The 52565-nt window shown below is 48.8% G+C and overlaps 2 protein-coding genes across 7 annotated transcripts in view; both read left to right on the forward strand.

Moving 5' to 3' along the window:
- The window catches only part of ORAI3 (ORAI calcium release-activated calcium modulator 3), a 17270-nt gene extending 12210 nt beyond the window's left edge, over positions 1–5060 (forward strand). Inside the window, exon 2 of the mRNA XM_028704185.2 lies at positions 909–5060. Coding sequence (XP_028560018.2) covers positions 909–1499 — 591 coding nt within the window. The 3' untranslated portion in view covers positions 1500–5060. The remainder of the gene's footprint in view (positions 1–908) is intronic.
- A 9077-nt stretch (positions 5061–14137) lies between these two features.
- Positions 14138–43475, forward strand: SETD1A (SET domain containing 1A, histone lysine methyltransferase). 6 transcript variants are annotated; one of them, XM_077917916.1, is made up of 20 exons: positions 14138–14424; positions 16117–16235; positions 18123–18275; positions 23293–23388; positions 24322–24592; positions 24688–24794; positions 25163–25386; positions 25539–26607; positions 27367–28269; positions 29195–29371; positions 29555–29642; positions 29768–29901; positions 30780–30855; positions 32857–33132; positions 33869–35347; positions 37138–37307; positions 38887–38997; positions 39976–40095; positions 41310–41447; positions 41972–43475. In XM_077917916.1, exons 3-20 carry the CDS (start codon positions 18138–18140, stop codon positions 42143–42145), a joined length of 5751 nt encoding a protein of 1916 aa, XP_077774042.1. In that variant the 5' UTR covers positions 14138–14424; positions 16117–16235; positions 18123–18137; the 3' UTR covers positions 42146–43475. The 6 variants fall into 6 exon arrangements, with proteins under 6 accessions (XP_077774042.1, XP_077774041.1, XP_028559963.2 ...); XM_077917915.1 differs by having other exon boundaries at positions 14138–14414; XM_028704130.2 differs by having other exon boundaries at positions 14138–14414; positions 30783–30855.
- Positions 43476–52565: the final 9090 nt, after the last annotated feature.

Below are 52565 nucleotides of genomic sequence, written 5' to 3' on the forward strand. Positions count from 1 at the left end.
GGAATGATGCGGTCCTTGAGGTATTGCGGTCCTGAGCCATTTCAGGCTTTATAGGTCAAAACCAGCACTTTGAATTGGGCCCGGAAACTAATTGGTAGCCAGTGCAGTTGGACCAGGATTGGTGTAATATGCTCAAACCGTCTTGCTCCGGTGAGCAACCGGGCCACTGAATTCTGCACTAGTTGTGGTTCCCAAACCGTCTTCAGAGGCCTGCGTAAAACCTTGAGGATAACAGAGCACGGACAATGGTAGTTAGGCTATCCCTGTCCAGATAGGGGCGTAGCTGGGCCACCTGCCAAAGCTGATGGGAGGCACTCCGGGCCACTGAGGCCACCTGAGCCTCGAGTGACTGCAAAGGATCCAGAACCCCCAAGCTGCAAACCTGCTCCTTCAGAGGAAGTGGGTTTTTTTAAGGCAATTAGCTTATATATCTGAGTTTCTAACACTGCTCTGAGTGTGAATGGCATTAAAGGTAAAGGTAAAGGTACCCCTGCCCGTACGGGCCAGTCTTGACAGACTCTAGGGTTGTGCGCTCATCTCACTCTATAGGCCGGGAGCCAGCGCTGTCCGCAGACACTTCCGGGTCACGTGGCCAGCGTGACAAGCTGCATCTGGCGAGCCAGCGCAGCACACGGAACGCCGTTTACCTTCCCGCTGGTAAGCGGTCCCTATTTATCTACTTGCAACCGAAGGTGCTTTCGAACTGCTAGGTTGGCAGGCGCTGGGACCGAACGACGGGAGCGCACCCCACCGCGGGGATTCGAACCGCCGACCTTTCGATCGGCAAGTCCTAGGCGCTGAGGCTTTAACCCACAGCGCCACCCGCGTCCCGTGAATGGCATTGGCCCTAGCCTATTTGGTATCAGATCCTAATTCTGCGTGTGCCTGTGTGTCCTTTCTCCCCCCAGGTGGCCATGGTCGAGGTGCAACTGGAGGATTACGACTACCCCCGGGAGCTGCTGGTGGCGTTCAGCGCCTGCACGACGGTGCTGGTGGCAGTCCACCTCTTCGCCCTCATGGTCAGCACCTGCATCCTGCCCAACATCGAGGCTGTCAGCAATATCCACAACCTCAACTCGGTCAACGAGTCCCCCCACGAGCGCATGCACCGCTACATCGAGCTGGCCTGGGGCTTCTCCACAGCCCTGGGGATCTTCCTCTTCCTCACTGAGGTAGTGCTGATTTGCTGGGTCAAGTTCCTGCCCGTCGGAAGCGCCGCCTCCGCTCGGAAGTGCTGCATCCCCGCGCCGGCCCCTTCCGGCGGCAACGCCACCGCCCCGGCCCCAACTTCGGCCTCTCCGGACAACTCCGGGTGGAACGCCGCCATGGCTTCCACCATCATTATGGTCCCGGTGGGCGTGGTCTTCATCATCTTCGCTTTGCATTTCTACCGCTCGCTAGTGGGACACAAAACGGACCGGCACCAGCAGGAGCTGGAGGAACTCAACCAGATCAAGTACCAGCTCGATGGAGAAGCCACGGCGCTGCAGGTGGTGTGAAGCTTGTTGGCCTGGCCCACGGCTCCCGGGACGGTTGTTATTTCCAGGAGAGGAGGGACTGCCTTGCAGATGTCCCAATTACCGGCTCGGTTGAGGGGACCACGAAGTCGCTGGTACAGTTGGAACTTTATCAAAAGTGGCTGTGACCTCTCCTCTTTCTATTTTTATTTTCTGCTTTTTTGGAAGGTGTTCCTTCCGCCCGCAACCTTTATAACAAAATTATTTCATGTCCCCCGGAAAAAATAAAAAGGAAAAGGGTATATGAAACGCAGAAGGATTTATTGAAATGGAAAAGGAGCCGCAAACTTGAATTCCCTGCCCAAATTCCTGCTGCCCAATGGAGTTTCCGGGATGCACTGAAATGTTTACCGAACGTGGCCTTTGAGTAAAGACACTTTCCCCCTGGGAGAAGGGTGGCGGCTTTGCTTATTTGGTTGCGGTTTGTTTTCTTGTGGCTCTTGCAGTCCCCCTCAAAACCAGAGAGAGAGAAAGGTGTCACTCAAACGAGCTGGGATTTTAAAAAAATGGGTAGGCGGGTCTGAACGAGTCAACCTGCCTTGCCATTTGTCTTCCTCCTCACCCCAGGAAGAATATCTCTATGGCTGGGATGGAGAACCTCTGGCCCTGGGTTCAAGTCCAGACCTCTCTTTCTGGCCCCCAGGGGGCTCTCTGTAGGAGGCCACTCCCCCTGTTCCCAGGCCACATTCCTCATTGGTCCTGCTTCCCGTCTTCCTCGAGTGTTTTTGCCTGGCTGGAATGTGCCCTTGAAATCTGACGATTCTTCCTTTCCTGGGCAGAGAGGCCTTAATGTGAGTGCATGGACTTTGTGAAGGTAGAAATTCACAGTCTGCCCACTTTTGCCCCACGTACCACTAGCATGTAGGCCCCAGAAACTTGGCTAGATGGGAATGCAACTGCACAAACAGGGAAATTATTTTAGCCCACTAGTTGCTGATGTTCCCTATAAGACCTCTAAACTCAAGGAACCAATCTCTGACTGTTGGCCATGCTGGCTAGCAGTTCTGATAAGAGTTGGGAACCCAATAACATTGGGGCAGCCACCTGTTTTCCAGCCCTGGCCGGACTGTTAGTTGCCACTGCTTGCCGTCCTGTTGTTTTACATCCAACCACCGCAGGCTGTGTGCCTCTGAACTGGCTGGCCAAGGGCTGGACCAGCTCTGGAAGTGGGGGTTGCTAAGCAACGGCAACATCTTCCCTTCCTCCCAGTGCTGGCAAGAAAGCTAGGTGTGGGATGCAGCCTAATGGCAGCAGTGAGGCACCCGGCTCCTGAGGTCAGAGAAAGGATGTGGGCAGTTTTAGCAGAGGGGTCTGTGTTTTGTGCGCACATGAAAGAGACACACACACACTCCCCCCACACAAATGCACTCTGTCCCTGGTCCCAGGCAGCAGTTTCTAGAGAAACCCTGTCTTTCCAGATATCGAGCAAGGGAATGTTTTCAAGATGACTCATTCCCTTGGGTGGTGTTGAAGACCGGTTCTTTTTCTCTATAGAAGGACAGTTCATCCTCAGCTGCTGGGCTTGAAGGGAAATGGTATATTTTTGTTGGACAAGGAGGAAGCGGACGACTTGAAGGAATATCTGAAGCTGAACCACCCACAGCTGCTGGTGTTCTTTTTTCCGCTTCTTTTTTTTAGGGGGGGGGGTTTATCCGTTCTGTTCCTACAAAACACCCCTTGCGTACAAGCAGACAGATCAGCGCTTTGTGTGTGAACTGTTCATCACGAGACCCCCACAGCAAATTATTTATGTGGCCCTAAATCACAAAGTTATCTGAATCCTTGCGATGGGAGCTTGTGGCCAAGGTGTTGAGCAATCTCCTGTTCCCACCGACATCCTGCTCCACCCAGCCTAGCCTGCGATCTTCAGAGGCCTGCTATTATAATTTGGGGTGGTAGTTAAAACCTGACTTTGGTGACCCCCCCCCCCCCAGTGTCAGGCCCAGCTCTGCAACTTTTCCCAGCAAGTTTTGAAAAACTTGGTGGCAGCCCCTGAGTTGGCCCACATGCGCCTTGAGTTCTCTTTGCTGGACCAGGCTAGAGGTTAGGTCTCCAACGTGGTGCCCTCATACGCCCCCTTTGCCCAAGACCTCCCTTTCCCAGTTTTTAAAATGAGGATTTTGCGGAGGCCTTTTTTGTTGCTATTTGGTTGTGGGGGTGCCTTTTTTCAAATCTGTTTTATTTGTTGTGTGTATGGGGGAAGGTCAGTGTTTTGCCTGTTTCCGTGTGTGTGTGTGTGTGTGTATGTATGTGTATTTGGCACCCATGACATTTTCTTAACAATCCCAGGCCCAATGAGGTCTGATAACCCTGCACTAGATTAGGACGCAACTCGTTTTTATAGGCGGGATATTTAAAGCGAGACATCGCCTGATATGATTCTTAAAAACAAACAAGGAAGTAAAGCAGCTGCAAGTTGCTTCTGGTTGAGCTAAGGAACTGCTGTTTCCTTCTCGGATGTTCATTGCTCAAAATCAGTCTTCCTGCCATCTGCTCCCCTCCCCTTGCAATGACTTAAAGAGAGATACAGGGACCTACAGGAAAAGTAGCTTTTGTGAGTGGGGGAGAGTCAAGAGGTTTTGAATGGGCAAAGGAGGACCTTTTAAAACATCCTTTCCTCCTCTCCGTGTTCTCTACTCACCGTTGCAGATGTTTTATTTGCTTAATGAAATGCCTTTTGGGTGCGAGGGTGGGGGCACACATCCATAGTTAAAAGCCGATTCACATTTCTAGTGAGCCGCTAAAGTTGTCGCTGATGACTTAGCAAAGGAGAAAAGGACTGAAGGCAGTCCAGGATGTTGCTGATCATTTCCTGCCGCACAATGTTTATTTTATTTATGTATTTATTTTACAAGGCTTATACACCGCTTGACTGTAATAAAACCTCAAAGCAGTTTGCAAGAAAGAATAAAACATTATTAGCAAACAGCGGTTAAAAACGACTATTAAAGCATTCAAAAATAATTAGCAATTAACAGGAAGCTAAAAACCAGATTAAAGCACATGCCAATATTACTACATGTCTGGAGAGACTTGCCTAATCAGAAATGCCCAATATTCAGCACAATAATGAGTGTTAATAATAGGCTATTTGGGGGACGGACAGACTGTATAAACTCTGGCTAGCCAATGCGGTACCCTCTTTCTTAGACTCCAGCTCCCATCAACCTCAGCCAACATGTCTAATGGTCAGGAAATGATGGGAATTGGAGTCCCAATAACCATGGTCAGTGTTAAAAGCTTACTATGAGCCACACCAGTTCAGTAGCTTGTACGCCTCAAGACAGACATTGCCTTGGCTTTTAAGCATTGTTTTCCCTTTAAGGAGGAATTGTTTAATTTGCATATTTAGCCACATGAGGCTGGGGAGGGGGGGTCACACATGGGGACAGAACACGCTGTATGTCTCAGTCTGCACTTGACCATGTATTTCTGTTCCGCTCTATCATTGGTGGAGCAAGGGAGACCAATTTCTGGCAATTTTTATTCTGTATATTTTTAAAATGAAAAATAAATCTTTTTTATGGGAGAAAAAAAGCAAAAGTTGTCCAAGTTAACTTTATGGGAACTATAGATTGTGAGCCACATTTGGCCATTTTTAGTTTTATCCGTTTGTATGTATGTGTGTGTGTTTTGTTCTTCTAAGGAAGTGTGCAACATTTATTTCAAGCTGCTCTTCGGCACCATATATGTACTATTTCAGAAGGCAGAAATGTGTAAATATTCTTTTCCCCCAAAATAACATATATACAAGAACATATCCCTGCAGGTTGAAAGCTAAGACAGAAAGGGATTCCCAGCCTAGCCTTCAGCCTGGCCAGCTACTTTTCTATATGCAGGGATTTTTGTTACTTGTGGGAGCATTTGCCTGGCAAGTTGGCCCAATGGCTCCATTGAGCTGAGATACCAACTTAATGTTCAACCTCAGTGACATTTCCACTTACAAAACAGCCACTAGTTGGAGGTATAAAGTACTTGTTCATCACTGTTGGTGCTACTCAAAGTTGAGTAGTACCACTAAAATTACTGCTTGTAGCGAACAACTGTTGTTCTTAAGGTAGGTGCAAGCACACCCGTGGTAGGAATGCTCCCTGCCGAGTTTTGCTTGGAGCAGGTTCTGGACTCTGTTTTTAGAGTTTGTTGTCCAATTGCGTATTTGCTCAAATGGTTTTCGGACCAGTTTTCCGTTTGGCATAGTGAATGCTAGCATTATGCTCAAAACAGGTCTAATCATATCTGATCAAGAGCTGTGTGCAATTCAGATACTTGCATATCTACATATTTACCTACTGCATGTGTTCAACCGGTTGTTCTTAAGAAATCAACAAAATTTTAAAATACCGCTATATGGTTTCCTCTCTCTCAGCTGCCTTCTTGAAGTATGTGTTAAGCTAACCAGTGGTTGTCTGACTTTCCATTTCTTTTTTTGAACCGAAGTTCTCTCTTCTTCTTCTTTTGTTTGCTCAAAGTGCTGTGTAATGCTGTGTGGTTTTCTTTTTTAAAAAATATGTCCCAATCTGTTAATGTTTTCCCCACATTTCCTGCCATTGCTGTTCCAGCCCACTTCTCCTTTCTCTTAACGTTTTGACTCTCTTCTACAGCAATCACTCCGGATCTGTACAAAACAGCAGAATTAGGTGGCAGAATGTGGAACTGACAGAATGGACTTGCACTACTGCAGACTGCAAGCGTGGAATTGGCATTTACCCTGCCGGTCTAGTATCCCACAGGTCTCATGAGGCTCATTTGAGCGTATATAGCCTTGTGTCTTCTGCAAGAGATTCTGCCAATCCAAACACCTCCCCAGCAGCTGAGCACCGGTGGTCTGTCACCCGATCTAACACAGGATGTAGGGAACTGATTTGAGGACCTCTGCATATCTTGATGGTGTCTCAGAGGAAGCCGCGGTTGCATGGATGGAGAAAAGATATTCTCCCTCTCTCAAGAGTCTGAGAACATAGGGCAGGGGTCTGCAACCTTTAAGACAAAAAGAGCCACTTGGACCCGTTTCCGAAGGGGGAAAAAACTGGGAGGCGCAAAACCATTGCGACATTTAAAGCATGCGCGCCGCTGCCCTCCGATCTGACAGCGGGTGGGAAGGTGACATCGGGACGGTGCGTGACTAACGCACACACCGCCCCCATGCGACGTCACAGCCAGTACAGCGCCCGCCACAAAGGGGAGTGTCAGGGCGCACAATGTGCCTCCTCCCCTTGCTAGTATCCGCCCCGGAGCCGCGGCAAAGGTGTAAAAGAGCCACATGCGACTCCGGAGCCGCGGGTTGCAGACCCCTGACCTAGGGTAACCTAGCAAAGGTGAATATTTGTGGAGATTCAGCAGAGGCAACAGGAAGTACTTTCCAGAGTCGAATGATGGGTTTTGCTGCTGGAGGCAGGATGGTTTCAGATTGGATGGGCGACTGTGTTAAGATTCTTGCATTGCAGGGGGGGTGAACTAGATGAGGAGGGTTGCTATTGAGCTCAGGTTCTGCTTGCAATCTTCTCGTGGGCAATGTGATTACGGTTCTGAGTGAGATGGACCTCTGGCCTCAACCAGCAGAGCTGCCCTTAGGTTTCCCATCTACTAGAAAGTAACTGTTCCCGAAAACCTAAGTACTTGAAATGCGTGCAAGAGCATACATTTATTATTGCATTTATATTCTGCTCTTTCTTCCAAGGATCTCAGGGCAGTGTCTATGGTTCTTTTATCCTCACAACAACCCTGCGAAGTGGGTTAGGCCGAGAATGAGTGGCCCAAGATCATCCAAGGAGAGGGGATTTGAACCTGGAGGACACATCCACACCAGACACGTCAAGCGCCTTTAGGTCACTTTTAACAGTCATGGCTTCCCCCAAAGTACAGTGGTACCTCGGTTTAAGAACAGTCCGGTTTAGGAACGATTTGGTTTACAAAGTCCGCAAAATCGGAAATAGTGTCTTGGTTTGGGAACTTTACCTCGGTCTAAGAACGGAATCCGAATGGTGGAAGGGCACCGGCGATGGCAGGCCTCATTAGGGAAAGAACAGTTTTGGTTTAAGAACGGACTTCCATAATGGATTAAGTTCGTAAACTGAGGTACCACAGTATCATGGAAACTGTAGTTTGTGGCTGTGGAGAGTTGTTAGGAGACTCCTGTTCCCTTCTCAGAACTAGAATTCCCAGAGTTCCCTTGGAAAGGAAGGCTTGATTGTTAAACCACTCCTGGGATTGGTGTGCCTTTTCAAGCTGCAGAAATGCCTCCACAGCTGGCTCTCTTTTGCCTCTCCTCATTCCGTTCCTTGTTTTGGAACATTTGTCTCTTCCCACCCCCCACCCCTGGGCTTTGACAACTCTTGATCTCGCAAGGCCCTCCCGTCCCCTCCCTTCTGGACAAGAGCTGAACTATATATATAATCCCTTTCGAACCCTGGCTGTGCTCCCAGGTTGGTGAAATGTTTACGCTGTCTGGGAATACTCCTGGTCCCAGCTGGGAAGAAGCCAAGAAGGCCTGAGAAACGGAGAGAGAAGGTCAAAAGCAGCAGTGGGCTGAGACAGTGTCTCATTAATGTTCCAGGCTGGATGGGAGCAAGAACACAGGATGGCTGGGATTCACACACACACACACACACACACACACACACACACACACACACAGTATTTATGTACCCTCCAAGGTTTGGAAGAGAAAACTAGGCAAGCTTTGGGCTTCCATGCAGGTTCCATAGTACACACTTTCACGTGTGTGATGTAGCCAGAGGGGTATCAGCCCTAAGTAAACACCCAGAATCTTCACCCTGTTATCCTGAGGTACTGAACCTGCTGCTCTCCAGATGTTGAAGGTCAATAATGATGATGGTGATGATGATGATTAATTACTTATACCCCACCCATCTGGCTGGGTTTCCCTAGCCACTCTGGTCAGCTTACAGCATATATTGAAACATAACAAAACATCAAACATTAAAAACTTCCCGATACAGGGCTGCCTTCAGGTGTTTTCTAAAAGTTATGTAGTTCTTTATCTCCTTGACATCTGAAGGGAGGTTGTTCCGCAGGGCGGGTGCCACTATCGAGAAGGCCCTCTGCCTGGTTCCCTGTAACCTCACTTCTCGCAGGGAGGGAACTGCCAGAAGGCCCTCGGAGCTGGACCTCAGTGTCCGGGATGAACAATGGGGGTGGAATCGCTCCTTCAGGAATATTGGGCCGAGGCTGTTTATCAACACCAAACAGCATTGACAATGGCCAGGAACAACTGGGGGGTGGGGCACAGTCTCCCCAGCCTTCTTAACTTTGGGTGCATTAGGATTTGCTGTGGTTACTCTTTAGGGAGAGGAAAAGGACATTCAACAAAGCCTGCAAACACGCTCCTTTGCTGAAGTTGCAACCTTTGGGTGTGGGCAAACAGACGTTCTGGTAAATGAGTGTCAGAAGGGTTGTAGCTGATCTGGCGTTCTTCCAATGTGGACTACTTCCATGGCCCCTGTAGTCCAATTACATCTGATGGGTGCCATGTTTGCTACCCCTTGGCTAGTGACTCTTGCCATTGAAAAATGGTTTCAGACATGTGTGGATTTCACAGTTGCTATAAGCAGGAACAGTCAACCCCTGGCCCTTAAGATACTTTGGGCATATCACTCTCCTCAGCCTCGGCCATTGTGGCCAATTGTCAAGGATGATAGGAATTATAGTCTGAAAACATTGGAAGAGTACCAGGTTGATCTGGTTCACACTGAGAGGCAGATAAGAATCAGGAGTTGCCAGGGATAGCTTCTGGGACTTTACACATGCAAACCATGTGCTCTGCAATGGAGTTATAGCCACAGCACCTTTGTGGAAAGGTACAGGGGTCAAAATCAATCTGCCACTAATCCTCTTGTTCCTGCCTATGTATTTGTAGAGATCAGCCAGAGGTTAAATTTTTAGACCTGAACATGTGGTGCCCTCTGGTGGAAAACGAAATGAGTAGCACACACTACTCCTTTAACCCCGTCCTGCCCACATCTCAATATTGTACTGCTTTCAAAAGGGGGAAAGGAATCCTTTGACCGAAATAGGGTGTCTGCCTTTAGCTTTAAGACCCTGGAAACATTTTTTTACAAAAGCAAAAACAAATAAATACACAATTCTTTCTCAGTTTGGGAGTTTCAAACACATCTGGAAATTGAATTGGCATGGTCAAGTTCATTTGTAGCTTGCTTTTTAAGAAAGAAGAGGTTGAAGCAGACATTTAAGTCTGCTGTATCAGTTACTGACTAATTGTTTTATTATTTCAGCTTCTATCCTCTGTTCTTTTGGGCTTAGGATGGGTTTAAAAAACCAACACTTTTTGTGGGGGCGGGGGGGGGGGAGGAAATACAGTGGTGCCTCGCAAGACGAAATTAATTCGTTCCGCAAGTCTCTTCGTCTTGCGGTTTTTTCGTCTTGCGATGCACGGTTTCCCATAGGAATGCATTGAAAATCAATTAATGCGTTCCTAGGGAAACCGCCTTCAGACCAGGTCCGGGGACAGTCTGTCCCCGGCCCTCTTCTGAAGGCTGGGGGGGGGGGACAAGGGCTTTTCTTCCCACCCCCAGCATTTTAAAAAACCCTGGGACAGCTGTCCGGGGCGATCTTAAAATGCTGGCGGGCGGCATTTTAAAATCGCCCGGGACAGCGGAGGACTTCTCCGCTGTCGGGGCGATTTAAAAGCCCCTGGGAAGGCAGGCAGGGGGGACAAAGACTTTCGCCCCCTGCCCGCCTTCAGAAGGTGTTCCCGCCCCCCGCCCCGCTTCGGAACAGCGTTCCGAAGTGGGGCGGCTGGGGCAGGTCTTCCCGCCCCCCCTCCCCGCTTCGGAACAGCGTTCCGAAGTGGGGCGGCTGGGGCAGGTCTTCCCGCCCCCCCTCCCCGCTTCGGAACAGCGTTCCGAAGTGGGGCGGCTGGGGCAGGTCTTCCCGCCCCCCGTCCCCGCTTCGGAACAGCGTTCCGAAGTGGGGCGGCTGGGGCAGGTGATCCCGCCCCCCCTCCCCGCTTCGGAACAGCGTTCCGAAGTGGGGCGGCTGGGGCAGGTGATCCCGCCCCCCCTCCCCGCTTCGGAACAGCGTTCCGAAGTGGGGCGGCTGGGGCAGGTGTCCCCGCCCCCCCTCCCCGCTTCGGAACAGCGTTCCGAAGTGGGGCGGCTGGGGCAGGTCTTCCCGCCCCCCGTCCCCGCTTCGGAACAGCGTTCCGAAGTGGGGCGGCTGGGGCAGGTCTTCCCGCCCCCCGTCCCCGCTTCGGAACAGCGTTCCGAAGTGGGGCGGCTGGGGCAGGTGATCCCGCCCCCCCTCCCCGCTTCCGAACAGCGTTCCGAAGTGGGGCGGCTGGGGCAGGTGATCCCGCCCCCCCTCCCCGCTTCGGAACAGCATTCCGAAGTGGGGCGGCTGGGGCAGGTCTTCCCGCCCCCCCTCCCCGCTTCGGAACAGCGTTCCGAAGTGGGGCGGCTGGGGCAGGTCTTCCCGCCCCCCCTCCCCGCTTCGGAACAGCGTTCCGAAGTGGGGCGGCTGGGGCAGGTGATCCCGCCCCCCCCTCCCCGCTTCGGAACAGCGTTCCGAAGTGGGGCGGCTGGGGCAGGTCTTCTCGCCCCCCCTCCCCGCTTCGGAACAGCGTTCCGAAGTGGGGCGGCTGGGGCAGGTGATCCCGCCCCCCCTCCCCGCTTCCGAACAGCGTTCCGAAGTGGGGCGGCTGGGGCAGGTGATCCCGCCCCCCCTCCCCGCTTCGGAACAGCGTTCCGAAGTGGGGCGGCTGGGGCAGGTCTTCCCGCCCCCCCTCCCCGCTTCGGAACAGCGTTCCGAAGTGGGGCGGCTGGGGCAGGTCTTCCCGCCCCCCCTCCCCGCTTCGGAACAGCGTTCCGAAGTGGGGCGGCTGGGGCAGGTGATCCCGCCCCCCCCCTCCCCGCTTCGGAACAGCGTTCCGAAGTGGGGCGGCTGGGGCAGGTCTTCTCGCCCCCCCTCCCCGCTTCGGAACAGCGTTCCGAAGTGGGGCGGCTGGGGCAGGTGATCCCGCCCCCCCCCTCCCCGCTTCGGAACAGCGTTCCGAAGTGGGGCGGCTGGGGCAGGTCTTCTCGCCCCCCCTCCCCGCTTCGGAACAGCGTTCCGAAGTGGGGCGGCTGGGGCAGGTCTTCCCGCCCCCCCTCCCCGCTTCGGAACAGCGTTCCGAAGTGGGGCGGCTGGGGCAGGTGATCCCGCCACCCCCTTCGGAACAGCGTTTTAAAATGCTGGGGGTCGGGAGCGAAGCGCTGCCGACCCCAGCATTTTAAAATCTCCCCGTGTCCCGGGGAGATTTAAAAATGCTGGGGGTCGGCAGCGCTTCGCTCCCGACCCCCAGCATTTTAAAACCTTCCCGGGACACGGGGAGATTTTAAAATGCTGGGGGTCGGCAGCGCTTCCCTCCCGACCCCCAGCATTTTAAAATCTCCTCGGGACAGAGACTTCTCTGCTGTCCCTTGGAGATTTTAAAATGCTGGGGGTCTGCAGCGAACGCTTCGCTCCCGCCCGCCAGCATTTTAAGATCGCCGGGGCAGGCGGGGGAAGGCAGGCGGGGGGGAGCAAAGACTTTTGCCCCCCGCCGGCCTTCAGAAGAGGTCCTCTTCTGAAGGCCGGCTGTGGGCGAAAGTCTTTGCTCCCGACCGCCAGCATTTCCCTATGGGCTTTCGTCTTGCGATGCAAGCCCATAGGGAAATTCGTCTTGCGAAGCGCCTCCAAAACAGAAAACCCTTTCGTCTTGCGGGTTTTCCGTCTTGCGAGGCATTCGTCTTGCGGGGTACCACTGTACTATAAATGCAAAATGCACTGTTTACATAATTAAATAAAATCAAAATCTCCTGTGTCATTGGCTTGGTCCTGACTTGACAGATGTTGGCCCAGCCAAGAAATGTCACATCATTTCCTAAAGGTATTCAGACTCATTGCATACATGATGATAAGCCAAAATTCTACCCACCATCAAAACAAAATGGTTAGATAAATCATTCAAATACATTGACAGGAAGCAGATGGGTAAGGCTGAACCACTGTGGGGGAGCGATGTTACCTAAATATCTGAACATTGCCAGACATCAGCATATTATCATCAGACTTTCAACTATGGCAAATCATGTGGATCTCAGAATAATTTGGGATTTTCCATCCCAAAATTTAGAATATAAGGTTTTTGTTTAAATAACAATTTTCACCAACATTTACACCTGGAAATTTTCAAATATTGCAAAATATGAAAATGGTAGAAAGGGCTCAGTTATCCAAAACCAGAGTAATCTCCCCTCTCCAGTCTTTCACCACACTATAAAGCAGAGTAAAAGCAAACAACTGAGCTAAGTATTGCTGAGAGCCTTTAAATATACTTATATTTAGGGACATAATCAAAATGTTTCTTCATTATGTAGCAAGCCTAAATGAAAATTAACTCTGTGTGTGCATGTATATGTACAATCAAGGTGTCATATACTGTATTTGTATTTTGAATTCAGGAGCAATTTCTTGGTGCGGAGGAGAGAAGAGTATTGTAAACCTTTGATCCTTGACATGCAACAGGACTGTCCTTTGCTACTACTTAAAAATAAAAATGGTCACCACCTATTCTAACAAATATTTTGCAGTGTCAAAATTACCTGAATTGAAAACATTGTTTTTTTATATAAAAAACAAACCTGTTTCTTTCCTTTGCCCGAGCAGATTCAACACTCTATCATACCAGTATTTAAAAATAAATAAATAGCCGCATATCAATGCGATGAATAGTTATCTCTCTTACTGGCTTTTCTGACGGTGTTCTGCTAAGAGACTTTACAATTTCGTTTTCGGACGAAAGTACCGAAGTCGACTCTGGTTAGCTCAATACCACCTTTTGGTGTAGCTGCGATTTCAATTCAGTAGATTCGGGCCGAATTATTTACATGGGCCTTTTCCGAATGACAGTGCAGACTCAGAATTTCTGGGCTAACCCCCGTTACCTTCATTACAATTGTTAAATGGGTTAAATAGCAGCGATTTCGCTCTTTGTCGCGAAAGCGTCGTGCGCATTTCTAAGTTTGCCATTCCGTTACGACGACTTTAGATTTCGCTCCTGCAGATTCGTCGGTACCACTTTTTTTGGTCGTCTGGGCGCCTTCCAAACTCTCAGCAGCGGAGCAATCTTCTCTATCCCACGGTACCTAACCTGTACTAAGCACCCACCATATAAGCGTAATTCGTTTTATTTGGTTGGTCCAGCAGCGAATGTGCGAGGAAAGAATCGGGGCTAGATCTTCGCCCTCCCCATCTTTTAAGTCTAGTTGTCATTTCGAATTGAACGATTCGCCACCAGCCTACGTTCGCAGAACACACACACACACACAAAACCCGGAGAAGGATTAAAAAAAACAACCAACCTAATATCCTGCGGAAGCACTGGAAAACGAAGTGAAACGCGTGACCCTGTGAACGGTGGATTCCCTCCCCCTCTCACAGCCCAGTGTCGAAAGCGCAGACCAGAAAAAACAACACGACGACGACGAAGCCGGAGAGCCGGCAAAACCGTCTCCATAGAGAGGAGGGAGGGGTGGTGGTGAGGAGAGGAGCAGCGGTTCTCGCGAGAGCCTCGCCCGAGAGTCTCGCCCGAGCGCTCTGGCCCCGCCCCCTGGTCCCTGTCGGCAGCGGCAGAGGGTTGTCACCCTTTTCCCCTTCCCTCTTTTCTTTCCCCCCCTTGTCCTCCCTTCACAGGTCGCGAGGCGAGAATAGCGGCGGAGCAGCACGAGACGCCGAGAGAGAGCGCGAGGGAGAAGAAGAGAGAGCTCGCTCGCTCGCGCGGGGGGAGAGGGAGGCAGCGCGCGAACGAGCGCGAGAGGCCGGACGAAGGGAGGAGAAGGAGGGGGGGCCGCCGTCGCCGCGCGTGCGCCCCCTGAGAGAAGGGAGGAGGAGGAGGAGCGGGTAGGAGCAGGTGACGCGAGCGAGCGGGAGGCGGAGAGGGGAGCGCGCGAGCCCCTCCGCTGGTGAGGGGCGGCGGGGGGGGGGGAGGAGAACGCGCGCGAGTGACGGGTGCGTTGTGGGGGGGGCGGGGGAGGAGAAGGCCTTGCGCGGGAGGGGGAGGGAGCAGGAGGGCGCCTTGGGTGGGCGGGGCCGGGGCACCTGAAGGGAGGGCAGGAGCCCCCAAAAGGGCAGATGGGGTTGTAATTGAAGAGAGGGGTTTGGGGAGGGGGCAGTTTGTGTGGGGACTATGGGTGTTTTTTGGGGGAAAGGCCTTTTTGAGAAGGGGGTCCTGGGAGGAAGGCCTTTCCTCCTCTCCCTCCTCCAGCTGACCAGGCTGGGCGCCCAGGGGGTATTGGCAGGGGGTGGGGTGTCTGACTGAGGGTCTGAAGTTTTCTCCCCCGCCCCCGCTGGAGGCATGCATTTAGGAAGCGAAACGAGCCTCCCCAAAACAACGGGAGGAGGCGTGGTGTGGAAAGAAGGGCCCTTTGGGTGGCATCCGATGCTACAGAATAGAAGAGGAATAGAAAATTCCTATAGGGAAAGGGGCATTTTGAGGGGCAGGAGAACATCTGACGAGGGATGGGTTTTTTGGGGGGGTGAGAGAGAATCAAATTGTTTTGAGGGGTTCCGTTAGCAGCAAGGCAGAGTGAAACGGTCCATGGAGGGTGAGGTTGAAAGGGAAGGATGATCTGACAGGGTTTGAAGAGGGGAAGGGGGAGAAGGGAGATCTCCACCGATTGGCTGGATGGTAGAAATGGGCGATGTTGCAGAGATCTCTGTGAGGAATAGATTTTCCATATCTGCATGACTCTGTGAAAGATGAAGATGGGCAGAGAGAATGGGAGAACTGATGGATGTATTTAGGGGCCGTAGTGAGAGGGAGAGAGACAGAGAGCGCTCCCATTGACAAATGGGAACAATTAACTCAGGATAGCTTGGAGAGGAGTTGAAAAAGGTCGTGATAAATTGTAAAGCTTAGAGGTAAGGCCTTTAGAGGATAGAGGAGGAATACGAAAGTTAGGAATATTAAAATGAGCACTTACTCAAAATGGGGGGACAACAGATAAACCTTGCAATGTTTTAACTGCAAAGGAAATTAGAGGTGAAGACTGTGAGGCACAGAGAACATCTCAGAATGACAAAAACTTAGACAGGGAAAATAATTCTTAGGGCAAGCCTTTTTATCAGGAAATCTGTTGATGGGGAGGAGCCGAATATGCGGAGGAAGATGATTATTGATAAAGTTGAAGAATTGGGGGGGGGGGACTTTGAGGGTAGACCCCAGCGGAAAAGGAGGGCTGTGGATTTCGTAATCCCACTTTGAGAATTTAATTTACAGTATGCAATCTTCCTATAGCTGGAGGCATCTGAATTCAGATTGCTTCATCTTGCTTTATTTTAGTTTTAGGGTAATGCATTGTTGCATAATTTTGGTTAATTTTTAATTTGTGAGCATAAGTAACTTTTCCTCTTAAGTAAGGAGGAATACATGTCACCAGGGGATAGAATTGGGAGTCCTGATTCCCAGCATTCCCTATTCTAACATGCCATCTGTCTTCCAAGGAAGTCTTTTTATTCTACTGCCTGAGAATGTTTCATTATGCAAATTCGTATCCATCATTTGCTTGTTTTTTTACATTCACTTTTTGTACTTTCTTCCTAGTTTCCCAAGTGTTTTGTTTCACATTATGGACTGAACCAACTCCAACCAGGCTTTATTGCGAAGGAAGAAAAAACACACAGCTGTAATAGCTTGACCACAGACAAGATAATCCACAACAGGTACAATTTTATTCCTGCCTTTTACTTTCATGCATTCCCTTTGTGCTGCACTTATTTGGAGATCTATATTTCTGTTCTTATGCAATGAGCACGTTACAAGGTTAAAATTGCTGGGCTTCTCAAATGTGCATTATACTTAGAGAGGGCATGTGGTTCTGGTAATTATATTCTTCATATTCGATAGGAAGTTGACTATGAATAAGGGCAGGATAATGTATTAAATTAACATTTTTCAAATATGTAAAAGGGGCAAAAGTAACTTTGAGGTCAGACCAAGAGATTTATCAAGGTGATGCTTTTCAGGCATCAACCTCAGTTATTTCAGTTATTGCGCATTCAGGGAGTATATTATTAAAGGAGGGAGGCATATGTGTGAAAATAATTTGCACAGGGTAATTATTATAATTTTGCTTCTATGTTAGCAAAGCTGTTTGCCACCAGTGTGGCAACTCTAAACTACTCTAAAACTAGGACTGTGTATGCTCTGTGCTTAAAAAAAAAATTCTGCTCCAAGAAAAGCTAAACTCTGGTCCCTCTATAAATTATTTGTCAGATTATTGTAATCAGTGGCCATTATACCGCTACAAATTTGCTCCAGTTGCAGAAGTTACATAATTTCTCTTATTTTGCACAATTTATTCTACTATTCATATTTTAGGCATGGGAGGAGCAAGGCTGAATATGTCTCATTTTAGTCATTCAAAATCTTATTCAGACAACTCACTAAGATTGGAGCAGGGACTGCCTGCATGCTGTCAAGCATTTCTTCACAATTGTGTATTTTTGCTATTGCTTTAAAAGAATTTATAAACTACTTAATCAAAGAATCCCTAAGCAGTGTAATGAAATAATTTAAAACTGTTACCTGTATCAAGTTTAAAATTTAAAAACAAAATTTAAAAGCAAAATGTAAAAACAGGTATATGTAACTTGTTAACATGTCCAAGTAAAATTGCTGAAACACAAATAATTTTAGCAGCTATCTAAAACAGCTCAACAAGGCTGCTTTATAATCACAGTGGACAGAAGCTTGCTTTAAAAAAAAATCTGCACTATATACCACAGCTTTTGTTCCATGCAATCTTGCAGAACTGTAGCAGGTTCACAGTCCCTGCAATAAAGCTCTGCAAATCAAATCCAGGAAACCCAATTCTGAGTATGTATGTAATTAATCTCTCTTCAAAAGTGGCCAATTTAATAAAAGTTTTATAAACAGCAACAACAACAATTTATTATTTATACCCCGCCCATCTGGCTGCGTTTCCCCAGCCACTCTGGGTGGCTTCCGACCAAATATTAAAAACCGTACAGCATCAAACATTAAAAACTTTCCTAAACAGTTGTCTTTTAAAAGTAAAATAGTTGCGATCCACAGGGCAGGCACCACTACCGAGAAGGCCCTCTGCCTGGTTCCCTGTTACCTCACTTCTTGCAGCGAGGGAACTGCAAGAAGGCCATTGGTGCTGGACCTCAGTGTCTAGGCTGGACGATGGGGTTGGAGATGCTCCTTAAGGTATACAGGACCGAGGCCATTTATGGCTTTAAAGGTCAGCACCAACACTTTGAATTGTGCTCAGACCCATTGTACGGAAGTGTAAAATGGACAGCCAAATACCTTTGTGCAAGTCACTGAGCTTGTGCAATACAGTAATAGCCCTGGTGATAGTAAATGGATTATGGAGAAGAGGTACAGTTGTTCAGGCAGTTTAATATTAAACCCTCTTCTAGTTCTGGGATATACAGGCGCATCTGCTGGTGGTGACTATTCTGGGTTCAAAGGTGTCTACTTCAGAAATGGCCAGGAGTGGGCTCCTTTGTTATTATTAACTCTTTCTCATATTAGTAATCCTATTATCTAATGCACTGGTTCCATTTCTACTGCTCTAGGGTAAATGAGTCAGAATGGATCAGGAAGGTGGGGGTGACTTCCAGAAAACCCCTAACTTCCAGTGGAGAAACTACAAGCTCATCGTTGACCCAGTGCTCAAGCGGGCCCCGCACAAGGTCTACCGCTATGATGGAGTACATTTCAGCACTAATGTAAGTGGACAGATTCTTATTTGGATGGAGTTGGGGAGGATTTGTTTGAGCTGTGCTGAGAAAGTGAGGGTGGCTCTACATTTCCTGCTGTGTAATATCCATTGGACGTTCCAAGTACAGTACCCACTTTTTTCATTTGTGTTCTTAAGTTTTTAAACTCTTTGCTTCTCCTGCTCTGTCAGTGTACTGTGTGTGGGGTGGGTGCATTCTTAATTTTTTGGCGTTCTGTTGATTCTGGGTGGACAGCAGAATCCAAGGCACTGTTGCTCAGATTGTGTGATGGGTCAGTTCTGTGCCACACAGTCCCTAGATTACTTGTTTTGTGCACCTCCTCCTCCTCCTGGTTATCACAGGGTCCCTAACCCCAGCTTCCGTACAGATTTCTATGTCTTTGTGCATTGAGGCTCTAGATACTGGATATTTGAATGCAGCAATCTGAATGCTTTGCAGATCTCTGAGCAGGGCTGATGCCTAAAATTTTGGTGTTGGCTTCTGAAGAATTGAAGCTGCCTTTTAGGAGTTCTAAATAAGTTCATTTCCATTTTTGGCATTGGTTGTTTTTTAACATGGAACATACAGAGTCCTGTCAGGAAACATGGCAGGTGGGTTTTGTGTGCTGATGGCTACTGAGAGAACAATGGTGTGAGAGGTGAACAGGAAAAGGAAATATGCCTGTGGCTCATGGGGCAGCTACTGAGGGATTTTTGAAGGTGTAGCAGCCTCCCCAAAGGGTGGGAATGAGGAGGGGTGCTTTGACTGTAGAGGAGGCCAGGTATACCTAGGTTTATGAACTCCTTAGGCTCTTGTTTCATCTCACAGCAAGTCAGTCCCCACTTTTTCAGTGCCACTGGAATAATTGGGACTTGAGCAATTAAGACCCATTGAAACAAATGGGAACTTAAGTGGCTTAACTTTCCCTGGGTTGCACCTATAGATTCTCTGGCTTTAAAATGATTATAACAGTGCAAATAAAAATGTTTAGGTTGGTTTATGGCTATTTTATGAATGAGTTTCCTTATTAGCAGAAGCAATAGAAAATGAAAAAGGCATTTGATTTAGATCTCTGTCAGACATTGCTGGCATAGTGTTAAAGAAGAGAAAGCATTTGGTGGTCTCCAGCTCAAGTTCTTTGTATCCTATAGTGTGTTATTGCAAATTAAGAATTTCAGTACAGACACCTGCCCCAGTTCAAGCAAGACACAATTGGGCTTATGTCTGTTGGCTAACATTTGATTTGACTTCTGCTGTTTTTAATATTAATAAAATGTTTCATTTTAAAATTGGTTTCTAAAGTCCCTAGTAGTTCTTATTTTAGAGTTGCCATTAAACAATATTTGGTTCCATTTTAATTTCCTCCTAGAAATGAGGATGGGCCTTGTAGCATTGGAGCAGTTTGAAGAGCATACTCTTTGTCTCTTGGGTTGCCTGCCATACTTGAAAAATTTCTTTCTTAATCGTTAACCCACCTCTGAGGCTACCTTTGGTTGTTTGGTCCATTACTTGTTGGTTATAGAATAATTTCTACTGCTTAACTTTCATTGTTTTGCTGTGTACTGTAAAAGCAAGATCCATTGAAATCAATGGAACTTATTCCCACATAGCTTGTGTAGACTGTACTGTGTTATGCCCACTTTAGAGACAGAGATTGAGACTGAAACAACCTGTTTCAAATATGATTTCCTCCCAAAACCACTATAGTACTTGGAATTTGGAATATAAGGACTAAAATTTTTTTTTAGCCCCCTTTGCTAATCTGCTGTCTGTTTTGGAAAGCTGTTTGTTTGCTATGCATTGAGGTGCCTCTTAAGCTATTGCAACCAAATTTTGCACAGTGGTTTCTCACATCAAGGAATAGGTTTTTATCTATGTTTGAATGCCATTGGATGCCATTTTGAATCAAGATGGCAAACTGAACCTTTCAGAGCTGCCATATTCTGCCTTGGTCAGACCATCCAGTTCTGGGCACCACAATTTAAGAAGGATATTGACAAACTGGAACATGTGCAGAAGAGGGCAATCAAGATGATTAAGGGTATGGAGGAACAGTTAAGGGAGTGGGGATTGTTTAGCCTAGAAAGGAGACTGAGAGGGGATATGATAGCCATCTTAAAATATCTAAAGCAGAGCTTTCCAAACTGTGTGTTAATGTGTCATGCAAATGTACCCTGCGCTTCTGCCTGGACTGGAAAGGGGTTAGTTTAACCTCTGGTTTGTTAGTAAACTGAATTACCGTGTCGCGAAATGATGGATGTCTAAAAAGTGTGTCACCAATGTGAAAAGTTGGGAAAGCTCTGGTTTAAAGGGCTGTCACATGGAGGATGGAGCAAGCTTGTTTTCTCCTGCTCTGGAGGCTAGGACTCGAACCAATGGATTCAAGACAGCAGATTCTGAATAAACATCAGCTGGAACTTTCTAACAGTAAGAGCTGTTCAACAGTGGAACAGACTCCCACAAGAGGTGGTGAACGATCTCCTTCCTGGGAGGTTTTTAAGCAGAGGCTGCCCTCTGCAGAGGTTGGATGGTCATCTATCATGTATGATCTAGTTAAGATATTCCTGCTTTGCAGGGGTTGGACTAGATGACCCTCGGGACCCTTTCAACTCTAGGATTCTGTAACTTTGGCCACTGATTTCACAACTACACTGATTTTTTAAATTTTACAAAATTCTCAAGCAACACCTGGCATGAGGCTTCCAGCTTTAAATGTTTGGTGCTAAAATAGTAAGCCTGCTGTCATAAATACACTTGCAGTGATTCCCATCTAGCTCTGTGGAACTCAAGCTTAGACAACTGGGCTGTAGGATGTGTGCCTATGGTTGTTTACATGTACCTCAAGCTCTAATAAAATATTGTTATGCTAGTCCTTCCGTTAATATAGGAGACAAATGTGAAAACACAGACGCCTGATTCATGCAGCCCCCTCTCCTCCTTAACCTTTCTTAGGCTCCTGATGTCAGTCACAGCTCTGGCATCTTGTCTCACCAATGTAATGAGCACAAAATCCAAAAGATTCTACACGCTGAGAGCGTAGCTCCTTCTTGAAATATTCTGATCATTGCAGGCAAAGGAGGAGCTGTGTCTTCCTCTGTTTACAGTCCCTTTTCTTCCTGCATAGCATGGCAACATTTGATGTGCTTAGTTTCACTTTTCTTCTAGCCTGAGAGTCTGCTTCCCTTGTAGCTGTTGCTTTGTTTGAAAATTCCCCTAAGCAACAGAAGAAGCAGCTGTGACAAAGACACAGTTCAAAGCTATAGAGAGCCTGGGGGCAGGTGGACAGGGGAGAGAAAAGGTGCTGTGTTTGAATCTATGATGAATTGATGATTTGGGTCATGTTTGTTCAAATAAGCATCAATGACACTGGGAGTCAGCCTTAAAATTCCATAAAAGAATAACAGTTTGTAGCACTCAGACCCGTAATTGCCCAGAATCCCTTCCCCTTCTAATAAGGTTTATTGGAAATATGCTTAATGTAACTTGGTGAAATTTACTTCCAAATAAGTTACTTTGGGTTGGGGTGGAAGCGAAGCTGAGTATGATGGCCATATGCACACCTGGACTTACCTCTATTTCTACTACTAATTGTGCATACAGTACTGTTAATTTGCAGAATCCCCCCCCCCCCCCGGACTGTGTTTGTCTTTATCAGGAGGATAAAGTGAGGGAAGATCACTATTCTCATTGATAGATGAGAGGAACTTGTTCAAGTCTATAAAATGAATCCATACAGAGGTGGGACTTCGGTTCACCCCAAAATTCTAAATCTGCGCTACACAGTTTTTTATAGCATTCCTCAAGAGCAGCCACTAGTGTATCTCACTCACTTGAGCCCAGATATAGACATGTTTATTGCTTATATTCTGGGAGCAGCTTAGAAGGAAATTTGACTGCTCATACCAGAGCCACAAGTCCACATGTAGATCCTTAACTGAGAAGAATTATCATTTTTTTTTCATTGCAAATGGCAAATCACCATGAAATGCTATGCAGCAGTCCTTAATAACTGGAAACATACACAAAGTCCTAATGTACGTTACTACCTTTTAAAATACTTTCCCCTAAATCTTCCCATGCTTTGCTTGTTTTGTATTAACGTCTTCTTTTCACCTGGATTCAGGCTTTTAATGAACATTACAGCTAAAGCATTCGTTTTCGTTTCATATCATATCTGGGGCTCTTACTTTTTTCTGGTTAATCCAGATTAATTGCTGCTTGAATGCTTGGAGAACTTTACTGGGGTATGATTCTCCAGTGTTCAAGCAGTGCTGCAGAGAATCATAGTGTATGATCTGCATCCTGTCCCAGTTGTCTTGCTGCCTTTCCCCTGAGAACCCAGAAACCTTCAACATAGGCCAAGGCTGGAGAACATGTGGCCCTCCAGATGTTGTCAAACACCAGCTGCTGACCACCTGAGCCAGCATAGTTAGTGACGCTGGGTGGAGTTCCATTCCAGCAGCACCTGAAGGGCCACAAGTTCCCCATCCCTCATCCTAGTCTCCAATTGTGTTTAATTTTTGTCAAGTATTGGGGCAGAACCAGTGTTCGAAACTCCCATTGTTCTAGGTTCATTTTGCGACAGGGAATTTCATTAGCGTGAACAGTTTCTGAGCTTAGTACTGCGCCTAAGATTTCAGATTAAAACTGCAGAGTGGAAGGAAAGGAGGACCTTTTTCTGCCTCCGCACTTCCAGCTACTCTCTATAGACTGGAGAAGAGATTCTCTTAATAGTATTAAGGGGTGGGCAGGGGAAGGACTACACCATGTGAAAATTGAAAGAAAAAAAAAAGATTTTAGCTGCAGTTCATTCATTTTCAACTTTGTATTCTTGTTATAAAAAAGCGTGCCTAGACATTCCGTTGTCGTGCCCATAACCTAGGTTTAAGGTGCCATTTAGCTCCTAGCTTTCATATCTCACTTTCTAACACTGGGCAGAACCAAGAAGCACTTTTTTATTCCAAGGAGTTCTGTGTCCTGTAAAGGCTTTTTGCATTGTTAATGCCTAACAAAATCTCTTCTCAAGGATTCGGGCCTCGCTCCTGTGGGTGATGTGCGGGATCCCAGACGCAGGATATGGTCCAAGAACAGAGACATTTCCCTCCCTGTCCCAAAGTTTAAGGTAAGCTACACCGCACCTGATCATGTATCCTTCTCCAAGTCTTCCAGATCCTCAGCACAGCATTGCTGCCACATCTTCCTTACCTGGAAGCCTGGTAAATGTTCAGGAGTGGCCAAGTGTATAGCTTTATGTCAGGCTGTAAATTAATTGACTGAATTCTACCATAACTAGTTAACCTGGGATTTGCTTACATTTCTGGCCATCTTGAGGAAAAGACAGCTTGTGGGAAATCTGATAATTGAGTGTGTGAAGTACAAATATATGTCCTGATCTGCCTTGACCTTGGGGCTAAAAGACAGCAATTGTGTCTTGGAGAGAAAAGTTATTGAATTCAATCTTAAGAGGAGAAATGTGATGGAAGGGAGTGCAGGAAAAGAGGAATGGCAAATAGAACTGCATGTCTTTTCATTCTTGTACTCATTGCTGAGTTCTTTGAATATGTTGTTGTGAAATGTCAGTGGATGATGATTGTGTACCTCCACAGGGAAAAGCTGGATTCAAAAAGCAGTTGAAAATTCTTCAAAGGGGGAAAAGCTCCAGAATTTGCCTTCGTAATAAACTGGGCAGATTAAGAATATCTAAAGTTCATTGACTATAACAAATTGTCTGGATTCATGCAGATATGGTGATTTTTTCTTGGGAAATTGCTAGGGTGGTAGTGGGGGGCAGGGAAATGGTGTGTGTTTGAGGTTATCTTGTCTTGGGTGGAGTTTGACAAGCATAAAATAGGAGGTTCAGGAATCTTGAATGCACTGATGAAGGGTCCACCCAGGAGTTCTGCAATCTCTGAACCTCCATTGGCAGCCCATTTTAAAGCTTTTGCTGACTATCCAGAGCATTGGATGATTTTTCTTAATTATTGGGGTGGGGGGTATGCTCTTTGGCAATTGATTTAGCCCCCTCGCCCCATCTCCCCTTTTGTTTCTTCTGCAGCTGGATGAGTTCTATGTGGGTCAGATCCCTCTGAAGGAGGTGACCTTTGCCCGGCTCAATGACAACATCAAGGAGCCCTTCCTGGCGGACATGTGCAAAAAGTATGGAGACATTGAGGAGATTGAGATCCTCTACAATCCGAAGAACCGCAAGCACCTGGGCCTGGCCAAGGTGCTCTTCACCAGCACAAGGGGAGCCAAGGAAACAGTCAAGAACCTGCACAACACTTCGGTCATGGGCAACATCATTCATGCTCAGCTCGACATCAAAGGTGCTTGTCCTCCTCCGGCCATACTCTCGGTTCAGTCTTGCCACCTCTGATTCAGAGTAGTTCCCCTTTCCAATAAACGGCTTTTCTCTCCACAGGTCAGCAGCGAATGAAGTATTATGAACTGATTGTGAATGGCTCCTATACACCCCAGACTGTCCCCACTGGAGGCAAAACACTCAATGAGAAGTTCCCAGCGGACTCGGTGAGTCCAGGTTTAGGGCCACTTTTTCACAGGAATCCTCATTGAAGGATTTTCTTCTGTGTCCAGGATATGATCCTCATTCCTCATAAAAAATATAGCCATCCTTTGACTCTCTTCCCCTCCCACCACTACTCCTCTGTCTTCCCTCTCTGCACTGCCTGCCCACAAGGCTTCTGCCACCTGCTGGTTGTCAATACCCATAGGAAAACAATGCTCAAGTCCTGCTCCTTTGCTAAATGATTGGTATTTTCCCTCGGAGGGGGCTACATCCAAGTCAGCTTGGAATTAGCTACATGACTGGTCCCCATATTTCAGTCTAGGTGGGACTGCATGGTGAATAATCTGCTCTCAATCCTTCCCTTTTGCAGTCAGAGTCCCGAAGGCGCCACTCAACAGACTCCTCATACGCTAGTAACACAATGCCTTCAACGCCTGGCAATGGCACACCTTCCTCTCAGGACACTCCTTATTCCAGTGGTAGGCAGGATACACCTTCTTCGTATGGCCAGTACACGCCACAGTCGTCCCAGGGGACACCATACACTCCCCGGGGAGGGACGCCATATTCTCAAGATTCTGCTTACTCCAGCAGGTGGGTGATTTATATGTATATCTGCCCTAAGCCCTGGGGGAGTGATCTCAGTGGCATTGCATCCTTGAGCCGGCCTGTCAGGGCTGGCTAAGTGGGAGTGAGCAAAGACTGGTCACTCATGGTACTGTCTCTTCTTAATTTTCCTCCTCAAGGCAAGGGACTCCAGGCTACTCAAGCTACCAGCCAGAGTCAACATCGTACAAATCCCGCCGACATGAGAACAGCTTTCCAGACTCGTACTCGCGTCGGCATTATTCTTCTTCGTCCTCTTCCTCCTCCTCCTCGTGCTCTTCTTCCTCCTCCTCCCACTTCCGTAGCAATGACCATCACTACCCTCCCTACAATCAGCAGTTTGACGGTGGCAGCGGCGGCGGCAGTGCTGCTACAATCAGCAGCAGCAGCCGGTACCAACGCCTCTCATCCACCTCAGAAGGGCGCCCGTCTTCTTCCACCCCCTCCTCTTCCACCCCCTCCTCCTCTCATCGCTCCCACCAAAGAGAGGACTCTGGTTTCCATTCCCGGCACAGGGAGCGCTCCCAGAGGGAGGAGGCGACTCCTTCCTCCACCGTCAGCACCCCCACGGTCACCACCCCCTCCTCCTCTTCGTCGTCTGTGGCCACCCCAGCCCCAGATAGTGCTCAATTCCAGAACAGCCACAGCTTCACTCAGCAGAGTGCAGAGCCCTTTCCAGCACCCAGCGTTCTCTACCCACCGTACACAGCAACTCCGGAGCCTTTCTCCCTTCCCGTGGAACCCCTTGCAGTGGACCAGGACTATCGGCTGCTCCCCACAGCCGAGACTTTTGCTGCCAACTCCTTGCCTCCTACCGAATTTCTTGCTCAGGAAACTAAAGAGAACACCAGCCCAGCAGTAGCAACCATTGCAGGGGCCGATGACCGGTCCCATTCCCCGGCTGTGCAGACCTCGCCGGCCCGGTCTAGCTCCCCTGCGCCTGAAACTACCAACGAGAGCGTCCCTTTCACTCAGCACAGCAGCTTGGACTCCCGCATCGAGATGCTGCTCAAGGAGCAAAGGTCCAAGTTCTCTTTCCTCAATTTGGACACGGAAGAGGAAGACGAGGAGAAGGGAGGGCCCAAAGGAGTGGAGCCGCATGGGCCCTGCACTCCACCGCCTCCCCTTCCTGTCAGTTTTGAAGATGTGGTGCCGGCGCTGGACATGGGAGCAGGAGCAGAATCTCCCAAAGCCAATGGACAAGATAGAGTAAGTTCTGAGGATTTTGAATGTGGCAACTTTTTTTTGGGAGGGGGGGGGTTGGAGCTCAGTGAAGGACCGAGCCAGCTCCTTGACCATAGAATATTGAGTGACTTGAGAGGGGTGGGATGCAGTGGAACATTCTGAAAGAAGGTATAGGTGGCAGGCTGGAACCTTGAACACAAATACAGTACTCCACACGGCACTCCACATGTTTGGATGTGTGTCACATAAATTCTGCAGTCATGTTTGCTGCTCTTGCAGATCTTGGGTTTTGAACCATTAGAAATGTTTGTTGGGACAGTAAACAGGGCATTGATGATGAACTGTAGGGATGTGCTGATTGCAGAAATCCTTGCACAGGTATCATCTCATCTCCTGAATATCAGCCTTCTTAACAGATGCTGCATCCAGCTTTCTAAGATTTTATGCACAGTCACGAGGGCTAGGAACTTACCTAGGTATCTTTGGTGCCTTTAAGAATTGGGAGAATGAGAGATAACTTGAGGCTAGGGATTTTATATTTGACTTTGCCGGCATCATGAATTTGTTTCAAGATTATTATTACTATTATTATGTAGTGTGAATAATTGAATGATATTGTTGGGATTAGACAGGTAGAAAGACAGGCCTGCAGGAATGGGGGATAGTGGTTTGGGAGGTGGTTTGCAGCAATTGCTTTCAGGGAAATGGGTGGTGCATGCTGCAGAAGCCAGACAATTGGCTCACTGTGCTATCTCCCTCCCTCCCCTTCTCCTCCCAAATAAGGCATCTCAACAATCTTCAGGTGAAGACATGGAAATCTCTGAGGATGAAGCAGAGGTCGAACCCCCAACCCCTGTGGCAGGGGTGTCTGAACCCCATTTTTCTGTGATGCCGTCAGCCCTGGGCCACATGCAACTGGGCGTGTCCTCCTTTACCCCCCACCACCGACCAGAGCCACCCCCCGCCTACCCAATACAGCCTCTCATGTCCGTCTCCCTCCCGCATTTGGCGGGCAAGACCCACTCGCTCTCCAACTACGGCCAGGTTGGCCTACGGCATGCTCACCGCCTCTCAGACTTCAGAGGGCGCGCGGGAGTGGTGGGCGGAGGCCGGGGTGCCCCCCACATCTACGACTTCGTCAACTCCATGGAGCTGATGAACCGGCTGGGCAACCAGTGGGGCGGGATGCCCATGTCCTTCCAGATGCAGACGCAGATGCTGAGCCGCCTGCAGCAGCTGCGTCAGAGCAAAGGCCAGTTTGAGGACCCTTTCCCCTACCACCGGGAGGCGGCTTCTTTCTGCGGCCGCCCCCTCTACGGCCACGGCTACCTACTGGACCAGGCGAACCGCCACTTCCAGAGAGACCAGCTGTTCATGCAGCAGCCGTCAGCAGTGGGGGCCTCGGAGCAGCAGCAGCCGCAGCAGCATTCCTCAGAGCAGCCCCCTCTGCCACCCCCACAGCGCCTCCTTGATTTCCGGGCCTCTCCATGGGGATACCAGGAGGAAGTGGCTCCACCCCCACCTCTTCCCAAGGACCCCCATGCCTCCGTAGTGGACAGCGTCCTTGAGACACTCATGCAGGAGATGAAGAGCATCATGCAGCGTGACCTCAACCGCAAGATGGTGGAGAACGTGGCTTTCAACACCTTTGACAAGTGGTGGGAGCGCAAGGAGGAGAAGGCCAAGGTGATTAGGCGGGGGAGGCTACCAAGAGCCCCAGTCTTGGAAGGGGTGTAGGTTTGAGACACGGTTCCTAACTCTTAGGGATAGGGTGTTGAGGGGTGTCGTGGGGATTTGGGAGAGCTGTGGGGCCTTCTTTGCCGCGAGTGGTATGAAAGGCTTAAGTTTAAGCAAAGATCACCAGTGTCGAAGCAATGATTCTTCAACATCAACTTTGTTGGACTCGTTAGGTTGTACGAATGCTTGATTATCACCTTCCAAAGCAAGTACAGTGGTACCTCGGGTTAAGAACTTAATTCGTTCCGGAGGTCCATTCTTAACCTGAAACTGTTCTTAACCTGAAGCACCACTTTAGCTAATGGGGCCTCCTGCTGCTGCCGCTGCACTGCCGGAGCATGATTTCTCTTCTCATCCTGAAGCAAAGTTCTTAACCTGAGGTAATATTTCTGGGTTAGTGGAGTCTGTAACCTGAAGCGTATGTAACCCGAGGTACCACTGTACAAGCCTCGCTTCTGCAACCTCAGGATGGCAGCGATGCTTGCAGGATGGCATGTGGGGAAGTAGAAGCTTAGCAGAGGCATGAAGTGTGTTGGAGGCAGCAGGGTGGATTAGTAAAGAGATTTGGATGAGGATGTAGGAACAGGACAAATGGGTATGAAGAGACACAGGGAATGTGGAGCAGATAAACCTAATGATATATCTGCATTTAGGAAATCAATCTGTCTGCATACATGGATAGAAAGGGTGCTGTTTAATCAACTTTGACAGACGCTGCTAAAATCATTCTTATCAAAAGTCTCTGTGTTCTGCTCCTTTTGAGCATGTGACTTACCAAGGGTTTGCTGCTCTGCCTACTCCTCATCCCGGATCCCGAACCCTCTTCCTCAGCCTCTCATCACTGCTGCTAATGCCCAGCTCTCATTATCTGCAGCCTTTCCAGAGTACTGTCAAGCAGCCAGTCAAGGAAGAGGAGAAAGACAAGACAAAGCTGAAAGACCCTGCCCTGCTGTCCCTGGTTGACTGGGCCAAGAGTGGCGGCACTGGTGGCCTGGAAGGGTTTGGCTTTGGGACTGGCTTTCGAGGAGTTCTGGGACTCCCATCCTTCAAGGTGAGGGCCATGGATCCTCTTGGGTTGGCTGTGGCAGCCATCCAGCTTCAGGATCTGAAAACCTTGTTTTGTTCAGGAGGCTATAAGTGGGATGGGGGTCATAAGATACAAAATCTGGTTTGAGCACTTGCTTGAGTGATGGCTCTCTAAGCCCTTCTCATCTCAGGGATCCTCTTGTTCCAGGTGAAAAGGAAAGAGCCATCCGAAATCTCGGAGGACAGCGAAGTGAAGCAGCCACACCCATCTACTCTTGCTGAAGAGGATGAGGAAGGTCGGTTCCTTCAGCCCTGGATAGTTATGGGTGATGGTTGAACTTTTTTTTCATAATTAAGGGAGTGTTTTCTATCCTTAAATTAACTCAATCTTACCCTCCCTCTCCCCTGTTCCACCTTGCAGATAAGGATTCCTCACAGGTACCCAAAAGCTCCAAGAGGGATGATGAACGGATCAAAGGGCCGGGAAAAAGGCGGAAACTTTTCTGCCTGGATAGCGAGGGAGAGGAAGCATCTGAAGATTCATCCTCTGAGAAGGTGAGAAGAAGGCGCCCCTTATTTATTTCTTTAGGTTTAATTTATACACTACTTGGTTGTAAATGGAACCTCAAAGCAGTTTGCATTTTGGCTGTTCCTACCACTATGAGAAACCTCTGGTACAGCCTTCTCAACCGTGGGTCTCCAGGTGTTGTCGGACTACAACTCCCATCATCCCTGGTCAATGATCCTACTATCTAGGGATGATGGGAGTTGTAGTCCCGCAATGTCTGGGGAGCCAAGGTTGAGAAAGGCTCCTCTAGCCAGTTTCAGTTTCCCCCAGCGATCGGCCAGGACGCAGCATAAAGCAGTTGAATAGGTCTTTGCGGTAGAATTCTTAAATAGCTTGGATCCTAGAGCTCCCCTTTCCCCCACTGTGCCTGACCAGGTGCCTTGCTGGATCCGGACCAGGACTGCACTTCTCCTTTCCTCCAGTCTTAAATGGCCATCCCCTGCGAAGCCCTTCGGCGTGCCATCTCTCCTCCGTGGCTGTCAATGAGCACAGAGCCTGATGAGCATTCTACTACTCACTTAGCTATGCTGTTATGCCCTTGGCACAGTTGGACCGCTTGACTGCCATTTGCTGCTAGGTTTCCAGGCCCTCCCTTTTCTTCTGCGTCTTCTCCCCCATTCGATCTCTGCTCCCTTTTCTTCAAGCAGCCAAGGTAGCCCTGAAAGCGAAATCACTTTCCAGTTGCGCTTGTAGCCTCAAGTCATTCCGCAGGACTTGAGTTCCTTTTTGAAGTCATGCCCTCTTCAAGCCACTCTGACTCAGGAGTTTGAGCTGACATTTTGCCATGCGTACCCTTTCCTGCTGCTAATGGGCTTGTTAAAAGATTTCGCCCCCTGAGAAACATTTTATGCTGCTGTCTTCACAGGAGGAGGAGGAGGAGGAGCGGAGGGAGGAAGGTGAAGGTTCTAGGGAGCGCGGCACGAAGAAGGAGGAATCTGAAGGTATTGACAGTTGCCAGTTACCAGAAATGATGAATTGCCGTCACTAACATTGTCCTTAATAACAGGCTGTTGACTTAGGTGGAGATGAAAGATAGCAGGGTCTTTTCTAATCCGTGTGCTTCTTTTGGTATGAATCATACCCCTTCTGCATGTGGTTTCCCTATCAATGCAAGTGGCATCTCCTTTTACTCTGTTCTTGAAGCACTCAGGACACTTCTCTGCCGAAAAGCCAGCTGGTCATCAGCACTTGGCAGAGCTTCTGGGTTTTTTATATACTCAGTACAGTGGCAAGACGAAATTAATTCGTTCCGCAAGTTTTTTCTTCTTGCGAGTTTTTCGTCTTGCGAAGCACGGTTTCCCATAGGAATGCATTGAAAATCAATTAATGCGTTCCTAGGGAAACTGCCTTCAGACCAGGTCCGGGGACAGTCTGTCCCCCGACCTCTTCTGAAGGCTGGGGGGGGGGGGGACAAGGGCTTCTGAAGGCTGGGGGGGGGCTGGGGTGGAACAAGGGCTTCGCTGCCGACCCCCAGCATTTTAAAATCTCACCGGGACACGGGGAGATTTTAAAATGCTGGGGGTCAGCAGCGAACGCTTCGCTGATCCCGGGACGGCAGGCAGATCTGCACCGCCATCCAGAGCGGGGTGGGACTTAGCCCCGCTCGGGATGGCAGTCCCGGGACGGCAGACAGCTCTGCCCCGGCATCCAGAGCGGGGCGGGACTTAGCGCCCCGCTCGGGATGGCGGCACACATCTGCCTGCAGTCCCGGGATGGCAGACAGCTCTGCGCCGGCATCCAGAGCGGGGCGGGACTTAGCGCCCCGCTCGGGATGGCGGCACAGATCTGCCTGCAGTCCCGGGACGGCAGACAGCTCTGCGCTGGCATCCAGAGCGGGGCGGGACTCAGCGCCCCGCTCGGGATGGTGGCGCAGATCTGCCTGCAGTCCCGGGACTGCAGGCAGCTTTGCGCGGCCATCTGTAGCGGGGCGGGCTTCGCCCCCGGCTCCCGATGGCCGCGCAGAGCTGCGCTGATCCCGGCACGGCAGACAGCTCTGCGCCGCCATCCCGAGCAGGGCGGGACTTCTCTGCTGTCCCGGGGAGATTTTAAAATGCTGGGGGTCGGCAGCGAACGCTTCGCTCCCGCCCGCCAGCATTTTAAGATCGCCCGGGGCAGCGGAGAAGTCTCCGCTGTCCCGGGAAGGCAGGCGGGGGGGAGCAAAGACTTTTGCCCCCCGCCGGCCTTCAGAAGAGGTCCAGGACCTCTTCTGAAGGCCGGCTGTGGGCGAAAGTCTTTGCTCCCGACCGCCAGCAATTTAAAACAGGTCCCCGGAGATTTCCCTATGGGCTTTCGTCTTGCGAAGCAAGCCCATAGGGAAATTCGTCTTGCGAAGCGCCTCCGAAACAGAAAACCCTTTCGTCTTGCGGGTTTTCCGTCTTGCGAGGCATTCGTCTTGCGGGGTACCACTGTACTTAAATCCCTCCTTCTGCAAAGCTAAATGTTGCAACCTGTGGAAAATATGCAAATCTGGCCATATTTTTATTTGCACCATTCACTTTAAAAAATGTTTTACATAATTCTGCTTTTGCTAGTCATAGGGAGGGGCAAGGAATTTTGTGGATCATTGAAAACCCCACCCTCTGCAAGAAATGTTGTTCAACTGTCTCTCCAGCCTTTGACATTTCAGTAGGCTCCACCATGACCATGTGCTTTCAAGTGTATCTTTGCAGCCATGGGGTGGTATTAAACTAAGTCCTACTCAGAGTAGACCTGTTGAACTAAATGGACCTGTTGCTCATATCTAGTAACTTCAATGGGACCACCTGTGAGGACTAGAAATTGTGTGTGTGTGGTTTTTTTAAAAAGTGGCAGCTGAAATAATTTCAGAAACTATACTTTGGACAAAGACCACACTCTGCTCTCTGCCTGTGCTATGCGTGGGAGTGTGAAATGCTCACAGCCATGTTGCTGGTCTTACCTGTCCCCTTTTATCCCTTGTGCAGATGAAGGTGAGAGCGATGGCTCCTCCAAGTATTCTGTCTATGACGAGTCTGATGAGGACAGCGACAGCACTTCTGATTCAGAGAGCAGCTCTTCGTCTTCCTCTTCCTTGTCCTCCTCTTCATCTGATGAGGAGGAAGCTGAGAGCATGGAGGAAATGGACGAATCTACCATGGACAGCTGCCCCACCGAGCCACTGAGAGACCTGGAAGAGAGAATGCGTCAAACTGCAGACGCTGAGCTTGACAAGAAGAAAACAGAAGCAGGCCTGCTCCAAGGTGAGATGCTCTACCCAGAGTCCTCCCCAGCTCTGCTTGGGAGATGGGGAAAGTGTTGGAGAGCAGCGTTGGGAGGCCAAGATGTGGATTGGCATGTTTGCACTCATTATCTTACCAAACGACTGGTGAGCCACATATACGTTTTCCCAACATTGTCCCACTTCCATGGCTTTCAGTTCCTCCTGTATCTTGATGCCATCCAGCTCTACCGCTCCAGCCCAGAACTTCTGCCTCCATCCAGTCATGCATCTTCTGTGAGAGATGTCTGCTTGGATGTTTCATTATCGTTTCAAGCTCAGTATGTCAAAGACTGGCTCACCTCATATTTTCCCCAATCTATTCTCTCATTATCTATTGACAGCGTCACAATCCACTCTGTTGATCAGAAGCAAGCCTTGGTTTTCCCTTTGGTCCTCCTTAATCAATTACCAAATCATGTCATTTCCCCCTTTACAATATTACAGAAATTGGGCCCTTCCTCTCTCTCCCCAGCCAAAACTCTAGTCCACCTCCTGCTTATCTCACAACACAACTGCTACAATTTTCTCTTTGGTTTTCCATCGACTCACTGGTTTTCTCTCTTGCCAATATTATTAACCTCCCCCACTGCTTCCACCCTATTTAAATTATACCACTGCTTGCTTGTTGGCTTTCTTTCCTGCACAGTCTCCTTGTTCTCACCTTAAAAATTGGTGACCCCACACTCACCAGTGCACAATTTATCTCCCTCATGCAGGCCATGTGGCAGAAGAGAAGCCTGCTCCTCTGAAGGATGGCACCCTGGCCCCGCATCTAGAGGAGAAGGATGTTGGGACGGCGCCAGAAGAGCGACCCAGGCCGGAAGAGCGACCTTCCTCACCTATCCCACTCCTGCCACCACCCAAGAAGCGCCGGAAAACAGTCTCCTTCTCAGCTCCTGGTGCGGATGACGAGATCAAGGTGGCATTTGAGAAGCCACTGGAACCGGCTCCTTCAACGCTTTTGCCTCCGCCGCCTCCTCTTCCCCCACCACCTCCGCCGCCTGTCCCCACAGAGGTAGCACAGGCCCCCTTAGTGCCTGTAGAACCCATGTTACCATCCCAAGTGCCCTTAACCCTGGAAGCCCCAGCTCCAGTTGCCTCTCCCCTGCCTCCTGTAGCGCCCCCTGCCAAGGCAGCAGCCCCTGCCAGCCGCAAGAGGGAGCCCCCCAAAGCCAACCAAAGAACAATCAGCAACCTGCCGGCTGACCACGCTTCCCTGGTGAAGTGTTGGACGGATGAGCTGCTTCCGCCTGGCCGGTCCCGGAGCCGCTCTCGCTCTCGGAGCTCAGAGCTCCCACGGGTGCCCCAGCCCCCTGGGGAGGACAGGCTGCACCTGCGCGAGCGGATGGGCGTTTCCTCGCTGCTGGAGCTGGCGAATCAACCCAACCTGGCCGTGCTGGCGGATGTGGCACTGAAGAAGGCCGGTGCAGGCAGTGAAGACTCCGAGGAGACGGAGACCTCCGACGAGGCCGAGGAGCCCAAGGCCGTGCCGCCGGTCCCTGCACTGCCCCCGGAAGTCAGCAGCATTCTGATGGAGCATAACTACGCCATGGCTGTCCGCGCAGTACCTGCCTCCCGCAAAGCCGACGAGGCGGTGTTGTCTGGCGCTGCTGACCTGCCGCGCGTGGATTTGTACAGCGAGCACATTGGCGAGGTCCTGGAGGCGCCTGAGGAGGTTGTGGCTGATGCCAGTGAGGTCAAAGCTGAGCCTGACGTGGATGACCTGGTTTCGCTGCCCCCGCCTCCGCCAGCCGAGAAGCCCAAGGCAGCTGTTCCACAGCAGCAGCAGCAGCAACAACAACCACCCCAGGCCAAGAAGCAGCCCCAGTGGCTCAAGGAAGAGGCCCTAAAGGACCTGGGGAACTTGCACTTTGGGCCTGAGGACCTGTTCCTTTCAGAGAGTGAGGAGGAGGAGGAAGAGGAGGAGGAGAGCGCTGACAGCAGCGACGAAGGGGAGATCCGCAGGCGCTCCCTGCGCTCCCACTCGCACAAGCATGCCCCTGCTCAGCCACCTCCGCTGCCCCTGGCCTTTGAGACACGCAGTGAGTTTGAGCAGATGACAATCTTGTATGACATCTGGAACTCAGGGCTAGACCTGGAGGACATGAAGTACCTGCGGCTGACGTACGAGCGCCTGCTGCACGAGGACAACAGCACGGACTGGCTGAACGATACCCACTGGGTCCACCACACCAATATCCTTCCTGGAGCAAATGGCAGGCGATTCTGGAGGGTTGGGGGCCGGGTATCTTTGCTGCGAATGCATCTTGGGGTTATACCATTTTGACTAGCAGGGCTTCCTCCACTGATATCTGGGAATTGTAGTTTGGTGAGGCCTGCTGCTACCGAGAATTCTGTTTTAAGATCTGTAGCTGCCCTCCCCTATAGTGCTGAAATTCCCTGGGAAGAGGAATTGACTGCTCAACCAGTTTATAGTGTTGGGTATACCTTGGGGCTTTCCATCATCACTGTTGGGTTTTTGTTTGTAGAATATGAAGAGTTCATAAAATATTAAGGATAGCATGTTGATAGACTTTGTTAGCTCTGCAGTTGTTGCCCCTTGTTTAACAAGGCCAGCAGAGGCATTGGGGGCAGCAGGGTTAGTTAGGTTGCAGCTGCTGAAATTCCTAGCATTTAGCAGTTGTCTTGCGAACATTTCCCAGTTCTGCAATAGTTGGCAGGTTGTGCCATCATCACCATTATTGTGTTCCATGCTAAAGATTCAGAAAGGTGAGTGGTGAAAGTGAAGTTCAGTTTTTCGGGGGGGGGGGGTTAAAAGCAAAACCTGTAATCTTTAGAAATGCAAAGCCACAAAAGAGGGAACGGCATGAGAGTCTGTTTTACACTATGGTTACTTTTGTGGGTTTGGGGGCAGTTGTTGTTATAACAAGATAAGAAATTGGGAAGCTTTAGTTGGTTGCATCCAAAGAAGTCATTGTGCGAGGGGAAGGATTTCCACTTGTGCAGTGGAATTTCCCTTCCCTCTCCTCCCCTTCCATCCCCCAAATATGCTCGGGGGGGGGGGGGTCCCTATACCAGTGTTTCCCAACCTTTTTTGGGCAAAGGCACACTTGTTTGATGAAAAAAATCTTGAGGCACCCCGTGACGTCAGCACGCAGCGTCACGCCGGGAGGGAAGGGCGCCGGGGCGCTGCTGCTGCTGCTGCCGCTCCCGGCAGGCATGGGCCCAGCTGAGGCGGCGGCGGCTGTTGTGGTGGCGGCGATAGCGGGCGGAGGAGGGGGCGGCAGGGCCGAGGTGGCCGGCGGCGGCGGGGGAGGCGGCGGCGGGTGGAGCAGGAGGGCGGCCGAGGCCGGTGAGGGAGTAGGGTTGCCTGGGGCTTGAGGAGCCGTCGCCGGGAGTTGCTGCTGCTGTTGTTGCTGCTGCTGCCCGGACATGCCGGCCTCCTCCTCGTCCACTGTCTCGCGCTCCTCCCTTTTGCGCGTGCTGCCCCGCCGCCGCCCCATTGGCCGGGTCCTGTCAGCTGATCCTGTGTTATTTCCTGTGTGTGTGTGTGAGGGGAGAATGGAGAGAGAAACCTCGGCACCACCACCGCGGAGCCGCCCCCGGCTCGACGCGGATCCTCGCCGCCGCCGCCCCGCCTCTCGCCGCCCGACTCGCCCGCCTCCCTCCCACGGCACTAGTGTGCCGCGGAACACCGGTTGGGAAACACTGCCCTATACCCTCAGGAGCAGATGGAGAGGGAGAGAAGGTCCATTGCATGAATGGAAGTCATTACACTCACCCAGTAATTTCCTGAATTCAACTCCATGCCTCTTCCTTGCCCCCCCCCCCCGGTCATTTCTTCCAGGAGGCATGTGGTTTAATTCTGCTAATGGAAGAGATGCATGTATGGCAACCTTTTCACCAAGGCTTCTGAAGAGGGGAAGTTGCTTGCTTGGCCCAAACACAAGATGCAGAAAGAGGCCTGTGTCCCATTTCCATGCTCCATGCTTTTCTTTTTCTCCTTAACTCTCCCCGCCTCCACTCACAAACATTGCGAACCCCAAGCGGAAGCGGAAGTCATCAGACCTGCGGGAGCACCAGACAGGCTGTGCCCGCAGCGAGGGCTATTACCATATCAGCAAGAAAGAGAAGGACAAGTACCTCGACGTCTGCCCGGCCACCGTGCAGCAGCTTGATGCTGCTGACGTGCAGGTTAGACCCCTCTTTATGCTCCCTGTGCGGTTTTTTCTTTATTTCCCCCCCTAAAAACTAGGTGCGCCCTATAGTCCGGTGCGTCCTATGGTGCGAAAAATACGGTACCCTGTAAATAACACAGATGATGCTCTCATCTTCGAGCCAAATTTTGTGCAGTACTTTAAGAGGCTTTTTATTGTGGCAAAAAATGCCTCCTTTAGTTCCACATAAGCATCAGTCCGCAATAAGCATGTACCTTATATATCGGCAGTTTTGTGTGCAGGTCCAAACTGACTTGGGAGCAACCAAAAGTTTGCAGGCAGGTCAGCCTAATGACCCCCGCCCCCCGGCCAGTCCTCTTCTCTCACTGGGTCTGAGAGAACTGGGAGTGGAATAGGAAGAGATTTGTTGCCTGTGCAGTTTGAAGGGTCCCACAGTAATCAAGAGAAGCAGGGGCTGACTAAGAATCTAAAGGAGGTGCTTGTGCATGTATAAGAACACGGGGTGCTGCTTTCTATTGAGTCAGACCATTGATCTGTCTAGCTCCCGTGAGCACTTTTGAATACTGACAACATAAAATGCGAAAAGGCGGGGGAGTCTTCTCATTTTGAAAGTATCTTGTTTGATAGTACAGTGGTGCCTCGCAAGACGAAATTAATTCGTTCGGCAAGTTTTTTCTTCTTGCGAGTTTTTCATCTTGCGAAGCACGGTTTCCCATAGGAATGCATTGAAAATCAATCAATGCTTTCCTGTGGAAACCGCCTTCAGACCAGGTCCGGGGACAGTCTGTCCCCCGACCTCTTCTGAAGGCTGGGGGGGGGGGACAAGGGCTTTTCTTCCCACCCCCAGCATTTTAAAAAACCCCGGGACAGCAAAATGCTGGCGGGCGGCAGCGAAGCCTCTGCTGCTGCCCGCCAGCATTTTAAAAAACACTGGGACAGCGGAGGACTTCTCCGCTGTCCCGGGGCGATTTAAAAGCCCCCGGGAAGGCAGGCAGGGGGGAGCAAAGACTTTTGCCCCCCCCCCCGCCGGCCTTCAGAAGAGGTCCAGGACCTCTTCTGAAGGCCGGCGGGGGGCGAAAGTCTTTGCTCCCCCCCGCCTGCCTTCAAAAGCCGTCTGGGATAGCGGAGAAACGAAGGCTGGCGGCGGGAGGAGGTCTCTCCGCCTCGCCGCCAGCCTTCGGAGGAGGTCCGAGGACAGTGGGGAAGACGCGCTGCGCTTCCCCGCTGTCCCGGAGATTTCCCTATGGGCTTTCGTCTTGCGAAGGAAGCCCATAGGGAAATTCGTTTTGCGAAGCGCCTCCAAAACGGAAAACCCTTTCGTCTAGCGGGTTTTCCGTCTTGCGAGGCGTTCGTCTTGCGGGGCACCACTGTAGTGGGAAGTTACAGTACCATTCTTACTGCTTCCTAAGCATGCTGACCACCCTCACTGAAACTGGGTAAATGTGCAGCTGGGATAGTGAGCCGCTTTTAAAGGGTGTCCCTTTCCATATGTGTGACTCTGCAATGATCCTCGGTGGTGTGTTCCCCTTCTGCTGTGAGCAGAAGGATTTTGCTTTCATTCATTTTCAACCAGTTCTCCCCTCCTCCTCCTTCAGGGCACCAACCGCATCCTGTCCGAACGGCGATCTGAGCAAAGGCGCCTGCTCAGTGCCATTGGCTCCTCCGCCATCTTGGATAGCGACCTTCTGAAACTAAACCAGCTGAAGGTACCCAAGATGTCTTGTTAAGCAAGTTGAAAGAGTGGAGCAAGCAGGAGATGCGCCCTTGGCTGGGGGGATTAGGAGTGTGATCCTAGTATATCCTTTGGAAGGCAGAGGGCAATGGACTTGGCCTGGCATGCATTTCAGATGCTGAGGCTTCCCAGAATTGGGCATGGAGGGCTTCTCAGTAGGGGGTGGCTTTCCTCACAGAGCCAATCTTGATCCCCGTGTTACATTAAATCACATTGCACTTTAGGAAGCAAGGAAGCTTTTGGACAAAGATTTTGTCTGCGGTTCACCGAAAGCAATTGAAAAGTATCTGTAAGCTCAGATTTAATTGTTTGAGGGACTCCAGATAATGCAGTTGGCACAAGATCTTATCTGCTGTAGCTGAGTCTTTGCAGAATTTGGCTCTCCGCTATTGGAAATCGCATTGTGGGGGGCTATGAGTGTGTTAGGAGTGTGAGGGGAAATGATGGGTTAATTGGAGTATAGAAACCATATATTTTGAGCCATGGCAATCTATCCACTTATACAGTGGTACCTCAGGTTACATATGCTTCAGGTTAAGAAATCGTGCTCCGGCGGTGTGGCAGCAGCAGCAGGAGGCCCCATTAGCTAAAGTGGTGCTTCAGGTTAAGAACAGTTTCAGGTTAAGAACGGACCTCCGGAACGAATTAAGTACTTAACCCGAGGTACCACTGTAGTGTGGTTTTAAGTGACTCTTTGTCGGTGGTGAAGCATGTGTGCATTGAGCAGCAATCATCAGGCAACGTTTTTCTAGAAAGCTGAGGACTAAATAATCTTGGAGGTTTTTTTTAACAAAGAAATGTCTGGAATCCAGATTGTATGCTGTGAGTTTTGCACAAACATGCACACTCAGCCTAGCCCTCGGCTCCTATCTGTCCCAGACAGCACATGAGTATCCCGCTGCTTCTCCCATACCCATCATTCCTCTCCTCACCGTCCTCCTCTTCCCTTTAGTTCCGCAAGAAGAAGCTACGCTTTGGTCGGAGTCGAATTCATGAATGGGGCCTCTTTGCCATGGAGCCAATCGCTGCTGATGAGATGGTCATTGAGTACGTGGGTCAAAATATCCGGCAGGTGAGCAGTAGTGGAGGAGACGAGGTCTAGGAAGGAATTCTTGTTTCTGCTGCCTTGATGTCTTGTGCGAGCCTGTCTTTATAACATGAGAGCACCAGCCTTGGTCCACAGCCTTGGTCATACTGTTTTATCTTGTGTTTAAAAACAATCGTTTCTGAAAGCTAAGCATCATAATGTGGCTGGATTGCTCCCATCCCTCACAGAAGCATTCTGGCTTTGTATGGCTGGTATTTAAAGGTGGTGATGCCAAAGTTGGTGGTGATGCCAAAGGGTGGCTGCAGATATTTCTCTACATGTTTTTTTGTACCTCTGATTGTATTGCCTTAGGAGAGCTTTGTCCAGGATTTCACCACTACTTTGGTTTTTGAAAGATGACCCCTTCCCTAAACCTCTCGTTTCCCCTGTATTTTCTTGTATTATCTGTTTTTTTTAAAACAACAACAACAACAAAGGCTTGTGGGTAGGGGACTGTGACCAGTGGGCTAGTGCAGTGGGGAAGTAGTGTGGAAAAGTACCAAAAGAAGTAAGCTTGGGCTCTGTGAGGTTCTTTACTGAACTCCATTTCTTCATCAGAGGCCATGAAATGTATGCATGCATATGCAACCAATTGACACCAGAGGGTGCTCTGGAGACTGCACAGAGCAGGGCTGCCTTTTCATTACTGCCTTGGGAGGACCTGTTTGCTTCCTGAGTGACAGTTCAGATTGTTCCAACCTTTTTTGCAGCGACACCCAAGGAATTTCCTTCCCAAATGATAGCCACGCTTCTGAGAAGCACTGCACTGACAGCTGTCAATTTGCACTTTGGCACTGGGAAAGTTCCTTAACTGTTTTCAGAGGGCTGCAGCAAAAAGGAGTCTTGATGGCACCGTTAAGACTAACTTTATTATGGCACAAGCTTTTATGGACAGGTCCTCACCTCATGTACCTGATGAAGTGGGCACTAGCCTGCAAAAGTGCATTACACCATTTTTTTATTAAGCTTAGTTTAAGGTGTCTCAAGACTCTGCAGTTCTTTCTCTGTTACCCAGCACCAGATGCTGGCACATTCCACCTCCTGGATCAGAGGTGGGGGAACCTTTTTGGCCCAGCAGGCAAGCTTGGTCCTCTCTCTCTATGGCCAACTTTGACAGGCATTTTGACGGACAGAGCAGCCTTGCTTCTTGTCACATGGTCCGCTCTTGAGTGCCCTGACTCACTCCTCCTCCTTCTCAGGTGGTGGCTGACATGCGCGAGAAGCGGTATGCGCAGGAGGGCATCGGGAGCAGCTACCTTTTCCGTGTGGACCACGACACAATAATCGACGCCACCAAATGTGGCAACCTAGCCCGCTTCATCAACCACTGCTGCACGGTGAGCTATGTGGACATTGTAAAGGAAGTTATCATTAAATGCATTCATTCATGCAATGTTTTCAATGAACCTACCACTTTACAGAGTTACATGAGCCAGAGAACAACTCCAGTTTAATTTAGCTGCATTATTCTCATTTTCAGGTAGACTAAGTTGCCCCTAATGTGCCTGCTTCCATGAAAAGTCAGTAAATCCTGACTGGGGCACTGGGGGCAGCTCTGAATTCTAGAAAGAAGCCCTGGGCTGCTGGTTCAGAGAGTGGGGAAGAGGCTTCCTGGGCCTCCCTTGGTTCACCCTTGTTACTGGCACTTCTTTAGCTTCACATGCAGTGGTTCTGGTATGCTATTGCATTCCACACACTTTGGGAATCACAAATGGAACCTTTTTTGTGTTTGGGGGTGTGTGCTCCTGACTTCCAAACGAGTAGTATAGTGAGCTAGTGAGGTGGTGGTGCTGCCATTGGCATAGAGCTGACGTATTAACATCCTGTCCGGTTCACTTTTGTTCATCTTTCCCTCTCTTAGCCCAACTGCTATGCCAAAGTCATCACCATAGAATCCCAGAAGAAGATTGTCATCTATTCCAAGCAGCCCATCAGCATCAACGAGGAAATCACTTACGACTACAAGTTCCCGATTGAGGAGAACAAGATTCCTTGCCTGTGTGGCACAGAGAACTGCCGGGGCACCCTGAACTGAGACATAACCCTGGCGCTCGTATTTATTTTGTTTCCCCAGCCCTAATCTCGCCTCTCACCCGTAGCTCAGCTCTTCTCCCCACAGAGTTGTGGGAAAACTCTGTCGCCTTAAGACCCATCCATGTACCTTTTAAAGCTCCCAGCCAATGAGAAAGCACTTCCCTCGCCTCAGGTTCGAATCAGCAAGAAGTTCCTTTTTCTTCCACCAGCCAGGCTGGTGATAGTTTCTTTTCAGGTGTTGCTGTCATTTTTGCTCCAGCCTCCAACACCAATTAACAAAACTCCTGTAGATTCTGACCCTTTGCAGAAGTCAAATACCCTTCCCTTTCCAGCTTAAGACGGCCTGGATGTTAGTGTGGTTAATTCTGCAATGCCCACCAGCTCTGTTGCTAAACTCAGAGAATGGCTTACGATATTGAGGGAATCAGCAGGGTGGCTGTGGGGTGGAATTTCCCTTCTAGGTATCATCTATTTCAGGTTATGCATGTTCAGCGCACAGCTGTTGATTAGCCGTTGACTTTGAGAATGGCAGGTTGGGATCAGTGCCTCCTGTGAAACCTTTTGAGGCAGTGCAGTGCTTGATGCCCCCTGAGGGCACATCTGCTAGAGCTAAGAGCTGCCCAGGCCCTTGAAATTTCAGATTGTGGAGCATTTGTCCTCACATTTCCAAAGGGTTTGGGGGGGGGGGAGGTTTCCTGGTTTTTTGACAGAGAGGGCTGGAACAACCCCTGCCCCTGGGACTTTGTTCTGGGGTTAAAGGTGGCTCCTGAAATCTTTCTGCTAATGGCCAGGATGCACTGGGGGGTGGGGGGAAGCATGTCATTGTCCAGCCGCGTCATTCAGCTAGATTTGTCACCATGGGCAAAAACTTGAACCTTCCTGCTTCAATGTCTTTCTCCTCGTAGAATTATCATCCCGTTGATTCTTCCTCCTTCCAAGCTCTTGAGGCCAGAGAAATAGAGGTCCTGAAAACCAGTTAAGATTGTGTCATTCATATTGCAACCTCCCTTTCCTGACTCTTTTTTTTTATTCTGTAACGTGTAGTAAAACGGGGGGGACAGGGACTAGCCGTAATAATGAAGGGGAGTTGAGTTTCTTTCCTTGTTACAGTTATGGCTTCAACTGATGCTGACTTACAGCGTAAGCTAAGACTTTCCCACATCCCAGCCACCCCTAATAATTTTTCTTTAGGAGAAGAAAGTTGTGTATATATCTATTCCAGATGGATTGGCTGTTTCTTGTAGAAACACATGCGTTTATTAGTATGTAAATATTTTATTTTGTTTTCCTCTTCATACTAAAACGAAAACTGTAAATAATGTTGCAATGTATTTCCTTCTCCTGTTTTTTTATCCGTGCTTCTTGCCCTGTGCCACCCTTTTCCTTTGATGCCAAGTAGGATTTCTTTCTCTCCCCCCCCCCCCTTTTCCCTCTTGGGTTTATTTGGGGTGGGAGGGGAGCATATAACTTTCTGGCAGGGGGTCAAAGAGTGTATTTCTTTGTTTCTTTTAAATGGGAGTCAGTTTTGAAAGTGAAAGATTTTAAAAGTAGGCATTTGGAAATATTTTAGCAGGTTTGTTTGTTTGTTTCATTTTAAAGTTCTGTCTTCATCCTGCTTGTCCCAGTGTTTGGATTTTGAATAGTGTTGAGCTAGGTGTTTGGGAACATATCTTCTCCCTGGCTAGCATGTGTTTCCTGCAGTGGACTGTCCAGAGCTATGAGGAATTGGCTGCTTTCAATTTTCCCCGTCCAGAATGCCCTTTACGTTCTAGGGAAACCACGGGTGACACGTGAAAAAGGTTCCATCTATATTTTAATAGTAGAGAGGGGCAAGGGGCTTGCTTTCAAGGGAGAATCAGCATGCAGGCTGGTAGCTCTTTTCTTTCTGCTGCCCTCTGCTGTGTCCCGAATCTTCCCCATATCAAGACAGCTATTGAGAGAATCCATTTACTTCTCAGTTTCCACCCAATTGGCCAACAGAATAAAATGCAGCCCTTCTGAGATGTCTCTTATTGACCTCACAAGCCTGTAAATGCTTGGGATGAGTTTTAGACGTGCCCATCTCGATGTGACATTTCATAGGGCCAAATAACCCCATATCATGTCAGCAACCATGGTCTGCCAGCCCATCCTTGCTGAATACAGTTAATGTTAGAAGTGGGGGCATTTTCAGCAGGCGAGGCATCAGTGGGAGGGCCTGCTGTTTTGCTAATGCTTCTCCCCCACAATCCTTCCTTCTAGCTGTTTTTCCCCCAATCCCCATCTCGCACCCCATCTCTGTGTCCAAGAGTGGAAAGAGAGGCAGGAGTGTAGAGAGAAGCAGGGAAGGCTTAAGAACCTTCCTCCCACCACGTCTCCTGTGAAAAGGCCCCTTCCATACATTTTTATTATTGTTGTTTAGCAAACACACTTTGGAACCCTCATTGGCTGATGTAGTCTGTAGTTCCACCCCATTTCTTCCAGTATTTTGATGGCTAATTATGTTCCAGTAAGAGGCACCTTTCTCACGTTGCTCTACATTTAGTAAAACCTTTCCCACTCTGTGCCTCTTTTGTGTATCCTCTTGGGGGCAGGATTAAAATTGCTACTGCTTTCTGCTCCTTTTCTTTTTTCACTGTGGTGCAATCATGGCACCTCCCCTAAAAGCCCTGGCCAGTTTTAAGGTATGCCTCCATATCTAAAGAGATGGCAGATGACTTCCTCTCCTGCTGTACAAGGCTCCATTAAGACTTGCCCAATATAAGTTGGGTGTTTTGTTTGTTTGTGGGACAAGGAGCAGAATACTTGCAGCAGGTTTGCTGAACTCGATTATATAATTATTATTTATTTTTTTAAATAATTTTGTTGCGCATCTCCCGCAGTTTAATTCTTGTCAGAAGCTTAAATTATTTTTCCCTCTCACTACTATAGTGTTTTGAAACCAAAGAGACAGGAAGTTGTGGAAACCCTATGTTAGCAACCATTGTTTTGAAGTGAAAAGGGGCTGAATCATCTCAAGCAGCTGCCTGTTTTGTCAGCAACCACTGTCTTGATCTCCCTCCCCACCCCCAGGTGATCTCAGTCTTGAACATCCTTGAACATCCATAATTCCATTGACTTTCTAAATAAATTCTACACAATTTTTCTACTTACAGATTTTATTGAGGGGGTGGGTGGGGAGGAAGGAAGTTGTTTCAGGCATGTTCAATGAGAAACAGGGCCAACCATCGGTCATTCTCTCTTTCCGTTCTGCCTAAAATCTTCAGGTGGATCTTCACCTGCACAGAAGACAGATGTATTTTAGGTAATTAAATAGTGAAAACAGCTGCAGTAATAAACAGACCCTTTTATGCCCTCCCTTCTACATCTCCCTGTCTAAGCCCCATAAATACTGACCTGTCTTTGGTGTGCTCTCCCAACTCAAATCTCTGCTGTATTTAAAATTTTGAAATAGCTCCCTCCCCAACCCTACATCTTCCTTGCTTTTTCTAAATCATTCGTTGCTGCAGTGTTGTTTGTCTGTTTGTAAGCTTCGCTCTCACCCAGCCTCAGTCAGTCGGAAGGATGTGACTGAAGTCTCATTATGCATCTTCTCTGCATTTCCATTTTTTAAAAAACAAAACAACAAGCAGCCTGTTGGATTTGAGCTTTTAAAAGGCCCTCACTCTCCAGGCTGCTGTTTCAACAGCTCCAGCCCCTTAAAATCCATCTCATCTTAAAGGTTCAGAAACTCTGACAAGTTTAAGCCAAGTTTAAACCAGCAGCCACCTCTTAACTGTAATAAACTACTGGCCAAACTTTTTCATCCTAGCTATCCGTGCTTTTCAGTGTATTGACGGATTCTGATTTCAACTGGAAATTCTGGTAAGAGCAAGCTTGCTTCTATTCACAGTTGTGATATTAATTCCAAATAAATATGCCTTTGAGCCCAATACACTCCTGGGGGGGGGGGGTTGGAAAAGCGGACTGTATTTCAGCAGGTTGGCATGACAAATCAAGCTTCTGGTTTTACTGGGTGTAAATCTTTTCTGCTGACGTCAAGTCACAAACGCTGTGTTTAGAGGTCTGCATCATCTCAGTCCCCAAATGGCTGGTTTGGGGAGTGTGACTCTCCTTGTTTTAGATTTTTCAACATGAATCATTTTACCACTGAGATACACAAGCAGAGGATTAGAGCTTTCATTTGGCTCCAGTGGAAGGGAGAATACCCGGGATGAGGGTTTGGTAGGCTTCCCACCAGCATTTCACTTCCTTTAGCAAAGTTCCATTTATTAGATTTTGCCATATATTTTATGCAGGAACGGTTCCTGGTCTTACGAAACCCCTGCTATTTATTTGCATACACCAGTGTGCCTTTTCCAAGCTGTGGATAGAAATCCGTTATTTGCTCATTGCCTGCAGTTGGTTCCTCCAGCTCGTTTTGTGGGTTGGCAAATCAATCATCAAACCCTTTAGTTTTGGCATGAGTTCTCCTCTCCCCATGTCTTAAATATGTTTTTTAAAAAATTATTTGCAGAGGGGGGTGGGAATTTTTGCTCCCTTCATCTTGAAATCCAGAAGTGTTGGTTGTTCCTCAGTGCCCCCCCCCCAAAATACTATAAAGAAGGGGAAACCTGAATTTTCTGCTCGATGATCTCTGGAACTTTTATCCTGTTTCTAACTTCGTTTATGTAACTCGCCAGACAGAACAGATAAGATTCTTTTTTTATATAATAATAATAATAATTCCCCCCAACCAAACCTGTGCAAATTGTTCCAGATGCTTTAATGAATACCACAAGGTTCTTTCATCTTTCAGAGCTGACTCTTAATTTTCCAGCTTCTTCGAGCTGAATGGTTCTGGAACTATGTAGCCACCCACCCATCCGCCTCTTTCTCTTATGTGCATTCCCCCCCTTGTGTACATATATGTAAAATATATATATATATAATAGATATCCAAAAAGATATATATCTTTACCAGGGAGGGTTAAGCTTTTTTTAATCTTCTCTAGCAGCAGTGGCAGCTTGCTGGGAGTTTTGTGTGTAATCAAAGAGGGTGGGCATGTGCACAGATGGATTGATGGATGGGTCTCATTCATTCATTCATTCTCTCTTTTTCTCTCTCTCCCTCTCCCTCTCCCTTCCCTGGCTGCCCAGTGGATGGGTCTCTTTAAACGTACATCCCCACTCCTCTGTCTGTCTATATAAATATTATATATATAGATATATATATATAAATATATTTTCATTTGATCTTATCGGCTTCCTACTTGTAAATATGTTAATAATTTGTGGATTCATTACTTGGTGCCAGATAGCACATTTTTATAAAAGTCATTAAACTTTTATTGTACAAAAACAAAACAAAACCTCGGTGCACGGTTCTTGTTGTCATTTCTAGGCTTGGGGCTGAGCGCGCACCACACCAAACAAGCCTGAGTTTTTACGCCGCGCAAACCTTACCTGTCTGCCCTTAAGTCATGCATGTGAGGTTAGTGTAGCTGTCAGTGCCGCCCCTGCCAACCAAGATGTGCTGGCTGGGATGAACAGAAGTTGTCATTGAAAATGCTTGGAGGGCGCTAGGTTGGCAAGACCTAGGCTAAACTGCTGGGCTGTGGGCAAGGAAGGAGGTTGGGGTTCAGGTTCCTACTCAGCCATGAAACACGTCCTTAGGCTAATTTCAACATAGACTTGCCGGCCCACCTGATAGGAGGAAGGTGACTACAAATGCCTTTCTGAGGTCCTTGGAGAAAGACTGAGATAGGAATGTCATAAGATAATTCAGGGCTTTTCAAATTGAAAATGTTTTTTTTTGGGGGGTGGTGGTGGCAAACTCACACACCAGGTTTGTAAACAGTTATATTTCTGCTTGCATCAAATTCAAATTGCCTTCATGCAGTTCAGCTAGGAAGCGTTACAGGTTGATTGACTACTACTTCTTTGCCACCACCAGTTTCTGCACACCCAGGACCTAGTGAAAATATTGTGAATACTAACTCGTGCTTCATTATTTGTAAGTCTGCCCTGCTCTCATCCATCAGAGGCCGTGGGTCCAGAGTTCATTTCCCAAATAAATATCAATTCCACTTGAACACCAGTTAACCTGTTCCTTCGCAATTAAGACCACTGACATTTGAAAAACTAAAACTTGTTTGTATGTAGTTCGGGCAAGTTAACCATCCATAACCAATTACCTTGCAAATTTCATGAATCAAAGTGTTTGATATGCACATATTTGCTTAACGGCACAATTCTAATTTCAAGGAATTGGATCGTTTTGGCCAAAAAGAAGAGGATCATCAGAAATGAGTGTAAAAGTAAAGGTGGTAGCCAAGTAAGTTCTCAGAACAGACACGATGAAATTAATAGAACTAAGGATATACTTCCATTTCAATGTGTCACCTGAGAGTATGACCAAAGAAGATTTCCAACCCTAAGGACGTTTCAGGCAGTTTCGATAACAGCCATTTCAAATGACTACATTGGTGCGAACACAGTGCCAACAATGGCACTTTTATCTGACCCTTCAACACACATGGGTTTTCCTCAACAACCAAACTTGGGGTGGTGGACACTGGTGGGCTTTTCATTTTACATGAGAGTGCCATGTTGTGATGTTAATTGGAAGCCAGGAGGGCACATAGATTTAAGCTGTGAGTTCCTGTGGCTGACCAGCACCTACTTCATTGGGAGCCAGGGATTTGGCAACCATCAAGGCAACTTTTGACCACTCTCCATCCTGCCTCCCCCCCTTTCTGCCCCTGACTCTTTGTGCTTTAAGTATATTGATATATTTGCAGTATTTATATACCGCTTTTCAGCCGGACCCCATAAAGCAGTTTACATTTTACAGTGGTACCTCGGGTTACATACGCTTCAGGTTACAGACTCCGCTAACCCAGAAACAGTGCTTCAGGTTAAGAACTTTGCTTCAGGATGAGAACAGAAATCATGCTCCGGCGGCATGGCAGCAGCAGGAGGCCCCATTAGCTAAAGTGGTGCTTCAGGTTAAGAACAGTTTCAGGTTAAGTGCGGACCTCCGGAACGAATTAAGTACTTAACCTGAGGTACCACTGTACAATAAGCATATTTTTTAAAGAGGCGGAGAAGGGATTACAATAAAATGGAAAGGTTCTCTTAGGCAAAGCTGTTACTGCTTCTCTGTTCCCCTCAGGGCAAAATGGTCCTTCAGACACTCCTGTGGCGGCAGTTGGTGGAATGAACAGCTACTCTGGGAGCAGGAAGGTGGCAGCTCCCCAAGTTTCTTCTCCGCTCCCATAAATTTTGCCCAACTGCCCAGAGATTGTTGGTGTCATGCGGCAGCTAAGAGACTGAGCCTCCCCCGTACCAAACTTGCTGTGTCATGAATTTGGTAGGTGGCCTAGGGCAAGGCACGTTCTCTCCGATCCCATCAACAAAATGGGGATATTTAATGATACTGGACGGGGACACAGGCATCTATTGCACCAAAAAATTGGCCCCACTTCAGAGCACAGTTAGTGGCGTTCCTTTGCTTCCTTGCCAGATTTCCCTGGGGAGAAACTCCCATGGCTTTGGAAAGCAGAACTACTTTTCCCCAGTGTTGGCAATTGCACCTTCTCACCGCAGTATCACCTCGCATCTCAAAGCCCTTGTCCTCATATGAATTGGGTGTGGGCAAAGTGTGATTAAAGATCTGGGTTTAGATGGAAAGATGGCCATCCGAGCTCCACCCTAGATGCCGAGGCTCTAAGGAAGCAATGCTGGATTTGGATGACTGGCGTGAAGAGGTATTCAGTTTCGTCAGTGCAATGACCTGCTTTTGGGTCAGAACTCCTTCAAATGTATTCCACCCCCTGTGCTTAAAAAGGTAATGGAACCCCTGACCATTAGGTCCAGTCGTAGCCGACTTTGGGGTTGCGGCACTCATCTCGCTTTACTGGCCGAGGGAGCCAGCGTACAGCTTCTGGGTCATGTGGCCAGCATGACTAAGCTGCTTCTGGCGAACCAGAGCAGCGCATGGAAGCGCTGTTTACCTTTCCGCCGTAGCGGGACCTATTTATCTACTTGTCCTTTGACGTGTTTTCGAACTGCTAGGTTGGCAGGAGCAATGACTGAGCAACGGGAGCTCATCCCGTCGTGGGGATTCAAACCGGTGATCTTCTGATCAGCAAGTCCTAGGCTCTGTGGTTTAACCCACAGTGCCACCTGCATCCTTGCTTTTGGGTCAGAGCTCCTTCAAATGTATTCTACCCCCTGTTCTTAGACAAGGTGATTTCTGACACCTACCATTTCTTGTAGCAGTATGGCCCCTTATTATCTTTTCGTTTAGAGTTTATGAATGAGTTAGAATATGTTAATAATGTCGGCACACACCCTAGTACTTTATCTATCTCTATTTCTCTCTTTTTTTGCAATGAGAGAAAGCTTTGCTTGAGCCTGGTTTGGATCGGTGTTCTTGAGCAAATACACACACTGTTCAGGCATGTTGAAGAACAGCACTTGGTTTCTCTCTAAGCAAAAGATCACCACCACCTTCCTCTCTAGGAGATGTGTTTAAAGTAGGGCTGTCATACATCCGGGATTCAACAACTTTTGGGTCCAGATTTGCTTAACGGCACAATTCTAATTTCAAGGAATTGGATCGTTTTGGCCAAAAAGAAGAGGATCATCAGAAATGAGTGTAAAAGTAAAGGTGGTAGCCAAGTAAGTTCTCAGAACAGACACGATGAAATTAATAGAACTAAGGATATACTTCCATTTCAATGTGTCACCTGAGAGTATGACCAAAGAAGATTTCCAACCCTAAGGACGTTTCAGGCAGTTTCGATAACAGCCATTTCAAATGACTACATTAGTGCCAACACAGTGCCAACAATGGCACTTTTATCTGACCCTTCAACACACATGGGTTTTCCTCAACAACCAAACTTGGGGTGGTGAACACTGGTGGGCTTTTCATTTTACATGAGAGTGCCATGTTGTGATGTAATTGGAAGCCAGGAGGGCACATAGATTTAAGCTGTGAGTTCCTGTGGCTGACCAGCACCTACTTCATTGGGAGCCAGGGATTTGGCAACCATCAAGGCAACTTTTGACCACTCTCCATCCTGCCTCCCCCCCCTTTCTGCCCCTGACTCTTTGTGCTTTAAGTATATTGATATATTTGCAGTATTTATATACCGCTTTTCAGCCGGACCCCATAAAGCAGTTTACATTTTACAGTGGTACCTCGGGTTACATACGCTTCAGGTTACAGACTCCGCTAACCCAGAAACAGTGCTTCAGGTTAAGAACTTTGCTTCAGGATGAGAACAGAAGAAATCATGCTCCGGCGGCATGGCAGCAGCAGGAGGCCCCGTTAGCTAAAGTGGTGCTTCAGGTTAAGAACAGTTTCAGGTTAAGTACGGACCTCCGGAACGAATTAAGTACTTAACCTGAGGTACCACTGTACAACAATAAGCATATTTTTTAAAGAGGCGGAGAAGGGATTACAATAAAATGGAAATGTTCTCTTAGGCAAAGCTGTTACTGCTTCTCTGTTCCCCTCAGGGCAAAATGGTCCTTCAGATACTCCTGTGGCGGCAGTTGGTGGAATGAACAGCTACTCTGGGAGCAGGAAGGTGGCAGTTCCCCAAGTTTCTTCTCCGCTCCCATAAATTTTGCCCAACTGCCCAGAGATTGTTGGTGTCATGCGGCAGCTAAGAGACTGAGCCTCCCCCGTACCAAACTTGCTGTGTCATGAATTTGGTAGGTGGCCTAGGGCAAGGCACGTTCTCTCCGATCCCATCAACAAAATGGGGATATTTAATGATACTGGACGGGGACACAGGCATCTATTGCACCAAAAAATTGGCCCCACTTCAGAGCACAGTTAGTGGCGTTCCTTTGCTTCCTTGCCAGATTTCCCTGGGGAGAAACTCCCATGGCTTTGGAAAGCAGAACTACTTTTCCCCAGTGTTGGCAATTGCACCTTCTCACCGCAGTATCACCTCGCATCTCAAAGCCCTTGTCCTCATATGAATTGGGTGTGGGCAAAGTGTGATTAAAGATCTGGGTTTAGATGGAAAGATGGCCATCCGAGCTCCACCCTAGATGCCGAGGCTCTAAGGAAGCAATGCTGGATTCGGATGACTGGCGTGAAGAGGTATTCTGTTTCGTCAGTGCAATGACCTGCTTTTGGGTCAGAGCTCCTTCAAATGTATTCCACCCCCTGTGCTTAAAAAGGTAAAGGGACCCCTGACCACTAGGTCCAGTCGTGGCCAACTCTGGGATTGCGACGCTCATCTCCCTTTACTGGCCGAGGGAGCCAGCGTACAGCTTCCGGGTCATGTGGCCAGCATGACTAAGCCGCTTCTGGCGAACCAGAGCAGCGCATGGAAGTGCCGTTTACCTTCCCGCCGTAGCGGGACCTATTTATCTACTTGCCCTTTGACGTGTTTTTGAACTGCTAGGTTGGCAGGAGCAGGGACCGAGCAACG

Source organism: Podarcis muralis, chromosome 13, assembly GCF_964188315.1.
Source record: "Podarcis muralis chromosome 13, rPodMur119.hap1.1, whole genome shotgun sequence".
NCBI lineage: Eukaryota > Metazoa > Chordata > Lepidosauria > Squamata > Lacertidae > Podarcis > Podarcis muralis.

Coding starts and splice junctions, on each gene's coding strand:
- SETD1A (XM_077917916.1), top strand. CDS start 18,138: ATGGATCAGGAAGGTGGGGGTGACTTCCAGAAAACCCCTAACTTCCAG. Junction 26,608..27,366: donor AAGCCAATGGACAAGATAGA/GTAAGTTCTGAG, acceptor CTCCCAAATAAG/GCATCTCAACAATCTTCAGG. Junction 29,643..29,767: donor TGCTGAAGAGGATGAGGAAG/GTCGGTTCCTTC, acceptor TCCACCTTGCAG/ATAAGGATTCCTCACAGGTA.